This window comes from Chiloscyllium plagiosum, unplaced genomic scaffold (assembly GCF_037043375.1).
Source record: "Chiloscyllium plagiosum isolate Xiang-an unplaced genomic scaffold, Cpla_swu_hap1 HiC_scaffold_130, whole genome shotgun sequence".
Lineage (NCBI taxonomy): Eukaryota > Metazoa > Chordata > Chondrichthyes > Orectolobiformes > Hemiscylliidae > Chiloscyllium > Chiloscyllium plagiosum.
The window spans coordinates 1-72,089 of NW_028270269.1; the positions used below are offsets into that span (position 1 = coordinate 1).

The 72,089-nt window shown below is 56.0% G+C and overlaps 1 protein-coding gene across 1 annotated transcript; it reads right to left on the minus strand.

The window, feature by feature from the left end:
* Positions 1 to 2,748: 2,748 nt before the first annotated feature.
* LOC148134004 (syntaxin-1B) lies at positions 2,749 to 42,234 on the minus strand (the record flags this gene model as incomplete). The annotated part of the gene is made up of 6 exons (XM_087985702.1): positions 42,166 to 42,234; positions 37,366 to 37,465; positions 33,466 to 33,540; positions 15,057 to 15,130; positions 5,093 to 5,201; positions 2,749 to 2,822 (listed from the first exon to the last, which is right to left on the minus strand). Coding segments are annotated over exons 1-6 (453 nt in total), but the record flags the coding sequence as incomplete, so codon positions are not given.
* Positions 42,235 to 72,089: the final 29,855 nt, after the last annotated feature.

The following is a 72,089-nucleotide window of genomic DNA, read 5'->3' on the forward strand; positions in this document are numbered from 1 at the left end:
ACCCCCTCCCTATCTCTGTAACCCCCTACACCCCCCTCCCTATCCCTGTAACCCCCCGACACCCCCTCCCTATCTCTGTAACCCCCGACACCCTCTCCCTATCTCTGTAACCCCCGACACCCCCTCCCTTTTCCTGTAACCCCCTACATCCCCTCCCTATCCCTGTAACCCCCTACACCCCCTCCCTATCCCTGTAACCCCCTACACCCCCTCCCTATCTCTGTAACCCCCTACACCCCCTCCCTATCTCTGTAACCCCCTACACCCTCTCCCTATCTCTGTAACCCCCTACACCCTCTCCCTATCTCTGTAACCCCCTACACCCCCCTCCCTGTCTCTGTAACCCCCTTAACCCCCCTCCCTATCTCTGTAAACCACTACACCCCCTCCCTATCTCTGTAACCCCCCAACACCCCCCTCCCTATCTCTGTAACCCCCTCCCTATCCCTGTAACCTACATACCCTCCCTATCTCTGTAACCCCCTCCCTATCCCTGTAACCCCCTACAGCCCCTCCCTATCTCTGTAACCCCGCTACACCCCCTCCCTATCCCTGTAACCCCCGCCCTATCCCTGTAACCCCCTACAGCCCCTCCCTATCTCTGTAACTCCCCTACACCCCCCTCCCCATCTCTGTAACCCCCCAACACCCCCTCCCTATCTCTGTAACCCCCTACACCCCCCTCCCCATCTCTGTAACCCCCCAACACCCCCTCCCTATCTCTGTAACCCCCTACACCCCCTCCCTATCTCTGTAACCCCCTACACCCCCCTCCCTATCCCTGTAACCCCCTACACACCCTCCCTATCTCTGTAACCCCGACACCCCACTCCCCATCTCTGTAACCCCCTACACCCCCTCCCTATCTCTGCAACCCCCTACACCCCGCTCCCTATCTCTGTAACCCCCTACACCCCCCTCCCTATCCCTGTAACCCCCTACACCCCCTCCCTATCCCTGTAACCCCCTACACCCCCCTCCCTATCTCTGCAACCCCCTACACCCCCTCCCTATCTCTGCAACCCCCTACACCCCCTCCCTATCCCTGTAACCCCCTACACCCCCCTCCCCATCTCTGTAACCCCCAACACCCCCTCCCTATCGCTGTACCCCCCCTACACCCCCCTCCCTATCTCTGCAACCCCCTACACCCCCTCCCTATCTCTGCAACCCCCTACACCCCCTCCCTATCCCTGTAACCCCCTACACCCCCCTCCCCATCTCTGTAACCCCCAACACCCCCTCCCTATCGCTGTACCCCCCCTACACCCCCCTCCCTATCTCTGCCACCCCCTACACCCTCTCCCTATCTCTGTAACCGCCTGCACCCCCTCCCTGTCTCCGTAACACCCCTGCACCCCACTCCCTATCCCTGTAACCCCCTACACTCCCTCCCTATCACTGTAACGCCATACACCCCCCTCCCTATCTCTGGAACCCCCTACACCACCTCCCTATCTCTGTAACCCCCTACACCCCCTCCCTATCTCTGTAACCCCCTACACCCTCCTCCCCATCTCTGTAACCCCCTGCACCTCCCTCCCTATCCCTGTAACCCCCCTACACCCCCTCGCTGTCTCTGTAACCCCCGACACCCCTCCCTATCTCTGCCACCCCCTACAACCCGGCCCTATCTCGGCCACCACCTACACCCCCTCCCTATCTCTGTAACCCCCTGCACCTCCCTCCCTATCCCTGTAACCCCCCTACACCCCCTCGCTGTCTCTGTAACCCCCGATACCCCCTCCCTGTCTCTGTAACCCCCTACACCCCCTCCCTGTCTCTGTAACCCCCCAACACCCCCCTCCCTATCTCTGTAACCGCCTACACCCCCTCCCTATCTCTGTAACCCCCTCCACCCCCTCCCTATCCCTGTAACCCCCTCCACCCCCTCCCTATCTTTGAAACCCCCTACACCCTCCTCTCTATCTCTGTAACCTCCGACACCCCCTCCCTATATCTGTAACCTCCTACACCCCCTCCCTATCTCTGAAACCCCCTACACCCCCCTCCCTATCTCTGTAACCCCTCTACACCCCCCTCCCTATCTCTGTAACACCCTACACCCCCCCTCCCTATCTCTGTAACACCCTACACCCCCCTCCCGATCTCTGTAACACCCTACACCCCCTCCCTATCTCTGTAACACCCTACACACCCCTCCCTATCTCTGTAACACCCTACACCCCCCCTCCCTATCTCTGTAACACCCTACACCCCCCCTCCCTATCTCTGTAACACCCTACACCCCCCTCCCGATCTCTGTAACACCCTACACCCCCCTCCCGATCTCTGTAACACCCTACACCCCCTCTCTATCTCTGTAACCCCCTACACCCCCTCCCTATCTCTGTAACCCCCTACACCCCCCTCGCTATCTCTGTAACCCCCTACACCCCCCTCCCTATCTCTGTAACTCCCTACAACCCCTCTCTATCTCTGTTACCCCCTACACCCCCTCCCTATCTCTGTAACCCCCTATACCCCCTCCCTATCTCTGTAACCCCCCCTACACCCCCTCCCTATATCTGTAACCCCCTATACCCCCTCCCTATCTCTGTAACCCCCTATACCCCCTCCCTATCTCTGTTACCCCCTACACCCCCTCCCTATCTCTGTAACCCCCCTACAACCCCCTCCCTATCTCTGTAACCCCCTACACCCCCCTCCCTATCCCTGTTACCCCCCCTCCACCCCCTCCCTCCCCTCCCTCCCTCCCTCCCGTCCCTCCGTCCGTCCCTCACTCACATCATCCGTGAACACGGCCAGTTTGCCGCTCTCCAGCATGTCCTCCAGCTCCTCATTGGTGGTAGTGCGGCCAGCTGTGGGTCAGAGGGCACAGGGTCAGAGCGGGCAGGGTCAGAGGGCGCAGGGTCGGAGAGGACTGGGTCAGCGGGTGCAGGGTCAGTCCCTGGTTCAGAGGGGAAAGGGTCAGTGCCAGGGTCAGAGGGGAAAGTGTCAGTGCCGCGGTCAGAGGGGAAAGGGTCAGAGGGCACAGGGTCAGATCCAGGGTCAGAGGGCACAGGGTCAGTGGGCACAAGGTCAGTGATGGGGTCACAGGGCACAGGGTCAGTGCCGGGGTCAGAGGGGACAGGGTCAAATCCAGGGTCAGAGGGCACAGCGTAGGGACAGGGTCAGCTATGGGGTCAGAGGGCACAGGGTAAGGACGGGTGAAGGGGTCAGAGTGTGGGGGCAGAACCGAAATGCCTGTGGGAGGGGGTCCCTGCCTCCCTCCCCCCTCACTCCCTCCTACCCCCTCACTCCCTCCTACCCCCTCACTCTCCTCACTCCCTCACCTCACTCCCTCCTCTCCCCTCACTCTGCCTCACTCTTCTCACTCCCCTCTCACTCGCCCTCACTCCCTCACCTCACTCCCTTCCACGCTCCCCCCTCAATCCCTCCTCCCCCCAATCCCTCCTTCCCCCCACTCCCCGCTCACTCTCCCCACTCACTGCCTGCCTCACTCCCTTCCACCCTCACTCCCTTCCACACTCCATCCCTCAATCCCTCCTCCCCTCAGTCTCCCCTCACTCTCCCCACTCCCCCCCACTCCCCCCTCACGCTCCTCACTCCCCCCACTCCCCCTCACTCTCCTCACTCCCCCCACTCACCCTTCACTCTCCCCCCTCCCCCCTCACTACCCCACTTACTCTCCTCACTCCCTTCACTCCCTGCTCAGGCTCCCCACTCCCCCCTCACGTCCCCATTCCCCTCTCACTCCCCGCTCACTCCCCCTCCCTCCCCTCACTCCCCCCTCCCTCCTCCCTCCCCCCACTCCCCCCTCACTCCTCCCTCCCCCCACTCCCCCCTCACTCCTCCCTCCCCCCACTCTCTCCCTCCCCCCACTCTCTCCCTCCCCCACTCTCTCCCTCCCCTCACTCTCTCCCTCCCCCCACTCTCTCCCTCCCCCCACTCACTCCCTCCCCCACTCACTCCCTCCCCCCACTCACTCCCTCCCCCCACTCTCTCCCTCCCCCCACTCTCTCCCTCCCCTCACTCTCTCCCTCCCCCCACTCTCTCCCTCCCCCCACTCTCTCCCTCCCCCCACTCTCTCCCTCCCCCCACTCACTCCCTCCCCCCCCACTCTCTCCCTCCCCCCCCACTCTCTCCCTCCCCCCACTCTCCCCCTCCCCCCACTCTCTCCCTCCCCCCACTCTCTCCCTCCCCCACTCTCTCCCTCCCCTCACTCTCTCTCTCCCCCCACTCTCTCCCTCCCCTCACTCTCTCCCTCCCCTCACTCTCTCCCTCCGCCCACTCTCTCCCTCCGCCCACTCTCTCCCTTCCCTCACTCTCTCCCTCCCCCCACTCTCTCCCTCCCCCCACTCTCTCCCTCCCCCCACTCTCTCCCTCCCCTCACTCTCTCCCTCCCCTCACTCTCTCCCTCCCCTCACTCTCTCCCTCCCCTCACTCTCCCCCTCCCCTCACTCTCCCCCTCCCGCCACTCTCTCCCTCCCCCCACTCTCTCCCTCCCCTCACTCTCTCCCTCCCCTCACTCTCTCCCTCCCCTCACTCTCTCCCTCCCCCCACTCTCTCCCTCCCCTCACTCTCTCCCTCCCCCCACTCTCTCCCTCCCCTCACTCTCTCCCTCCCCCCACTCTCTCCCTCCCCCCACTCTCTCCCTCCCCTCACTCTCTCCCTCCCCTCACTCTCTCCCTCCCCTCACTCTCTCCCTCCCCTCACTCACTCCCTCCCCTCACTCTCTCCCTCCCCTCACTCACTCCCTCCCCTCACTCTCTCCCTCCCCTCACTCACTCCCTCCCCTCACTCACTCCCTCCCCTCACTCACTCCCTCCCCTCACTCTCTCCCTCCCCTCACTCACTCCCTCCCCTCACTCACTCCCTCCCCTCACTCACTCCCTCCCCTCACTCTCTCCCTCCCTCCACTCTCTCCCTCCCCCCACTCTCTCCCTCCCCCCACTCTCTCCCTCCCCCCACTCTCTCCCTCCCCCCACTCTCTCCCTCCCCCCACTCTCTCCCTCCCCCCACTCTCTCCCTCCCCTCACTCTCCCCCTCCCCCCACTCTCTCCCTCCCCTCACTCTCTCCCTCCCCTCACTCTCTCCCTCCCCTCACTCTCTCCCTCCCCTCACTCACTTATTTCCAGTTGTCGCTGGATTCGATCTTTACATCGATCGCGGTACTTGGACTGAGTCGCGTTATACTCAGTCATAACCTCGACAAATTTCCTGGAGAGTGTGGAATGCTGCACAGAGAGAGAGAGAGAGAGTGAGAGAGGGGGGAAAGGACAGTGTATCTAACACACCACAGTCCCAGTGAGAGAGGGGGGGGAAAGGACAGTGTATCTAACACACCCCGGTCCCAGAGAGAGAGAGAGGGGGGAAAGGACAGTGTATCTAACACACCACAGTCCCAGTGAGAGAGGGGGGGGAAAGGACAGTGTATCTAACACACCCCGGTCCCAGAGAGAGAGAGAGGGGGGAAAGGACAGTGTATCTAACACACCCCGGTCCCAGAGAGAGAGAGGGGAGAAAGGACAGTGTATCTAACACACCCCGGTCCCAGAGAGAGAGGGGGGCAAGGACAGTGTATCTAACACATTCCGGTCCCAGAGAGAGAGGGGGGAAGGACAGTGTATCTAACACACCCCGGTCCCAGAGAGAGAGAGGGGGGAAAGGACAGTGTATCTAACACACCCCGGTCCCAGTGAGAGAGAGAGGGGAAAGGACAGTGTATCTAACACACCCCGGTCCCAGAGAGAGAGAGAGGGGGGAAAGGACAGTGTATCTAACACACCACGGTCCCAGAGACAGAGAGAGGGGGGAAAGGACAGTGTATCTAACACACCCCGGTCCCAGAGAGAGTGAGAGGGGGGAAAGGACAGTGTATCTAACACACCACGGTCCCAGAGAGAGAGGGGGGAAAGGACAGTGTATCTAACACACCCCGGTCCCAGAGAGTGAGGGGGGAAAGGACAGTGTATCGAACACACCCCGGTCCCAGAGGGAGAGGGGGGAAAGGACAGTGTATCTAACACACCCCGGTTCCAGAGAGAGAGAGGGGGGAAAGGACAGTGTATCTAACACACCACGGTCCCAGAGAGAGAGTGGGGAAAGGACAGTGTATCTAACACACCCCGGTCCCAGAGAGAGAGAGGGGGGAAAGGACAGTGTATCTAACACACCCCGGTCCCAGAGAGAGAGGGGGGAAAGGACAGTGTATCTAACACACCCCGGTCCCAGGGAGAGGGGGGAAAGGACAGTGTATCTAACACATCCCGGTCCCAGAGAGAGAGAGGGGGGGAAAGGACAGTGTATCTTACACACACCGGTCCCAGAGAGAGAGAGGGGGGAAAGGACAGTGTATCTAACACACCCCGGTCCCAGAGAGAGAGAGGGGGGAAAGGACAGTGTATCTAACACACCCCGGTCCCAGAGAGAGAGGGGGGGGGAAAGGACAGTGTATCTAACACACCCCGGTCCCAGAGAGAGAGGGGGGAAAGGACAGTGTATCTAACACACCCCGGTCCCAGAGAGAGGGGGGGGAAAGGACAGTGTATCTAACATACCCCGGTCCCAGAGAGAGAGGGGGGAAAGGACAGTGTATCTAACACACCCCGGTCCCAGAGAGAGAGGGGGGGAAAGGACAGTGTATCTAACACACCCTGGTCCCAGAAAGAGAGAGGGGGGAAAGGACAGTGTATCTAACACACCCCGGTCCCAGAGAGAGAGAGAGGGGGGAAAGGACAGTGTATCTAACACACCCCGGTCCCAGAGAGAGAGGGGGAAAAGGACAGTGTATCTAACACACCCCGGTCCCAGAGAGAGAGAGGGGGGAAAGGACAGTGTATCTAACACACCCCGGTCCCAGAGGGAGAGAGGGGGGAAAGGACAGTGTATCTTACACACCCCGGTCCCAGAGAGAGGGGGGAAAGGACAGTGTATCTAACACACCCCGGTCCCAGAGAGAGAGACGGGGGGAAAGGACAGTGTATCTAACACACCCCGGTCCCAGAGAGAGAGGGGGGAGAAAGGACAGTGTATCTAACACACCCCGGTCCCAGACAGAGAGAGGGGGAAAGGACAGTGTATCTAACACACCCCGGTCCCAGAGAGAGAGGGGGGGAAAGGACAGTGTATCTAACACACCTCGGTCCCAGAGAGAGAGGGGAGAAAGGACAGTGTATCTAACACACCCCGGTCCCAGAGAGAGGGGAAAGGACAGTGTATCTAACACACCCCGGTCCAAGAGAGAGGGGGGAAAGGACAGTGTATCTAACACACCCCGGTCCCAGAGAGAGAGAGAGGGGGGAAAGGACAGTGTATCTAACACACCACGGTCCCAGAGAGAGAGGGGGGAAAGGACAGTGTATCTAACACACCCCGGTCCCAGAGAGAGAGAGGGGGGAAAGGACAGTGTATCTAAGACACCGCGGTCCCAGAGAGAGAGGGGGGTGAAAGGACAGTGTATCTAACACACCGCAGTCCCAGAGAGAGAGGGGGGAAAGGACAGTGTATCTAACACACCCCGGTCCCAGAGAGAGAGAGGGGGAAAGGACAGTGTATCTAACACACCCCGGTCCCAGAGAGAGAGAGGGGGAAAGGACAGTGAATCTAACACACCCCGGTCCCAGAGAGAGAGAGGGGGGGGGAAAGGACAGTGTATCTAACACACCCCGGTCCCAGAGAGAGAGAGGGGGAAAGGACAGTGTATCTAACAGTACCCGGTCCCAGAGAGAGAGGGGGGAAAGGACAGTGTATCTAACACACCCCGGTCCCAGAGAGAGAGGGGGGGGAAAGGACAGTGTATCTAACACACCCCGGTCCCAGAGAGAGAGAGGGGGGAAAGGACAGTGTATCTAACACACCCCGGTCCCAGAGAGAGAGAGGGGGGAAAGGACAGTGTATCTAACACACCCCGGTCCCAGAGAGAGGGGGGGGAAAGGACAGTGTATCTAACACACCCCGGTCCCAGAGAGAGAGGGGGAAAGGACAGTGTATCTAACACACCCCGGTCCCAGAGAGAGAGGGGGGGGGAAAGGACAGTGTATCTAACACACCGCGGTCCCAGAGAGAGAGAGAGGGGAAAGGACAGTGTATCTAACACACCCTGGTCCCAGAGAGCGAGAGGGGGGAAAGGACAGTGTATCTAACACACCCCGGTCCCAGAGAGAGAGGGGGGGGGAAAGGACAGTGTATCTAACACACCGCGGTCCCAGAGAGAGAGAGAGGGGAAAGGACAGTGTATCTAACACACCCTGGTCCCAGAGAGAGAGAGGGGGGAAAGGACAGTGTATCTAACACACCCCGGTCCCAGAGAGAGAGAGGGGGGGGAAAGGACAGTGTATCTAACACACCCCGGTCCCAGAGAGAGAGAGGGGGGGGAAAGGACAGTGTATCTAACAGACCCCGGTCCCAGAGAGAGGGGAAAGGACAGTGTATCTAACAGACCCCGGTCCCAGAGAGAGGGGAAAGGACAGTGTATCTAACACACCCCGGTCCCAGAGAGAGAGAGAGGGGGGAAAGGACAGTGTATCTAACACACCCCGGTCCCAGAGAGAGAGAGGGGGGGGAAAGGACAGTGTATCTAACACACCCCGGTCCCAGAGAGAGAGAGAGGGGGGAAAGGACAGTGTATCTAACACACCCCGGTCCCAGAGAGAGAGGAAAGGACAGTGTATCTAACACTAACACACCCTGGTCCCAGAGAGAGAGAGGGGGGAAAGGACAGTGTATCTAACACACCCCGGTCCCAGAGAGAGAGAGAGAGGGGGGAAAGGACAGTGTATCTAACACACCCCGGTCCCAGAGAGAGAGAGGGGGGAAAGGACAGTGTATCTAACACACTCCGGTCCCAGAGAGAGAGAGAGAGAGAGAGAGGGGAAAGGACAGTGTATCTAACACACCCCGGTCCCAGAGAGAGAGGGGGAAAAGGACAGTGTATCTAACACACCCCGGTCCCAGAGAGAGAGGGGGGGAAAGGACAGTGTATCTAACACACTCCGGTCCCAGAGAGAGAGAGAGAGAGGGGAAAGGACAGTGTATCTAACACACCCCGGTCCCAGAGAGAGAGGGGGAAAAGGACAGTGTATCTAACACACCCCGGTCCCAGAGAGAGAGAGAGGGGGAAAGGACAGTGTATCTAACACACCCTGGTCCCAGAGAGAGAGGGGGGGAAAGGACAGTGTATCTAACACACCCCGGTCCCAGAGAGAGAGAGGGGAAAGGACAGTGTATCTAACACACCCCGGTCCCAGAGAGAGAGAGGGGAAAGGACAGTGTATCTAACACACTCCGGTCCCAGAGAGAGAGAGAGAGAGGGGAAAGGACAGTGTATCTAACACACCCCGGTCCCAGAGAGAGAGGGGGAAAAGGACAGTGTATCTAACACACCCCGGTCCCAGAGAGAGAGAGAGAGGGGGAAAGGACTGTGTATCTAACACACCCTGGTCCCAGAGAGAGAGGGGGGGAAAGGACAGTGTATCTAGCACACCCCGGTCCCAGAGAGAGGGGGGGGGAAAGGACAGTGTATCTAACACACCCCGGTCCCAGAGAGAGAGGGGTGGGAAAGGACAGTGTATCTAACACACCCCGGTCCCAGACAGAGAGAGGGGGGAAAGGACAGTGTATCTAACACACCCCGGTCCCAGAGAGAGAGGGGGAAAGGACAGTGTATCTAACACACCCCGGTCCCAGAGAGAGAGGGGGAAAGGACAGTGTATCTAACAGACCCCGGTCCCAGAGAGAGGGGAAAGGACAGTGTATCTAACAGACCCCGGTCCCAGAGAGAGGGGAAAGGACAGTGTATCTAACACACCCCGGTCCCAGAGAGAGGGGAAAGTACAGTGTATCTAACACACCCCGGTCCCAGAGAGAGAGGGGGGATAGGACAGTGTATCTAACACACCCCGGTCCCAGAGAGAGAGAGGGGGGGGAAAGGACAGTGTATCTAACAGACCCCGGTCCCAGAGAGAGCGGAAAGGACAGTGTATCTAACACACCCCGGTCCCAGAGAGAGAGGGGGAAAAGGACAGTGTATCTAACACACCCCGGTCCCAGAGAGAGAGGGGGGGAAAGGACAGTGTATCTAACACACTCCGGTCCCAGAGAGAGAGAGAGAGAGGGGAAAGGACAGTGTATCTAACACACCCCGGTCCCAGAGAGAGAGGGGGAAAAGGACAGTGTATCTAACACACCCCGGTCCCAGAGAGAGAGAGAGGGGGAAAGGACAGTGTATCTAACACACCCTGGTCCCAGAGAGAGAGGGGGGGAAAGGACAGTGTATCTAACACACCCCGGTCCCAGAGAGAGAGAGGGGAAAGGACAGTGTATCTAACACACCCCGGTCCCAGAGAGAGAGAGGGGAAAGGACAGTGTATCTAACACACTCCGGTCCCAGAGAGAGAGAGAGAGAGGGGAAAGGACAGTGTATCTAACACACCCCGGTCCCAGAGAGAGAGGGGGAAAAGGACAGTGTATCTAACACACCCCGGTCCCAGAGAGAGAGAGAGAGGGGGAAAGGACTGTGTATCTAACACACCCTGGTCCCAGAGAGAGAGGGGGGGAAAGGACAGTGTATCTAACACACCCCGGTCCCAGAGAGAGGGGGGGGGAAAGGACAGTGTATCTAACACACCCCGGTCCCAGAGAGAGAGAGGGGTGGGAAAGGACAGTGTATCTAACACACCCCGGTCCCAGAGAGAGAGAGGGGGGAAAGGACAGTGTATCTAACACACCCCGGTCCCAGAGAGAGGGGAAAGGACAGTGTATCTAACAGACCCCGGTCCCAGAGAGAGGGGAAAGGACAGTGTATCTGACAGACCCCGGTCCCAGAGAGAGAGGGGGAAAGGACAGTGTATCTAACACACCCCGGTCCCAGAGAGAGAGGGGGAAAGGACAGTGTATCTAACAGACCCCGGTCCCAGAGAGAGGGGAAAGGACAGTGTATCTAACACACCCCGGTCCCAGAGAGAGGGGAAAGTACAGTGTATCTAACACACCCCGGTCCCAGAGAGAGAGGGGGGATAGGACAGTGTATCTAACACACCCCGGTCCCAGAGAGAGAGAGGGGGGGGGGAAAGGACAGTGTATCTAACAGACCCCGGTCCCAGAGAGAGGGGAAAGGACAGTGTATCTAACACACCCCGGTCCCAGAGAGAGAGGGGGGAAAGGACAGTGTATCTAACACACCCCGGTCCCAGAGAGAGAGAGAGGGGGGGGAAAGGACAGTGTATCTAACACACCCCGGTCCCAGAGAGAGGGGAAAGTACAGTGTATCTAACACACCCCGGTCCCAGAGAGAGAGGGGGGAAAGGACAGTGTATCTAACACACCCCGGTCCCAGAGAGAGAGAGGGGGGGGAAAGGACAGTGTATCTAACAGACCCCGGTCCCAGAGAGAGGGGAAAGGACAGTGTATCTAACAGACCCCGGTCCCAGAGAGAGGGGAAAGGACAGTTTATCTAACACACCCCGGTCCCAGAGAGAGAGAGAGGGGGGAAAGGACAGTGTATCTAACACACCCCGGTCCCAGAGAGAGAGAGGGGGGGGGAAAGGACAGTGTATCTAACACACCCCGGTCCCAGAGAGAGAGAGAGGGGGGAAAGGACAGTGTATCTAACAGACCCCGGTCCCAGAGAGAGGGGAAAGGACAGTTTATCTAACACACCCTGGTCCCAGAGAGAGAGAGGGGGGAAAGGACAGTGTATCTAACACACCCCGGTCCCAGAGAGAGAGAGAGAGGGGGGAAAGGACAGTGTATCTAACACACCCCCGGTCCCAGAGAGAGAGAGGGGTGAAAGGACAGTGTATCTCACACACCCCGGTCCCAGAGAGAGGGGAATGGACAGTGTATCTAACACACCCTGGTCCCAGAGAGAGAGAGGGAGGAAAGGACAGTGTATCTAACACACCCCGGTCCCAGAGAGAGAGAGGGGGGAAAGGACAGTGTATCTAACACACCCCGGTCCCAGAGAGAGAGAGAGGGGGAAAGGACAGTGTATCTAACACACCCCGGTCCCAGAGAGAGAGGGGGGAAAGGACAGTGTATCTAACACACCCTGGTCCCAGAGAGAGAGGGGGGGAAAGGACAGTGTATCTAACACACCCCGGTCCCAGAGAGAGAGGGGGGAAAGGACAGTGTATCTAACACACCCCGGTCCCAGAGAGAGAGAGGGGAAAGGACAGTGTATCTCACACACCCCGGTCCCAGAGAGAGAGAGAGAGAGGGGAAAGGACAGTGTATCTAACACACCCCGGTCCCAGAGAGAGAGGGGGGAAAGGACAGTGTATCTAACACACCCTGGTCCCAGAGAGAGAGGGGGGGAAAGGACAGTGTATCTAACACACCCCGGTCCCAGAGAGAGGGGGGGGAAAGGACAGTGTATCTAACACACCCCGGTCCCAGAGAGAGAGAGAGGGGGAAAGGACAGTGTATCTAACACACCCCGGTCCCAGAGAGAGAGGGGGGAAAGGACAGTGTATCTAACACACCCCGGTCCCAGAGAGAGAGAGGGGAAAGGACAGTGTATCTCACACACCCCGGTCCCAGAGAGAGGGGAAAGGACAGTGTATCTAACACACCCTGGTCCCAGAGAGAGAGAGGGGGGAAAGGACAGTGTATCTAACACACCCCGGTCCCAGAGAGAGAGGGGGGAAAGGACAGTGTATCTAACACACCCTGGTCCCAGAGAGAGAGGGGGGGAAAGGACAGTGTATCTAACACACCCCGGTCCCAGAGAGAGAGGGGGGAAAGGACAGTGTATCTAACACACCCCGGTCCCAGAGAGAGAGAGGGGAAAGGACAGTGTATCTCACACACCCCGGTCCCAGAGAGAGAGAGAGAGAGGGGAAAGGACAGTGTATCTAACACACCCCGGTCCCAGAGAGAGAGGGGGGAAAGGACAGTGTATCTAACACACCCCGGTCCCAGAGAGAGAGGGGGGAAAGGACAGTGTATCTAACACACCCCGGTCCCAGAGAGAGAGAGAGAGAGGGGAAAGGACAGTGTATCTAACACACCCCGGTCCCAGAGAGAGAGGGGGGAAAGGACAGTGTATCTAACACACCCCGGTCCCAGAGAGAGAGAGAGGGGGGGAAAGGACAGTGTATCTAACACACCCCGGTCCCAGAGAGAGGGGGGAAAGGACAGTGTATCTAACACACCCCAGTCCCAGAGAGAGAGAGGGGGGAAAGGACAGTGTATCTAACACACTCCGGTCCCAGAGAGAGAGGGGGGAAAGGACAGTGTATCTAACACACCCCGGTCCCAGAGAGAGAGGGGGGAAAGGACAGTGTATCTAACACACCCCGGTCCCAGAGAGGGGGGGGGGGGAAAGGACAGTGTATCTAACACACCCCGGTCCCAGAGAGAGGGGGGAAAGGACAGTGTATCTAACACACCCCGGTCCCAGAGAGAGAGAGGGGGGAAAGGACAGTGTATCTAACACACCCCGGTCCCAGAGAGAGAGAGAGGGGGAAAGGACAGTGTATCTAACACACCCCGGTCCCAGAGAGAGAGGGGGGAAAGGACAGTGTATCTAACACACCCTGGTCCCAGAGAGAGAGGGGGGGAAAGGACAGTGTATCTAACACACCCCGGTCCCAGAGAGAGAGAGGGGAAAGGACAGTGTATCTCACACACCCCGGTCCCAGAGAGAGAGAGAGAGAGGGGAAAGGACAGTGTATCTAACACACCCCGGTCCCAGAGAGAGAGAGGGGGGAAAGGACAGTGTATCTAACACACCCCGGTCCCAGAGAGAGAGGGGGGAAAGGACAGTGTATCTAACACACCCCGGTCACAGCGAGAGAGAGGGGAAAGGACAGTGTATCTAACACACCCCAGTCCCAGAGAGAGAGAGGGGGGAAAGGACAGTGTATCTAACACACTCCGGTCCCAGAGAGAGAGGGGGGAAAGGACAGTGTATCTAACACACCCCGGTCCCAGAGAGAGGGGGGAAAGGACAGTGTATCTAACACACCCCGGTCCCAGAGAGAGAGGGGGAAAGGACAGTGTATCTAACACACCCCGGTCCCAGAGAGAGGGGGGGGGAAAGGACAGTGTATCTAACACACCCCGGTCCCAGAGAGAGAGGGGGGGGGGAAAGGACAGTGCATCTAACACACCCCGGTCCCAGAGAGAGAGAGAGGGGGGAAAGGACAGTGTATCTAACACACCCCGGTCCCAGAGAGAGAGAGAGGGGGGGAAGGACAGTGTATCTAACACACCCCGGTCCCAGAGAGAGAGAGCGGGGGGAAAGGACAGTGTATCTAACATACCCCGGTCCCAGAGAGAGAGGGGGGAAAGGACAGTGTATCTAACACACCCCGGTCCCAGAGAGAGAGAGAGGCGGGAAAGGACAGTGTATCTAACACACCCCGGTCCCAGAGAGAGAGAGAGGGGGGGAAGGACAGTGTATCTAACACACCCCGGTCCCAGAGAGAGAGAGTGGGGGGAAAGGACAGTGTATCTAACACACCCCGGTCCCAGAGAGAGAGGGGGGAAAGGACAGTTTATCTAACACACCCCGGTCCCAGAGAGAGAGCGGGGAAAGGACAGTATATCTAACACACCCCGGTCCCAGAGAGAGTGGGGGGAAAGGACAGTGTATCTAACACACCCCGGTCCCAGAGAGAGAGGGGGGGAAAGGACAGTGTATCTAACACACCACGGTCCCAGAGAGAGAGAGGGGGGAAAGGACAGTGTATCTAACACACCCCGGTCCCAGAGAGAGAGAGAGGGGGGAAAGGACAGTGTATCTAACACACCCCGGTCCCAGAGAGAGAGGGGGGGGAAAGGACAGTGTATCTAACACACCCCGGTCCCAGAGAGAGAGAGAGGGGGGGAAGGACAGTGTATCTAACACACCCCGGTCCCAGAGAGAGAGAGTGGGGGGAAAGGACAGTGTATCTAACACACCCCGGTCCCAGAGAGAGAGAGAGGGGAAAGGACAGTGTATCTAACTCACCCCGGTCCCAGAGAGAGAGAGAGAGGGGGGAAAGGACAGTGTATCTAACACACCCCGGTCCCAGAGAGAGAGGGGGGAAAAGGACAGTGTATCTAACACACCCCGGTCCTGCGAGGGGACGGAGATACTGCTGTACCTGGGTTTTCCGGATACGGAGATCTGCAGATGACCGATTCTGACCCTCCTCTCTTTCGATGCTCTGTTCAATAGCTGGTTAACAGCAGAGAGTGGGTCAGCAACAGGTTACAGATAGAGGGAGGGGGTGTAGGGGGTTACAGAGATAGGGAGGGGGGTGTAGGGGGTTACAGAGATAGGGAGGGGGTGTAGGGGATTACAGAGATAGGGAGGGGGTGTAGGGGGTTACAGAGATAGAGAGGGGGTGTAGTGGGGTTACAGAGACAGGGAGGGGGGTTACAGAGATAGGGAGGGGGTGTATGGAGTTACAGAGATAGGGAGGGGGTGTAGGGGGTTACAGAGATAGGGAGGGGGTGTAGGGAGGTTACAGAGATAGGGAGGGGGGGGTAGGGGGGTTACAGAGATAGGGAGGGGGTGTAGTGCGTTACCGAGATAGGGAGGGGGTGTAGGTGATTACAGAGATAGGGAGGGGGTGTAGGGGGTTACAGAGATAGGGAGGGGGTGTAGTGGGGTTACAGAGACAGGGAGGGGGTGTAGGGGATTACAGAGATAGGGAGGGGGTGTAGGGGGTTACAGAGATAGGGAGGGGGTGTAGGGGGTTACAGAGATCGGGAGGGGGTGTAGGGGATTACAGAGATAGGGAGGGGGTGTAGGGGGTTACAGAGATAGGGAGGGGGGGTGTAGGGGGTTACAGAGATAGTGAGGGGGTGTTGGGGGTTACAGAGATAGGGAGGGGGTGTAGGGGGTTACAGAGATAGGGAGGGGGGTGTAGGGGGTTACAGAGATAGGGAGGGCGTGTCGGGGATTACAGAGATAGGGAGGGGGTGTAGGGAGTTACAGAGATAGGGAGGGGGTGTAGTGGGGTTACAGAGACAGGGAGGGGGGTTACAGAGATAGGGAGGGGGTGTATGGAGTTACAGAGATAGGGAGGGGGTTTAGGGGGTTACAGAGATAGGGAGGGGGTGTAGGGAGGTTACAGAGATAGGGAGGGGGGTGTAGGGGGGTTACAGAGATAGGGAGGGGGTGTAGGGGGTTACAGAGACAGGGAGGGGGTGTAGCGGATTACAGAGATAGGGAGGGGGTGTAGGGGGTTACAGAGACAGGGAGGGGGGGTGTAGGGGGTTACAGAGATAGTGAGGGGGTGTTGGGGGTTACAGAGATAGGGAGTGGGTGTAGGGGGTTACACAGATAGGGAGGGGGGTGTAGGGGGTTACAGAGATAGGGAGGGGGTGTAGGGGATTACAGAGATAGGGAGGGGGTGTAGGGGGTTACAGAGATAGGGAGGGGGTGTAGTGGGGTTACAGAGACAGGGAGGGGGGTTACAGAGATAGGGAGGGGGTGTAGAGGGGTTACAGAGATAGGGAGGGGGTGTACGGGGTTACAGAGATAGGGAGGGGGGTGTAGGGGGTTACAGAGATAGGGAGGGGGTGTAGGGGATTACAGAGATAGGGAGGGGGGTGTAGGGGGTTACAGAGATAGGGAGGGGGTGTAGGGGGCTACAGAGATAGGGAGGGGGGTGTAGGGGGTTACAGAGATAGGGAGGGGGTGTAGGGGGTTACAGAGATAGGGAGGGGGGTGTAGGGGGTTACAGAGATAGGGAGGGGGTGTAGGGGATTACAGAGATAGGGAGGGGGTGTAGGGGGTGACAGAGATAGGGAGGGGGTGTAGTGGGGTTACAGAGACTGGGAGGGGGGTTACAGAGATAGGGAGGGGGTGTAGGGGGTTACAGAGATAGGGAGGGGGTGTAGGGGGTTACAGAGATAGGGAAGGGGTGGAGGGGGTTACAGAGATAGGGAGGGGGTGCAGGGGGGTTACAGAGATAGGGAGGGCGTGTAGGGGGTTACAGAGGTAGGGAGGGGGTGTCAGGTGCTACAGAGACAGGTAGGGGGGTGTAGGGGGTTACAGAGATAGGGAGGGGGTGTAGGGGGTTACAGAGATAGGGAGGGGGTGTAGGGTGTTACAGAGATAGGGAGAGGGTGTAGGGGGTTACAGAGATAGGGAGGGGGTGCAGGGGGTTACAGAGATAGGGAGGGGGTGTAGGGGGTTACAGAGATAGGGAGGGGGTGTAGTGGGGTTACAGAGACAGGGAGGGGGGTTACAGAGATAGGGAGGGGGTGTATGGAGTTACAGAGATAGGGAGGGTGTGCAGGGGGTTACAGAGATAGGGAGGGTGTGTAGGGAGGTTACAGAGATAGGGAGGGGGTGTAGGGGGTTACAGAGATAGGGAGGGGGTGCAGGGGATTACAGAGATAGGGAGGGGGTGTAGGGGGTTACAGAGACAGCCAGGGGGGGTGTAGGGGGTTACAGAGATATGGAGGGGGTGTCGGGGGTTACAGAGATAGGGAGGGGGTGTAGGGGGTTACAGAGATAGGGAGGGGGGTGTAGGGGGTTACAGAGATAGGGAGGGGGTGTAGGGGATTACAGAGATAGGGAGGGGGTGTAGGGGGTTACAGAGATAGGGAGGGGGTGTAGTGGGGTTACAGAGACAGGGAGGGGGGTTACAGAGATAGGGAGGGGGTGTAGAGGGGTGACAGAGATAGGGAGGGGGTGTAGGGGGTTACAGAGATAGGGAGGGGGCTGTAGGGGGTTACAGAGATAGGGAGGGGGTGTAGGGGATTACAGAGATAGGGAGGGGGTGGAGGTGGTTACAAAGATAGGGAGGGGGGTGTAGGGGGTTACAGAGATTGGGAGGGGATGTCGGGGTTTACAGAGATAGGGAGGGGGGTGTAGGGGGTTACAGAGATAGGGAGGGGGTGTAGGGGATTACAGAGATAGGGAGGGGGTGTAGGGGGTGACAGAGATAGGGAGGGGGTGCAGTGCGGTTACAGAGAGAGGAAGGGGGGTTACAGAGATAGGGAGGGGGTGTAGGGGGTTACAGAGAAAGGGAGGGGGTGAATGGCGTTACAGAGATAGGGAGGGGGTGGAGGGGGTTACAGAGATAGGGAGGGGGTGAATGGCGTTACAGAGATAGGAGGGGGTGTAGGGGGTTACAGAGATAGGGAGGGGGTGTAGGGGGTTACAGAGATAGGGAGGGGGTGTAGGGGGTTACAGAGATAGGGAGGGGGGTGTTGGGGGTTACAGAGATAGGGAGGGGGGTGTAGGGGGGTTACAGAGATAGGGTGGGGGTGTTGGGGTTACAGAGATAGGGAGGGAGGTGTAGGGGGGTTACAGAGACAGGGAGGGGGTGTAGGGGGTTACAGAGATAGGGTGGGGGTGTTGGGGTTACAGAGATAGGGAGGGGGGTGTAGGGGGGTTACAGAGACAGGGAGGGGGTGTAGGGGGTTACAGAGATAGGGAGGGGGTGTAGGGGGGTTACAGAGATAGGGAGGGGGTGTAGGGGGTTACAGAGATAGGAAGGGGGTGTAGAGGGGTTACAGAGATAGGGAGGGGGTGTAGGGGGTTCGAGAGATAGGGAGGGGGGTGTAGGGGGTTACAGAGATAGGGAGGGGGTGTAGGGGATTACAGAGATAGGGAGGGGTTGGAGGGGGTTACAGAGATAGGGAGGGGGGTGTAGGGGGTTACAGAGATAGGGAAGGGGTGTAGGGGGTTACAGAGATAGGGAGGGGGGTGTAGGGGATTACAGAGATAGGGAGGGGGTGTAGGGGGTGACAGAGATAGGGAGGGGGTGTAGTGGGGTTACAGAGACAGGGAGGGGGGTTACAGAGATAGGGAGGGGGTGTAGGGGGTTACAGAGATAGGGAGGGGGGTGTTGGGGGTTGCAGAGATAGGGAGGGGGGTTACAGAGATAGGGAGGGGGGTGTAGGGGGTTACAGAGATAGGGTGGGGGTGTTGGGGTTACAGAGATAGTGAGGGGGGTGTAGGGGGGTTACAGAGACAGGGAGGGGGGGTAGGGGGTTACAGAGATAGGGAGGGGGTGTAGGGGGGTTACAGAGATAGGGAGGGGGGTGTCGGGTGTTGCAGAGATAGGGAGGGGGTGTAGGGTGTTACAGAGATAGGGAGGGGGTGTAGGTGGTTACAGGGATAGGGAGGTGGTGAAGGGGGTTACAGAGATAGGGAGGGGGTGTATGGAGTTACAGAGGTAGGGAGGGGGGTGTAGGGGGTTACAGAGATAGGGAGGGGGTGTAGGTGGTTACAGGGATAGGGAGGTGGTGAAGGGGGTTACAGAGATAGGAAGGGGGTGTAGGGGGTTACAGAGATAGGGAGGGGGTGTAGGGGGTTACAGAAATAGGGAGGGGGGTGTAGGGGGGTTACAGAGATAGGGAGGGGGGTGTAGGGGGTTACAGAGATAGGGAGGGGGTGTCGGGCGTTACAGAGATAGGGAGGGGGGTGTAGGGGGGTTACAGAGATAGGGAGGGGGTATAGGGGGTTACAGAGATAGGGAGGGGGTGTAGGGGGTTACAGAGATAGGGAGGGGGTGTAGGGGGTTACAGAGATAGGGAGGGGGGTGCAGGGGGGTTACAGAGATAGGGAGGGGGGTGTAGGGGATTACAGAGACAGGGAGGGGGTGTAGGGGGGTTGCAAGGATAGGGCAGGGGTGTAGGGGGTCACAGAGACAGGGAGGGGGTGTAGGGGGTTACAGAGATAGGGAGGGGGGTGTAGGGTGGGTTACAGAGACAGGGAGGAGGTGTAGGGGGTTACAGAGATAGGGAGGGGGTGTAGGGGGGTTTCAGAGATAGGGAGGGGGGTGTAGGGGGTTACAGAGATAGGGAGGGGGTGTAGGTGGTTACAGGGATTGGGAGGGGGTGTAGGGGGTTACAGAGATAGGGAGGGGGCTGTAGGGGTTTACAGGGATAGGGAGGGGGGTATAGGGGGCTTACAGAGATAGGGAGGGGGTATAGGGGGTTACAGAGACAGGGGGGGGTGTAGGGGGTTACACAGATAGGGAGGGGGTGTAGGGGGTTACAGTGATAGGGAGGGGGTGTCGGGGGTTACAGGAATAGGGAGGGGGGTGTAGGCGGTTACAGAGATAGGGAGGGGGTGTAGGGGGTTACAGAGACAGTGAGGGGGTGTTGGGCGTTACAGAGATAGGGAGGGGGGTGTATGGGGGTTACAGAGATAGGAAGAGGGTATAGGGGGTTACAGAGACAGGGAGGGGGTTTAGGGGGTTACAGAGACAGGGAGGGGGTGTCGGGCGTTACAGAGATAGGGAGGGGGGTGTAGGGGGTTACAGAGATAGGGAGGGGGTGTAGGGTGTTACAGAGATAGGGAGGGGGTGTAGGGGGTTACAGAGATAGGGAGGGGGGTGCAGGGGGGTTACAGAGATAGGGAGGGGGTGTATGGAGTTACAGAGGTAGGGAGGGGGGTGTAGGGGGTTACAGAGATAGGGAGGGGGTGTAGGTGGTTACAGGGATAGGGAGGGGGTGAAGGGGGTTACAGAGATAGGGAGGGGGTGTAGGGGGTTACAGAGATAGGGAGGGGGTGTAGGGGGTTACAGAAATAGGGAGGGGGGTGTAGGGGGTTACAGAGATAGGGAGGGGGGTGTAGGGGGTTACAGAGATAGGGAGGGGGTGTCGGGCGTTACAGAGATAGGGAGGGGTGTAGGGGTTTACAGGGATAGGGAGGGGGGTGTGGGGGGCTTACAGAGATAGGGAGGGGGTATAGGGGGTTACAGAGACAGGGGGGGGGTGTAGGGGGTTACAGAGATAGGGAGGGGGTGTAGAGGGTTACAGTGATAGGGAGGGGGTGTCGGGGGTTACAGGGATAGGGAGGGGGGTGTAGGGGGTTACAGAGATAGGGAGGGGGTGTAGGGGGTTACAGAGACAGCGAGGGGGTGTTGGGCGTTACAGAGATAGGGAGGGGGGTTTAAGGGGGGTTACAGAGATAGGGAGGGGGTATAGGGGGTTACAGAGACAGGGAGGGGGTGTAGGGGGTTACAGAGACAGGGAGGGGGTGTCGGGCGTTACAGAGATAGTGAGGGGGGTGTAGGGGGTTACAGAGATAGGGAGGGGGTGTAGGGGGTTACAGAGATAGGGAGGGGGTGTAGGGGGTTACAGAGATAGGGAGGGGGTGTAGGGGGTTACAGAGATAGGGAGGGGGTGTAGGGGGTTACAGAAATAGGGAGGGGGGTGTTGGGGGGTTACAGAGATAGGGAGGGGGTGTAGGGGGGTTACAGAGATAGGGAGCGGGGTGCAGGGGGGTTACAGAGATAGGGAGGGGGTGTAGGGGGTTACAGAGACAGGGAGGGGGTGTAGGGGGGTTGCAAGGATAGGGCAGGGGTGTAGGGGGTCACAGAGACAGGGAGGGGGTGTAGAGGGTTACAGAGATAGGGAGGAGGTGTAGGGGGTTACAGAGATAGGGAGGGGGGTGTAGGGGGGTTACAGAGACAGGGAGGGGGTGTAGGGGGGTTGCAAGGATAGGGCAGGGGTGTAGGGGGTCACAGAGACAGGGAGGGGGTGTAGGGGGTTACAGAGATAGGGAGGGGGGTGCAGGGGGGTTACAGAGATAGGGAGGGGGTGTAGGGGGTTACAGAGACAGGGAGGGGGTGTAGGGGGGTTGCAAGGATAGGGCAGGGGTGTAGGGGGTCACAGAGACAGGGAGGGGGTGTAGGGGGTTACAGAGATAGGGAGGGGGGTGTAGGGGGGGTTACAGAGACAGGGAGGAGGTGTAGGGGGTTACAAAGATAGGGAGGGGGTGTAGGGGGGTTTCAGAGATAGGGAGGGGGGTGTAGGGGGTTACAGAGATAGGGAGGGGGTGTAGGTGGTTACAGGGATTGGGAGGGTGTGTAGGGGGTTACAGAGATAGGGAGGGGGCTGTAGGGGGTTACAGAGATAGGGAGGGGGGTGTAGGGGGTTACAGAGACAGGGAAGGGGTGTAGGGGGTTACAGAGATAGGGAGGGGGGTGGAGGGGGGTTACAGAGATAGGGAGGGGGGTGTAGGGGGTACAGAGATAGGGAGGGGGGTGTAGGGGGTTACAGAGATAGGGAGGGGGTGTAGGTGGTTACAGGGATTGGGAGGGTGTGTAGGGGGTTACAGAGATAGGGAGGGGGCTGTAGGGGGTTACAGAGATAGGGAGGGGGTGTAGGTGGTTACAGGGATAGGGAGGGGGTGTAGGGGGTTACAGGGATAGGGAGGGGGGTGTAGGGGGTTACAGAGATAGGGAGGGGGATGTAGGGGGTTACAGAGATAAGGAGGGGGTATAGGGAGTTACAGAGATAGGGAGGGGTTGTAGGGGGTTATAGAGGTAGAGAGGGGGTGTAGGGGGGTTACAGAGACAGGGAAGGTGTGTAGGGGGTGACAGAGATAGGGATGCGGGTGTAGGGCGTTACAGGGAAAGGGAGGGGGTGTAGGGGGGTTACAGAGATAGGGAGGGAGTGTAGGGGGGTTACAGAGATCGGGAGGGGGTGTAGGTGGTTACAGGGATAGGGAGGGGGTGAAGGGGGTTACAGAGATAGGGAGGGCGTGTAGGGGGGTTACAGAGATTGGGAGGTGGTGTAGGGGGTTACAGAGATAGGGAGGGGGTGTAGAGGGGTTACAGAGATAGGGAGGGGGTGTAGGGGGTTCGAGAGATAGGGAGGGGGGTGTAGGGGGTTACAGAGATAGGGAGGGGGTGTAGGGGATTACAGAGATAGGGAGGGGGTGGAGGGGGTTACAGAGATAGGGAGGGGGGTGTAGGGGGTTACAGAGATAGGGAGGGGGTGTAGGGGGTTACAGAGATAGGGAGGGGGGTGTCGGGGGTTACAGAGATAGGGAGGGGGTGTAGGGGATTACAGAGATAGGGAGGGGGTGTAGGGGATTACAGAGATAGGGAGGGGGTGGAGGGGATTACAGAGATAGGGAGGGGGTGTAGGGGGTGACAGAGATAGGGAGGGGGTGTAGTGGGGTTACAGAGACAGGGAGGGGGGTTACAGAGATAGGGAGGGGGTGTAGGGGGTTACAGAGATAGGGAGGGGGGTGTTGGGGGTTACAGAGATAGGGAGGGGGGTTACAGAGATAGGGAGGGGGGTGTAGGGGGTTACAGAGATAGGGTGGGGGTGTTGGGGTTACAGAGATAGGGAGGGGGGTGTAGGGGGGTTACAGAGACAGGGAGGGGGGGTAGGGGGTTACAGAGATAGGGAGGGGGGTGTAGGGGGTTACAGAGATAGGGAGGGGGTGTAGGGGGTTACAGAGATAGGGAGGGGGGTGTAGGGGGTTACAGAGATAGGGAGGGGGGTGTTGGGGGTTACAGAGATAGGGAGGGGGGTGTTGGGGGTTACAGAGATAGGGAGGGGGGTGTAGGGGGTTACAGAGATAGGGAGGGGGGTGTAGGGGGTTACAGAGATAGGGAGGGGGTGTAGGGGGTTACAGAGATAGGGAGGGGGGTGTTGGGGGTTACAGAGATAGGGAGGGGGTGTAGTGGGGTTACAGAGACAGGGAGGGGGGTTACAGAGATAGGGAGGGGGTGTAGGGGGTTACAGAGATAGGGAGGGGGGTGTTGGGGGTTACAGAGATAGGGAGGGGGGTTACAGAGATAGGGAGGGGGGTGTAGGGGGTTACAGAGATAGGGTGGGGGTGTTGGGGTTACAGAGATAGGGAGGGGGGTGTAGGGGGGTTACAGAGACAGGGAGGGGGGGTAGGGGGTTACAGAGATAGGGAGGGGGTGTAGGGGGGTTACAGAGATAGGGAGGGGGGTGTCGGGTGTTGCAGAGATACGGAGGGGGTGTAGGGGGTAACAGAGATAGGGAGGGAGTGTAGGGGGTTACAGAGATAGGGAGGGGGGTGTAGGGGGGTTACAGAGATAGGGAGGGGGGTGTAGGGGGTTACAGAGATAGGGAGGGGGTGTAGGGGGTTACAGAGATAGGGAGGGGGGTGTAGGGGGGTTACAGGGATAGGGAGGGGGTGTAGGGGGTTACAGAGATAGGGAGGGGGTGTATGGAGTTACAGAGGTAGGGAGGGGGGTGTAGGGGGTTACAGAGATAGGGAGGGGGTGTAGGTGGTTACAGGGATAGGGAGGTGGTGAAGGGGGTTACAGAGATAGGAAGGGGGTGTAGGGGTTTACAGAGATAGGGAGGGGGTGTAGGGGGTTACAGAAATAGGGAGGGGGGTGTAGGGGGGTTACAGAGATAGGGAGGGGGGTGTAGGGGGTTACAGAGATAGGGAGGGGGTGTCGGGCGTTACAGAGATAGGGAGGGGGGTGTAGGGGGGTTACAGAGATAGGGAGGGGGTATAGGGGGTTACAGAGATAGGGAGGGGGTGTAGGGGGTTACAGAGATAGGGAGGGGGTGTAGGGGGTTACAGAGATAGGGAGGGGGGTGCAGGGGGGTTACAGAGATAGGGAGGGGGTATAGGGGGTTACAGAGACAGGGAGGGGGTGTAGGGGGGTTGCAAGGATAGGGCAGGGGTGTAGGGGGTCACAGAGACAGGGAGGGGGTGTAGGGGGTTACAGAGATAGGGAGGGGGGTGTAGGGTGGGTTACAGAGACAGGGAGGAGGTGTAGGGGGTTACAGAGATAGGGAGGGGGTGTAGGGGGGTTTCAGAGATAGGGAGGGGGGTGTAGGGGGTTACAGAGATAGGGAGGGGGTGTAGGTGGTTACAGGGATTGGGAGGGGGTGTAGGGGGTTTCAGAGATAGGGAGGGGGCTGTAGGGGTTTACAGGGATAGGGAGGGGGGTGTAGGGGGCTTACAGAGATAGGGAGGTTGTATAGGGGGTTACAGAGACAGGGGGGGGTGTAGGGGGTTACACAGATAGGGAGGGGGTGTAGGGGGTTACAGTGATAGGGAGGGGGTGTCGGGGGTTACAGAGACAGGGAGGGGGTGTCGGGCGTTACAGAGATAGGGAGGGGGTGTAGGGGGTTACAGAGACAGTGAGGGGGTGTTGGGCGTTACAGAGATAGGGAGGGGGGTGTATGGGGGTGACAGAGATCGGGAGGGGGGATAGGGGGTGACAGAGACAGGGAGGGGGTGTAGGGGGTTACAGAGACAGGGAGGGGGTGTCGGGCGTTACAGAGATAGGGAGGGGGGTGTAGGGGGTTACAGAGATAGGGAGGAGGGTGCAGGGGGGTTACAGAGATAGGGAGGGGGTGTATGGAGTTACAGAGGTAGGGAGGGGGGTGTAGGGGGTTACAGAGATAGGGAGGGGGTGTAGGTGGTTACAGGGATAGGGAGGGGGTGAAGGGGGTTACAGAGATAGGGAGGGGGTGTAGGGGGTTACAGAGATAGGGAGGGGGTGTAGGGGGTTACAGAAATAGGGAGGGGGGTGTAGGGGGTTACAGAGATAGGGAGGGGGGTGTAGGGGGTTACAGAGATAGGGAGGGGGTGTCGGGCGTTACAGAGATAGGGAGGGGTGTAGGGGTTTACAGGGATAGGGAGGGGGGTGTGGGGGGCTTACAGAGATAGGGAGGGGGTATAGGGGGTTACAGAGACAGGGGGGGGTGTAGGGGGTTACAGAGATAGGGAGGGGGTGTAGAGGGTTACAGTGATAGGGAGGGGGTGTCGGGGGTTACAGGGATAGGGAGGGGGGTGTAGGGGGTTACAGAGATAGGGAGGGGGTGTAGGGGGTTACAGAGACAGCGAGGGGGTGTTGGGCGTTACAGAGATAGGGAGGGGGGTTTAAGGGGGGTTACAGAGATAGGGAGGGGGTATAGGGGGTTACAGAGACAGGGAGGGGGTGTAGGGGGTTACAGAGACAGGGAGGGGGTGTCGGGCGTTACAGAGATAGGGAGGGGGGTGTAGGGGGTTACAGAGATAGGGAGGGGGTGTAGGGGGTTACAGAGATAGGGAGGGGGTGTAGGGGGTTACAGAGATAGGGAGGGGGTGTAGGGGGTTACAGAGATAGGGAGGGGGTGTAGGGGGTTACAGAAATAGGGAGGGGGGTGTTGGGGGGTTACAGAGATAGGGAGGGGGTGTAGGGGGGTTACAGAGATAGGGAGGGGGGTGCAGGGGGGTTACAGAGATAGGGAGGGGGTGTAGGGGGTTACAGAGACAGGGAGGGGGTGTAGGGGGGTTGCAAGGATAGGGCAGGGGTGTAGGGGGTCACAGAGACAGGGAGGGGGTGTAGGGGGTTACAGAGATAGGGAGGAGGTGTAGGGGGTTACAGAGATAGGGAGGGGGGTGTAGGGGGGTTACAGAGACAGGGAGGGGGTGTAGGGGGGTTGCAAGGATAGGGCAGGGGTGTAGGGGGTCACAGAGACAGGGAGGGGGTGTAGGGGGTTACAGAGATAGGGAGGGGGGTGCAGGGGGGTTACAGAGATAGGGAGGGGGTGTAGGGGGTTACAGAGATAGGGAGGGGGTGTAGGTCGTTACAGAGATAGGGAGGGAGTGTAGGGGGTTACAGAGATAGGGAGGGGGGTGTAGGGGGGTTACAGAGATAGGGAGGGGGTGTAGGGGGTTACAGCGATAGGGAGGGGGTGTATGGAGTTATAGAGATAGGGAGGGCGTGTAGGGGGTTTCAGAGATAGGGAGGGGGTATAGGTGGTTACAGGGATAGGGAGGGGGTGAAGGGGGTTACAGAGATAGGGAGGGGGTGTAGGGGGTTGCAGAGATAGGGAGGGGGTGCAGGGGGTTACAGAAATAGGGAGGGGGGTGTAGGGGGGTTACAGAGATAGGGAGGGGGGTGTAGGGGGTTACAGAGATAGGGAGGGGGTGTCGGGCGTTACAGAGATAGGGAGGGGGGTGTAGGGGGGTTACAGAGATAGGGAGGGGGTATAGGGGGTTACAGAGATAGGGAGGGGGTGTAGGGGGTTACAGAGATAGGGAGGGGGTGTAGGGGGTTACAGAGATAGGGAGGGGGGTGCAGGGGGGTTACAGAGATAGGGAGGGGGTGTAGGGGGTTACAGAGACAGGGAGGGGGTGTAGGGGGGTTGCAAGGATAGGGCAGGGGTGTAGGGGGTCACAGAGACAGGGAGGGGGTGTAGGGGGTTACAGAGATAGGGAGGGGGGTGTAGGGTGGGTTACAGAGACAGGGAGGAGGTGTAGGGGGTTACAGAGATAGGGAGGGGGTGTAGGGGGGTTTCAGAGATAGGGAGGGGGGTGTAGGGGGTTACAGAGATAGGGAGGGGGTGTAGGTGGTTACAGGGATTGGGAGGGGGTGTAGGGGGTTTCAGAGATAGGGAGGGGGCTGTAGGGGTTTACAGGGATAGGGAGGGGGGTGTAGGGGGCTTACAGAGATAGGGAGGTTGTATAGGGGGTTACAGAGACAGGGGGGGGTGTAGGGGGTTACACAGATAGGGAGGGGGTGTAGGGGGTTACAGTGATAGGGAGGGGGTGTCGGGGGTTACAGAGACAGGGAGGGGGTGTCGGGCGTTACAGAGATAGGGAGGGGGTGTAGGGGGTTACAGAGACAGTGAGGGGGTGTTGGGCGTTACAGAGATAGGGAGGGGGGTGTATGGGGGTGACAGAGATCGGGAGGGGGGATAGGGGGTGACAGAGACAGGGAGGGGGTGTAGGGGGTTACAGAGACAGGGAGGGGGTGTCGGGCGTTACAGAGATAGGGAGGGGGGTGTAGGGGGTTACAGAGATAGGGAGGGGGGTGCAGGGGGGTTACAGAGATAGGGAGGGGGTGTATGGAGTTACAGAGGTAGGGAGGGGGGTGTAGGGGGTTACAGAGATAGGGAGGGGGTGTAGGTGGTTACAGGGATAGGGAGGGGGTGAAGGGGGTTACAGAGATAGGGAGGGGGTGTAGGGGGTTACAGAGATAGGGAGGGGGTGTAGGGGGTTACAGAAATAGGGAGGGGGGTGTAGGGGGTTACAGAGATAGGGAGGGGGGTGTAGGGGGTTACAGAGATAGGGAGGGGGTGTCGGGCGTTACAGAGATAGGGAGGGGTGTAGGGGTTTACAGGGATAGGGAGGGGGGTGTGGGGGGCTTACAGAGATAGGGAGGGGGTATAGGGGGTTACAGAGACAGGGGGGGGTGTAGGGGGTTACAGAGATAGGGAGGGGGTGTAGAGGGTTACAGTGATAGGGAGGGGGTGTCGGGGGTTACAGGGATAGGGAGGGGGGTGTAGGGGGTTACAGAGATAGGGAGGGGGTGTAGGGGGTTACAGAGACAGCGAGGGGGTGTTGGGCGTTACAGAGATAGGGAGGGGGGTTTAAGGGGGGTTACAGAGATAGGGAGGGGGTATAGGGGGTTACAGAGACAGGGAGGGGGTGTAGGGGGTTACAGAGACAGGGAGGGGGTGTCGGGCGTTACAGAGATAGGGAGGGGGGTGTAGGGGGTTACAGAGATAGGGAGGGGGTGTAGGGGGTTACAGAGATAGGGAGGGGGTGTAGGGGGTTACAGAGATAGGGAGGGGGTGTAGGGGGTTACAGAGATAGGGAGGGGGTGTAGGGGGTTACAGAAATAGGGAGGGGGGTGTTGGGGGGTTACAGAGATAGGGAGGGGGTGTAGGGGGGTTACAGAGATAGGGAGGGGGGTGCAGGGGGGTTACAGAGATAGGGAGGGGGTGTAGGGGGTTACAGAGACAGGGAGGGGGTGTAGGGGGGTTGCAAGGATAGGGCAGGGGTGTAGGGGGTCACAGAGACAGGGAGGGGGTGTAGGGGGTTACAGAGATAGGGAGGAGGTGTAGGGGGTTACAGAGATAGGGAGGGGGGTGTAGGGGGGTTACAGAGACAGGGAGGGGGTGTAGGGGGGTTGCAAGGATAGGGCAGGGGTGTAGGGGGTTACAGAGATAGGGAGGGGGGTGCAGGGGGGTTACAGAGATAGGGAGGGGGTGTAGGGGGTTACAGAGATAGGGAGGGGGTGTAGGTCGTTACAGAGATAGGGAGGGAGTGTAGGGGGTTACAGAGATAGGGAGGGGGGTGTAGGGGGGTTACAGAGATAGGGAGGGGGTGTAGGGGGTTACAGCGATAGGGAGGGGGTGTATGGAGTTATAGAGATAGGGAGGGCGTGTAGGGGGTTTCAGAGATAGGGAGGGGGTATAGGTGGTTACAGGGATAGGGAGGGGGTGAAGGGGGTTACAGAGATAGGGAGGGGGTGTAGGGGGTTGCAGAGATAGGGAGGGGGTGCAGGGGGTTACAGAAATAGGGAGGGGGGTGTAGGGGGGTTACAGAGATAGGGAGGGGGGTGTAGGGGGTTACAGAGATAGGGAGGGGGTGTCGGGCGTTACAGAGATAGGGAGGGGTGTAGGGGTTTACAGGGATAGGGAGGGGGGTGTAGGGGGCTTACAGAGATAGGGAGGGGGTATAGGGGGTGACAGAGACAGGGGGGGGTGTAGGGGGTTACAGAGATAGGGAGGGGGTGTAGGGGGTTACAGTGATAGGGAGGGTGTGCAGGGGTGTTACAGAGACAGGGAGGGGGTGTCGGGTGTTGCAGAGATAGGGAGGGGGTGTAGGGGGTTACAGAGATAGGGAGGGGGTGTAGTGGGGTTACAGAGATAGGGAGGGAGTGTAGGGGGTTACAGAGTTAGGGAGGGGGGTGTAGGGGGGTTACAGAGATAGGGAGGGGGTGTAGGGGGTTACAGGGATAGGGAGGGGGTGTAGGGAGTTACAGAGATAGGGAGGGGGTGTAGGGGGTTACAGAGATAGGGAGGGGGGTGTAGGGGGGTTACAGAGATAGGGAGGGGGTGTAGGGGGTTACAGAGACAGGGAGGGGGTGTAGGGGTTTGCAAGGATAGGGCAGGGGTGTAGGGGGTCACAGAGACAGGGAGGGGTTGTAGGGGGTTACAGAGATAGGGAGGGGGTGTTGGGGGGTTACAGGGAGAGGGAGAGGGTGGAGGGAGTTACAGAGATAGGGAGGGTGTGTAAGGGGGGTTACAGAAATAGGGAGGGGGGTGTAGGGGGTTACAGAGATAGGGAGGGGGGTGTCGGGCGTTACAGAGATAGGGAGGGGGTGTAGGGGGGTTACAGGGATAGGGAGGCGGGTGTAGGGGGTTACAGAGATAGGGAGGGGGTGTAGGGGGTTACAGAGACAGTGAGGGGGTGTTGCGCGTTACAGAGATAGGGAGGGGGGTGTAGGGTGGTTACAGAGATAAGGAGGGGATATAGGGGGTTACAGAGACAGGGAGGGGGTGTAGGGGGTTACAGAGACAGGGAGGGGGTGTCGGGCGTTACAGAGATAGGGAGGGGGGTGTAGGGGGTTACAGAGATAGGGAGAGGGTGTAGGGGGTTACAGAGATAGGGAGGGGGTGTAGGGGGTTACAGAGATAGGGAGGGGGTGTAGGGGGTTACAGAAATAGGGAGGGGGGGTGTAGGGGGGTTACAGAGATAGGGAGGGGGTGTAGGGGGGTTACAGCGATAGGGAGGGGGGTGCAGGGGGGTTACAGAGATAGGGAGGGGGTGTAGGGGGTTACAGAGACAGGGAGGGGGTGTAGGGGTTTGCAAGGATAGGGCAGGGGTGTAGGGGGTCACAGAGACAGGGAGGGGGTGTAGGGGGTTACAGAGATAGGGAGGAGGTGTAGGGGGTTACAGAGATAGGGAGGCGGGTGTAGGGGGGTTACAGAGACAGGGAGGGGGTGTAGGGGGGGTTCCAAGGATAGGGCAGGGGTGTAGGGGGTCACAGAGACAGGGAGGGGGTGTAGGGGGTTACAGAGATAGGGAGGGGGGTGTAGGGGGGTTACAGAGACAGGGAGGAGGTGTAGGGGGTTACAGAGATAGGGAGGGGGTGTAGGGGGGTTTCAGAGATAGGGAGGGGGGTGTAGGGGGGTTTCAGAGATAGGGAGGGGGGTGTAGGGGGTTACAGAGATAGGGAGGGGGTGTAGGTGGTTACAGGGATTGGGAGGGTGTGTAGGGGGTTACAGAGATAGGGAGGGGGCTGTAGGGGGTTACAGAGATAGGGAGGGGGGTGTAGGGGGTTACAGAGAGAGGGAAGGGGTGTAGGGGGTTACAGAGAGAGGGAAGGGGTGTAGGGGGTTACAGAGATAGGGAGGGGGGTGGAGGGGGGTTACAGAGATAGGGAGGGGGTTGTAGGGGGTACAGAGATAGGGAGGGGGTGTAGGTGGTTACAGGGATAGGGAGGGGGTGTAGGGGGTTACAGGGATAGGGAGTGAGTGTAGGGGGTTACAGAGATAGGGAGGGGGGTGTAGGGGGTTACAGGGATAGGGAGGGGGTGTAGGGGTAACAGAGATAGGGAGGGGGTGTAGGGGGTTACAGAGATAAGGAGGGGGTATAGGGAGTTACAGAGATAGGGAGGGGTTGTAGGGGGCTACAGAGGTAGAGAGGGGGTGTAGGGGGGTTACAGAGACAGGGAAGGTGTGTAGGGGGTGACAGAGATAGGGAGGCGGGTGTAGGGGGTTACAGGGAAAGGGAGGGGGTGTAGGGGGGTTACAGAGATAGGGAGGGAGTGTAGGGGGGTTACAGAGATCGGGAGGGGGTTTTAGGTGGTTACAGGGATAGGGAGGGGGTGAAGGGGGTTACAGAGATAGGGAGGGCGTGTAGGGGGGTTACAGAGATAGGGAGGGGTTGTAGGGGGTTACAGAGATAGGGAGGGGGTGTATGGAGTTACAGAGATAGGGAGGGGGTGTATGGAGTTACAGGGATAGGGAGGGGGTGTAGGGGGTTACAGAGATAGGGAGGGGGGTGTAGGGGGTTACAGAGATAGGGAGGGGGGTGTCGGGTGTTGCAGAGATACGGAGGGGGTGTAGGGGGTTACAGAGATAGGGAGGGAGTGTAGGGGGTTACAGAGATAGGGAGGGGGTGTAGGGGGTTACAGAGATAGGGAGGGGGTGTAGGGGGTTACAGAGATAGGGAGGGGGTGTAGGGGGGTTACAGAGATAGGGAGGGGGGTGTAGGGGGGTTACAGAGATAGGGAGGGGGTGTAGGGGGTTACAGAGATAGGGAGAGGGTGTATGGAGTTACAGTGATAGGGAGGGCGTGTAGGGGGTTACAGAGATAGGGAGGGGGTGTAGGTGGTTACAGGGATAGGGAGGGGGTGAAGGGGGTTACAGAGATAGGGAGGGGGTGTAGGGGGTTACAGAGATAGGGAGGGGGTGGTGGGGGTTACAGAAATAGGGAGGGGGGTGTAGGGGGGTTACAGAGATAGGGAGGGGGGTGTAGGGGGTTACAGAGATAGGGAGGGGGTGTCGGGGTTTACAGGGATAGGGAGGGGGGTGTAGGGGGCTTACAGAGATAGGGAAGGGGTATGGGGGTTACAGAGACAGGGAGGGGGTGTAGGGGGTTACAGAGATAGGGAGGGGGTGTAGGGGGTTACAGTGATAGGGAGGGGGTGTCGGGGGTTACAGTGAGAGGGAGGGTGTGCAGGGGTGTTACAGAGACAGGGAGGGGGTGTCGGGCGTCACAGAGATAGGGAGGGGGTGTAGGGGGTTACAGAGATAGGGAGGGAGTGTTGGTGGTTACAGGGATAGGGAGGGGGTGAAGGGGGTTACAGAGATAGGGAGGGCGTGTAGGGGGGTTACAGAGATAGGGAGGGCGTGTAGGGGGGTTACAGAGATAGGGAGGGGGGTGTAGGGGGTTACAGAGATAGGGAGGGGGGTGTAGGGGGTTACAGAGTTGGGAGGGGGGTGTCGGGCGTTACAGAGATAGGGAGGGGGTGTAGGGGGGTTACAGGGATAGGGAGGGGGGTGTAGGGGGTTACAGAGATAGGGAGGGGGTGTAGGGGGTTACAGAGACAGGGAGGGGGTGTCGGGCGTGACAGAGATAGGGAGTGGGGTGTAGGGGGGTTTCAGAGATAGGGAGGGGGTATAGGGGGTTACAGAGACAGGGAGGGGTGTAGGGGGTTACAGAGAAAGGGAGGGGGTGTCGGGCGTTACAGAGATAGGGAGGGGGGTGTAGGGGGGTTACAGAGATAGGGAGGGGGTGTAGGGGGTTACAGAGATAGGGAGGGGGTGTAGGGGGTTACAGAGATATGGAGGGGGTGTAGGGGGTTACAGAGATAGGGAGGGGGTGTAGGGGGTTACAGAGATAGGGAGGGGGTGTAGCGGGTTACAGAGATAGGGAGGGGGTGTAGGGGGTTACAGAAATAGGGAGGGGGGTGTAGGGGGGTTACAGAGATAGGGAGGGGGGTTACAGAGATAGGGAGGGGGTGTAGGGGGTTACAGAGACAGGGAGGGGGTGTGGGGGGTTACAGAGATAGGGAGGAGGGTTACAGAGATAGGGAGGGGGGTGTAGGGGGTTACAGAGATAGGGAGGGGGGTGTAGGGGGGTTACAGAGATAGGGAGGAGGTGTAGGGGGTTACAGAGATAGGGAGGGGGGTGTAGGGGGTTACAGAGATAGGGAGGGGGGTGTAGGGGGGTTACAGAGATAGGGAGGGGGTGTAGGGGGGTTACAGAGATAGGGAGGGGCTGTAGGGGGTTACAGAGACAGGGAGGGGGTGTGGGGGGTTACAGAGACAGGGAGGGGGTGTAGGGGGTTACAGAGATAGGGAGGGGGGTGTAGGGGGGGTTACAGAGATAGGGAGGGGGTGTAGGGGGTTACAGAGATAGGGAGGGGGTGTAGGGGGTTACAGAGACAGGGAGGAGGTGTAGGGGGGTTACAGAGATAGGGAGGAGGTGTAGGGGGTTACAGGGACAGGGAGGAGGTGTAGGGGGTTACAGAGATAGGGAGGGGGGGTGTAGGGGGGTTACGGGGGGAATATCTCACTCACTTTTTAACTTGGAGCGGACTTTGTTTGCTGTCGCCTTGATATCCACTGTGAGATCCTGCAGCTCCTGTTTGATATCTGTCGGGGAGGGGCGTGGAGAGCGACTGAGTGTCAGAATAAATCCTCAACACATTGAGGCACTCCCCCACCCATTTCCCAAACTCCCTCCCCCTCTCCTTCACCATCACTCCATCCACATGCCACCCTCCCAACTCCCCTACTGTGCACGGTGCTCCCGGTGTGGGTCTGACTGAGGGATACAGAGACGGGAACTGTGCACGGTGCTCCCGGTGTGGGTCTGACTGAGGGATACAGAGACGGGGAACTGTGCACGGTGCTCCCGGTGTGGGTCTTACTGAGGGATACAGAGACGGGAACTGTGCACGGTGCTCCCGGTGTGGGTCTGACTGAGGGACACAGAGACGGGAACTGTGCACGGTGCTCCCGGTGTGGGTCTGTCTGAGGGATACAGAGACGGGAACTGTGCACGGTGCTCCTGGTGTGGGTCTGACTGAGGGATACAGAGACGGGAACTGTGCACGGTGCTCCCGGTGTGGGTCTGACTGAGGGACACAGAAACGGGGAACTGTGCACGGTGCTCCCGGTGTGGGTCTGACTGAGGGATACAGAGACGGGAACTGTGCACGGTGCTCCCGGTGTGGGTCTGACTGAGGGATACAGAGACGGGAACTGTGCACGGTGCTCCCGGTGTGGGTCTGACTGAGCGACACAGAGACGGGAACTGTGCACGGTGCTCCCGGTGTGGGTCTGACCGAGGGATACAGAGACGGGAACTGTGCACGGTGCTCCCGGTGTGGGTCTGACTGAGGGATACAGAGACGGGAACTGTGCACGGTGCTCCCGGTGTGTGTCTGACTGACGGATACAGAGACGGGAACTGTGCACGGTGCTCCCGGTGTGGGTCTGACTGAGGGATACAGAGACGGGAACTGTGCACGGTGCTCCCGGTGTGGGTCTGACTGAGGGACACAGAGACGGGAACTGTGCACGGTGCTCCCGGTGTGAGTCTGACTGAGCGACACAGAGACGGGAACTGTGCACGGTGCTCCCGGTGTGGGTCTGACTGAGGGATACAGAGACGGGAACTGTGCACGGTGCTCCCGGTGTGGGTCTGACTGAGGGATACAGAGACGGGAACTGTGCACGGTGCTTCCGGTGTGGGTCTGACTGAGGGATACAGAGACGGGAACTGTGCACGGTGCTCCCGGTGTGGGTCTGACTGAGGGATACAGAGACGGGAACTGTGCACGGTTCTCCCGGTGTGGGTCTGACTGAGGGATACAGAGACGGGAACTGTGCACGGTGCTTCCGGTGTGGGTCTGACTGAGGGATACAGAGACGGGAACTGTGCACGGTGCTCCCGGTTTGGGTCTGACTGAGGGATACAGAGACGGGAACTGTGCACGGTGCTCCCGGTGTGGGTCTGGCTGAGGGATACAGAGACGGGAACTGTGCACGGTGCTCCCGGTGTGGGTCTGACTGAGGGATACAGAGACAGGAACTGTGCACGGTGCTCCCGGTGTGGGTCTGACTGAGGGACACAGAGACGGGAACTGTGCACGGTGCTCCCGGTGTGGGTCTGACTGAGGGACACAGAGACGGGAACTGTGCACGGTGCTCCCGGTGTGGGTCTGACTGAGGGACACAGAGACGGGAACTGTGCACGGTGCTCCCGGTGTGGGACTGACTGAGGGATACAGAGACGGGAACTGTGCACGGTGCTCCCGGTGTGGGTCTGACTGAGGGATACAGAGACGGGAACTGTGCACGGTGCTCCCGGTGTGGGTCTGACTGAGGGATACAGAGATGGGAACTGTGCACGGTGCTCCCGGTGTGGGTCTGACTGAGGGACACAGAGACGGGAACTGTGCACGGTGCTCCCGGTGTGGGTCTGACTGAGGGATACAGAGACGGGAACTGTGCACGGTGCTCCCGGTGTGGGTCTGACTGAGGGACACAGAGACGGGAACTGTGCACGGTGCTCCCGGTGTGGGTCTGACTGAGGGATACAGAGACGGGAACTGTGCACGGTGCTCCCGGTGTGGGTCTGACTGAGGGATACAGAGATGGGAACTGTGCACGGTGCTCCCGGTGTGGGTCTGACTGAGGGATACAGAGACGGGAACTGTGCACGGTGCTCCCGGTGTGGGTCTGACTGAGGGACACAGAGACGGGAACTGTGCACGGTGCCCCCGGTGTGGGTCTGACTGAGGGACACAGAGACGGGAACTGTGCACGGTGCTCCCGGTGTGGGTCTGACTGAGGGATACAGAGACGGGAACTGTGCACGGTGCTCCCGGTGTGGGTCTGACTGAGCGACACAGAGACGGGAACTGTGCACGGTGCTCCCGGTGTGGGTCTGACCGAGGGATACAGAGACGGGAACTGTGCACGGTGCTCCCGGTGTGGGTCTGACTGAGGGATACAGAGACGGGAACTGTGCACGGTGCTCCCGGTGTGTGTCTGACTGACGGATACAGAGACGGGAACTGTGCACGGTGCTCCCGGTGTGGGTCTGACTGAGGGATACAGAGACGGGAACTGTGCACGGTGCTCCCGGTGTGGGTCTGACTGAGGGACACAGAGACGGGAACTGTGCACGGTGCTCCCGGTGTGAGTCTGACTGAGCGACACAGAGACGGGAACTGTGCACGGTGCTCCCGGTGTGGGTCTGACTGAGGGATACAGAGACGGGAACTGTGCACGGTGCTCCCGGTGTGGGTCTGACTGAGGGATACAGAGACGGGAACTGTGCACGGTGCTTCCGGTGTGGGTCTGACTGAGGGATACAGAGACGGGAACTGTGCACGGTGCTCCCGGTGTGGGTCTGACTGAGGGATACAGAGACGGGAACTGTGCACGGTTCTCCCGGTGTGGGTCTGACTGAGGGATACAGAGACGGGAACTGTGCACGGTGCTTCCGGTGTGGGTCTGACTGAGGGATACAGAGACGGGAACTGTGCACGGTGCTCCCGGTTTGGGTCTGACTGAGGGATACAGAGACGGGAACTGTGCACGGTGCTCCCGGTGTGGGTCTGGCTGAGGGATACAGAGACGGGAACTGTGCACGGTGCTCCCGGTGTGGGTCTGACTGAGGGATACAGAGACAGGAACTGTGCACGGTGCTCCCGGTGTGGGTCTGACTGAGGGACACAGAGACGGGAACTGTGCACGGTGCTCCCGGTGTGGGTCTGACTGAGGGACACAGAGACGGGAACTGTGCACGGTGCTCCCGGTGTGGGTCTGACTGAGGGACACAGAGACGGGAACTGTGCACGGTGCTCCCGGTGTGGGACTGACTGAGGGATACAGAGACGGGAACTGTGCACGGTGCTCCCGGTGTGGGTCTGACTGAGGGATACAGAGACGGGAACTGTGCACGGTGCTCCCGGTGTGGGTCTGACTGAGGGATACAGAGATGGGAACTGTGCACGGTGCTCCCGGTGTGGGTCTGACTGAGGGATACAGAGACGGGAACTGTGCACGGTGCTCCCGGTGTGGGTCTGACTGAGGGATACAGAGACGGGAACTGTGCACGGTGCTCCCGGTGTGGGTCTGACTGAGGGACACAGAGACGGGAACTGTGCACGGTGCTCCCGGTGTGGGTCTGACTGAGGGATACAGAGACGGGAACTGTGCACGGTGCTCCCGGTGTGGGTCTGACTGAGGGATACAGAGATGGGAACTGTGCACGGTGCTCCCGGTGTGGGTCTGACTGAGGGATACAGAGACGGGAACTGTGCACGGTGCTCCCGGTGTGGGTCTGACTGAGGGACACAGAGACGGGAACTGTGCACGGTGCCCCCGGTGTGGGTCTGACTGAGGGACACAGAGACGGGAACTGTGCACGGTGCTCCCCGTGTTGGTCAGACTGGTACTTACTGTCGTCAGGGTTTGGCGCTGCCAGTATGGCACTGTGCTGTTTCTTAACTCGGTCAACATCCTCTGATAGTTTTTCAATGCAGGAACGTATCTCTTCCACCTGCTCATAGAGACAATACCAGGCAGGGTAAACTAATCCCACTGTCCCCCCGCACTCTCCACATAGCCCTGTATCAGTCCCCAAACTAATCCCACTGCCCCCCCCGCACTCTCCACATAGCCCTGTATCAGTCCCCAAACTAATCCCACTGTCCCCCCCCCGCTCTCCCCATAGCCCTGTATCAGTCCCCAAACTAATCCCACTGTTCCCCCACTGTCTCCCCATAGCCCTGTATCAGTCCCCAAACTAATCCCACTGTCCCCCCGCTCTCTCCCCATAGCCCTGTATCAGTCCCCAAACTAATCCCACTGTCCCCGCTCTCTCTCCCCATAGCCCTGTATCAGTCCCCAAACTAATCCCACTGTCCCCCCGCTCTCTCCCCATAGCCCTGTATCAGTCCCCAAACTAATCCCACTGCCCCCCCGCTCTCTCCCCATAGCCCTGTATCAGTCCCCAAACTAATCCCACTGCCCCCCCCGCTCTCTCCCCATAGCCCTGTATCAGTCCCCAAACTAATCCCACTATCGCCGCTCTCTCCCCATAGCCCTGTATCAGTCCCCAAACTAATCACACTGTCCCCCTGCTCTATCTCCACATAGCCCTGTATCAGTCCCCAAACTATCCAACTGTCCCCCGCTCTATCTCCACATAGCACTGTATCAGTCCCCAAACTAATCCCACTGTCCCCCGCTCTATCTCCACATAGCCCTGTATCAGTCCCCAAACTATCCAACTGTCCCCCCGCACTCTCCCCATAGCCCTGTATCAGTCCCCAAACTAATCCCACTGTCCCCGCTCTCTCCCCATAGCCCTGTATCAGTCCCCAAACTAATCCCACTGCCCCCCCGCACTCTCTCCACATAGCCCTGTATCAGTCCCCAAACTAATCCCACTGCCCCCCCGCACTCTCTCCACATAGCCCTGTATCAGTCCCCAAACTAATCCCACTGCCCCCCCGCACTCTCTCCCCATAGCCCTGTATCAGTCCCCAAACTAATCCCACTGACCCCCCGCACTCTCCCCATAGCCCTGTATCAGTCCCCAAACTAATCCCACTGCCCCCGCTCTCTCCCCATAGCCCTGTAACAGTCCCCAAACTAATCCCACTGCCCCCCCCCGCACTCTCCACATAGCACTGTATCAGTGCCCAAACTAATCCCACTGCCCTCCCCGCTCTCTCTCCCCATAGCCCTGTATCAGTCCCCAAACTAATCCCACTGTCCCCCCGCACTCTCCCCATAGCCCTGTATCAGTCCCCAAACTAATCCCACTGCCCCCCGGCACTCTCCACATAGCCCTGTATCAGTCCCCAAACTAATCCCACTGCCCCCCCCGCACTCTCCACATAGCCCTGTATCAGTCCCCAAACTAATCCCACTGTCCCCCCGCACTCTCCCCATAGCCCTGTATCAGTCCCCAAACTAATCCCACTGTCCCCCCGCTCTCTCCCCATAGCCCTGTATCAGTCCCCAAACTAATCCCACTGCCCCCCCCACTCTCTCCCCATAGCCCTGTATCAGTCCCCAAACTAATCCCACTGCCGCCCCGCTCTCCCCATAGCCCTGTATCAGTCCCCAAACTAATCCCACTGTCCCCGCTCTCTCCACATAGCCCTGTATCAGTCCCCAAACTAATCCCACTGCCCCCGCTCTCTCCCCATAGCCCTGTATCAGTCCCCAAACTAATCCCACTGTCCCCCCGCTCTCTCTCCCCATAGCTCTGTATCAGTCCCCAAACTAATCCCACTGCCCCCTGCTCTCTCCCCATAGCCCTGTATCAGTCCCCAAACTTATCGCACTGTCCCCCCGCTCTCTCCCCATAGCCCTGTATCAGTCCCCAAACTAATCCCACTGTCCCCCTGCTCTCTCCCCATAGCCCTGTATCAGTCCCCAAACTAATCCCACTGTCCCCGCTCTCTCCCCATAGCCCTGTATCAGTCCCCAAACTAATCCCACTGTCCCCGCTCTCTCCCCATAGCCCTGTATCAGTCCCCAAACCAATCCCACTGTCCCCCCGCTCTCTCCCCATAGCCCTCTATCAGTCCCCAAACTAATCCCACTGTCCCCCCGCTCTCTCCCCATAGCCCTGTATCAGTCCCCAAACTAATCCCACTGTCCCCCCGCTCTCTCCCCATAGCCCTGTATCAGTCCCCAAACTAATCCCACTGCCCCCCGCTCTGTCCCCATAGCCCTGTATCAGTCCCCAAACTAATCCCACTGCCCCCGCTCTCTCCCCATAGCCCTGTATCAGTCCCCAAACTAATCCCACTGTCCCTGCTCTCTCCCCATAGCCCTGTATCAGTCCCCAAACTAATCCCACTGCCCCCGCTCTCTCTCCCCATAGCCCTGTATCAGTCCCCAAACTAATCCCACTGTCCCCCCGCTCTCTCCCCATAGCCCTGTATCAGTCCCCAAACTAATCCCACTGCCCCCCAACTCTCTCCCCATAGCCCTGTATCAGTCCCCAAACTAATCCCACTGCCGCCCCGCTCTCCCCATAGCCCTGTATCAGTCACCAAACTAATCCCACTGCCGCCCCGCTCTCCCCATAGCCCTGTATCAGTCCCCAAACTAATCCCACTGCCCCCACTCTTTCCCCATAGCCCTGTATCAGTCCCCAAACTAATCCCACTGTCCCCCCACTCTCTCTCCCCATAGCCCATTATCAGTCCCCAAACTAATCCCAATGTCCCCCCGCTCTCTCCCCATAGCCCTGTATCAGTCCCCAAACTAATCCCACTGCCCCCCCCGCTCTCTCCCCATAGCCCTGTATCAGTCCCCAAACTGATCCCACTGTCCCCCCGCTCTCTCCCCATAGCCCTGTATCAGTCACCAAACTAATCCCACTGTCCCCCCGCTCTCTCTCCCCATAGCCCTGTATCAGTCCCCAAACTAATCCCACTGTCCCCGCTCTCTCCCCATCGCCCTGTATCAGTCCCCAAACTAATCCCACTGTCCCCGCTCTCTCCCCATCGCCCTGTATCAGTCCCCAAACTAATCCCACTGTCCCCCGCTCTCTCCCCATAGCCCTGTATCAGTCCCCAAACTAATCCCTCTGCTCCCACTCTCTCCCCATAGCCCTGTATCAGTCCCCAAACTAATCCCACTGCCCCCACTCTCTCCCCATAGCCCTGTATCAGTCCCCAAACTAATCCCACTGTCCCCCCACTCTCTCCCCATAGCCCTGTATCAGTCCCCAAACTAATCCCACTGTCTCCGCTCTCTCCCCATAGCACTGTATCAGTCCCCAAACTAATCCCACTGCCCCCCGCTCTCTCCCCATAGCCCTGTATCAGTCCCCAAACTAATCCCACTGCCCCCCACTCTCTCCCCATAGCCCTGTATCAGTCCCCAAACTAATCCCACTGTCCCCCGCTCTCTCCCCATAGCCCTGTATCAGTCCCCAAACTAATCCCACTGTCCCTGCTCTCTCCCCATAGCCCTGTATCAGTCCCCAAACTAATCCACTGCCCCCCCGCTCTCTCCCCATAGCCCTGTATCAGTCCCCAAACTAATCCCACTGCCCCCCCCCGCTCTCTCCCCATAGCCCTGTATCAGTCCCCAAACTAATCCCACTGCCCCCGCTCTCTCCCCATAGCCCTGTATCAGTCCCCAAACTAATCCCACTGCCCCCTGCTCTCTCCCCATAGCCCTGTATCAGTCCCCAAACTTATCGCACTGTCCCCCCGCTCTCTCCCCATAGCCCTGTATCAGTCCCCAAACTAATCCCACTGTCCCCCTGCTCTCTCCCCATAGCCCTGTATCAGTCCCCAAACTAATCCCACTGTCCCCGCTCTCTCCCCATAGCCCTGTATCAGTCCCCAAACTAATCCCACTGTCCCCGCTCTCTCCCCATAGCCCTGTATCAGTCCCCAAACCAATCCCACTGTCCCCCCGCTCTCTCCCCATAGCCCTCTATCAGTCCCCAAACTAATCCCACTGTCCCCCCGCTCTCTCCCCATAGCCCTGTATCAGTCCCCAAACTAATCCCACTGTCCCCCCGCTCTCTCCCCATAGCCCTGTATCAGTCCCCAAACTAATCCCACTGTCCCCCACTCTGTCCCCATAGCCCTGTATCAGTCCCCAAACTAATCCCACTGCCCCCGCTCTCTCCCCATAGCCCTGTATCAGTCCCCAAACTAATCTCACTGCCCCCCACTCTCTCCCCATAGCCCTGCATCAGTCCCCAAACTAATCCCACTGTCCCCGCTCTCTCCCCATAGCCCTGTATCAGTCCCCAAACTAATCCCACTGCCCCCCACTCTCTCCCCATAGCCCTGCATCAGTCCCCAAACTAATCCCACTGTCCCCGCTCTCTCCCCATAGCCCTGTATCAGTCCCCAAACTAATCCCACTGTCCCCACTCTCTCCCCATAGCCCTGTATCAGTCCCCAAACTAATCCCACTGCCCCCCACTCTCTCCCCATAGCCCTGCATCAGTCCCCAAACTAATCCCACTGTCCCCGCTCTCTCCCCATAGCCCTGTATCAGTCCCCAAACTAATCCCACTGCCCCCACTCTCTCCCCATAGCCCTGTATCAGTCCCCAAACTAATCCCACTGTCCCCCCGCTCTCTCCCCATAGCACTGTATCAGTCCCCAAACTAATCCCACTGTCCCCGCTCTCTCCCCATATCTCTCAGTTCGTCTCCCCTCCACCCACCTCCCCGCTACCCTCTCACAGACTGGGGGAACGTCTGACCTGCTCGAAGAACTCGTCCATGAAATGATCGCGATCTATATGCACCACGTCCTCATCGTCGTCGCTGTCCTTTCCCTGTTGGCCAGAGAGAGAGAGAGAGAGACACAGGGGTGAGAGCGCTCCGCAGCGGGTAGAGAGAGAGGGGGAGGCAGGGACAGAGACGACAAGGGGGTGACCTCAAGGATTGACAAGGAGGAACACAGTCACCAATATCAGCCTATCTGTACACTGACTGGTGTCTCTCAGTCCCCTCTCTCCCTCAGGGTGATATCTGTACACTGACTGGTGTCTCCCAGTCCCCCCTCTCACTCAGGGAGATATCTGTACACTGACTGGTGTCTCTCAGTCCCCCCTCTCACTCAGGGAGATATCTGTATACTGACTGGTGTCTCTCAGACCCCCTCTCTCTCTCAGGGAGATATCTGTACACTGACTGGTGTCTCTCAGTTCCCTCTCTCTCTCAGGGAGATATCTGTACACTGACTGGTGTCTCTCAGTCCCCTCTCTCTCTCTCAGGGAGATATCTGTACACTGACTGGTGTCTCTCAGTCCCCTCTCTCTCTCTCAGGGAGATATCTGTATACTGACTGGTGTCTCTCAGACCCCCTCTCTCTCTCAGGGAGATATCTGTACACTGACTGGTGTCTCTCAGTTCCCTCTCTCTCTCAGGGAGATATCTGTACACTGACTGGTGTCTCTCAGTCCCCTCTCTCTCTCAGGGAGATATCTGTACACTGACTGGTGTCTCTCAGACCCCCTCTCTCTCTCAGGGAGATATCTGTACACTGACTGGTGTCTCTCAGTCCCCTCTCTCTCTCTCAGGGAGATATCTGTACACTGACTGGTGTCTCTCAGTCCCCTCTCTCTCTCTCAGGGAGATATCTGTATACTGACTGGTGTCTCTCAGACCCCCTCTCTCTCTCAGGGAGATATCTGTACACTGACTGGTGTCTCTCAGTTCCCTCTCTCTCTCTCAGGGAGATATCTGTACACTGACTGGTGTCTCTCAGTCCCCTCTCTCTCTCTCAGGGAGATATCTGTACACTGACTGGTGTCTCTCAGTCCCCTCTCTCTCTCAGGGAGATATCTGTACACTGACTGGTGTCTCTCAGTCCCCTCTCTCTCAGGGAGATATCTGTACACTGACTGGTGTCTCTCAGTCCCCTCTCTCTCTGAGGGAGATATCTGTACACTGACTGGTGTCTCTCAGTCCCCTCTCTCTCCAGGAGATATCTGTACACTGACTGGTGTCTCTCAGTCCCCCCCCTCTCTCTCAGGGAGATATCTGTACACTGACTGGTGTCTCTCAGTCCCCTCTCTCTCTCTCAGGGAGATATCTGTACACTGACTGGTGTCTCTCAGTCCCCTCTCTCTCTCTCAGGGAGATACCTGTACACTGACTGGTGTCTCTCAGTCCCCTCTCTCTCTCAGGGAGATATCTGTACACTGTCTGGTGTCTCTCAGTCCCCTCTCTCTCAGGGAGATATCTGTGCACTGTCTGGTGTCTCTCAGTCCCCTCTCTCTCTCAGGGAGATATCTGTACACTGTCTGCTATCTCTCAGTCCCCTCTCTCTCAGGGTGATATCTGTACACTGTCTGGTGTCTCTCAGTCACCTCTCGCTCAGGGAGATATCTGTACACTGACTGTTTCTCTCAGTCCCCTCTCTCTCCGGGAGATATCTGTACACTGACTGGTGTCTCTCAGTCCCTTCTCTCAGGGAGGTATCTGTACACTGACTGGTGTCTCTCAGTCCCCTCTCTCTCTCAGGGAGATATCTGTACACTGACTGGTGTCTCTCAGTCCCCTCTCTCTCTCAGGGAGATATCTGTACACTGACTGGTGTCTCTCAGTCCCCTCTCTCTCTCTCTCAGGGAGATATCTGTACACTGACTGGTGTCTCTCAGTCCCCTCTCTCTCTCTCTCAGGGAGATATCTGTACACTGACTGGGGTCTCTCAGTCCCCTCTCTCTCTCTCAGGGAGATATCTGTACACTGACTGGTGTCTCTCAGTCCCCTCTCTCTCTCAGGGAGATATCTGTACACTGACTGGTGTCTGTCCGTGCCCCCCTAACCCCTGACTGCTCCCGAGTTGCCATGTCAACGTTGAACGCGAGGAATTTCGATGTCAACCTGTCACGCCGTTGGCAGTTCCAACCTTCCGCCACGAGGGGAGCCGGAGGGCAGTGTCGCTCCCGGTTCGGAGGCTGAACCCTGGCTCCGGGGGACCCAGGGGATGGGGTTGGGGGTGGGGGCTGCTATTACTGGGCTGGGGGTGGGCGGGAAGTTTTTGGAAAGACGGTAGAGGGAGCTGAACGAAGGCCAGCACCTACCTTAGAAGGCGATGTTCCTGGGATTCGAGGGACAGTGGAGAGGGAGCTTTACTCTGTATCTAACCCCGTGCTGTCCCTGTCCCTGGGAGTGTTTGATGGGGGGGACAGTGTAGAGGGAGCTTTACTCTGTATCTAACCCCGCGCTGTCCCTGTCCCTGGGAGTGTTTGATGGGAGGACAGTGTAGAGGAAGCTTTACTCTGTATCTAACCCCGTGCTGTCCCTGTCCCTGGGGGTGTTTGATGGGGGGACAGTGTAGAGGAAGCTTTACTCTGTATCTAACCCCGTGCTGTCCCTGTCCTGGGAGTGTTTGATGGGAGGACAGTGTAGAGGAAGCTTTACTCTGTATCTAACCCCGTGCTGTCCCTGTCCCTGGGAGTGTTTGATGGGGGACAGTGTAGAGGGAGCTTTACTCTGTATCTAACCCCATGCTGTCCCTGTCCTGGGAGTGTTTGATGGGAGGACAGTGTAGAGGAAGCTTTACTCTGTATCTAACCCCGTGCTGTCCCTGTCCTGGGAGTGATTGATGGGGGGGACAGTGTAGAGGAAGCTTTACTCTGTATCTAACCCCGTGCTGTCCCTGTCCTGGGAGTGTTTGATGGGAGGACAGTGTAGAGGAAGCTTTACTCTGTATCTAACCCCGTGCTGTCCCTGTCCTGGGAGTGATTGATGGAGGGACAGTGTAGAGGGAGCTTTACTCTGTATCTAACCCCGTGCTGTCCCTGTCCTGGGAGTGATTGATGGAGGGACAGTGTAGAGGGAGCTTTACTCTGTATCTAACCCCGTGCTGTCCCTGTCCCTGTCCCTGTCCCTGGGAGTGTTTGATGGGGGACAGTGTAGAGGAAGCTTTACTCTGTATCTAACCCCGTGCTGTCCCTGTCCCTGGGAGTGTTTGATGGGGGGACAGTGTAGAGAGAGCTTTACTCTGTATCTAACCCCGTGCTGTCCCTGTCCCTGGGAGTGTTTGATGGGGGACAGTGTAGAGGGAGCTTTACTCTGTATCTAACCCCGTGCTGTCCCTGTCCCTGGGAGTGTTTGATGGGGGACACTCCCACACAGACACATAGTCACACTCCCTGACACTCACACAGAGTGACTCTCCCTCAACACAGTCACACTCCATCACACACACAGTCACACTCCCTCACACACACAGTCACACTCCATCACACACACAGTCTCACTCCCTCATACACACAGTCACACTCCCTCACACACACAGTCACACTCCCTCACACACACAGTCACACTCCCTCACACACACAGTCACTCTCCCTCATACACACAGTCACACTCCCTCACACACACAGTCACTCTCCCTCATACACACAGTCACACTCTCTCACACACACAGTCACACTCCCTCATACACACAGTCACACTCCCTCACACACAGTCACACTCCATCACACACAGTCACACTCCCTCATACACAGTCACACTCCCTCATACACACAGTCACACTCCCTCATACACAGTCACACTCCCTCATACACACAGTCACACTCCCTCACACACACAGTCTCACTCCCTCACAGACACACAGTCACACTGCCTCACACACACAGTCACACTCCCTCACACACACAGTCACACTCCCTGACACACACAGTCACACTCCCTCAAACACAGTCACACTCCATCACACACAGTCACACTCCCTCATACACACAGTCACACTCCATCACACACACAGTCACACTCCATCACACACACAGTCACACTCCCTCACACGCACACACTCACACTCCCTGACTCTCACACAGAGTGACTCTCCCTCACACACACAGTCACACTCCCTCACAGACACACAGTCACACTCCCTCATACACACAGTCACACTCCCTCATACGCACAGTCACACTCCCTGACACACACAGTCACACTCCCTGACACACACAGTCACACTCCCTCATACACACAGTCACACTCCCTCATACGCACAGTCACACTCCCTCATACGCACAGTCACACTCCCTGACACACACAGTCACACTCCCTGACACACACAGTCACTCTCCCTCATACACACAGTCACACTCCATCACACACACAGTCACACTCCCTGACACTCACACAGAGTGACTCTCCCTCACACACACTGTCACACTCCCTCACATACACAGTCACACTCCCTCACACACAGTCACACTCCCTGACACACAGAGTCACACTCCCTCACACACAGAGTCACACTCCCTCACACACAGAGTCACACTCCCTCACACACACAGTCACACTCCATCACACACACAGTCACACTCCCTCACAGACACACAGTCACACTCCCTCACACACACAGTCACACTCCCTCACAGACACACAGTCACACTCCATCACACACACAGTCACACTCCCTCACAGACACACAGTCACACTCCCTCACACACACAGTCACACTCCATCATACACACAGTCACACTCCCTCACACACACAGTCACACTCCCTCACAGACACACAGTCACACTCCCTCACAGACACACAGTCACACTCCCTCACACACACAGTCACACTCCCTCACAGACACACAGTCACACTCCATCACACACACAGTCACACTCCCTCACAGACACACAGTCACACTCCATCACACACACAGTCACACTCCCTCACAGACACACAGTCACACTCCCTGACACTCACACAGAGTGACTCTCCCTCACACACAGTCACACTCCCTCATACACACAGTCACACTCCCTGACACACACAGTCACACTCCATACACACAGTCACACTCCCTCACACACACATTCACACTCCCTGACACTCACACACAGCGTCACACTCCCTCACACACACAGTCACACTCCCTGACACTCACACACAGAGTCACACTCCCTCACACACACAGTCACACTCCCTGACACTCACACACAGAGTCACACTGCCTCACACACACAGTCACACTCCCTGACACTCTTACACAGAGTCACACTCCCTCACACACACAGTCACACTCCCTCACACACAGTCACACTCCCTGACAATCACACAGAGTGACTCTCCCTCACACACACAGTCACATTCCTTGACACTTACACAGAGTAACTCTCCCTCACACACACAGTCACATTCCTTGACACTCAAACAGAGTGACTCTCCCTCACACACACAGTCACACTCCCTGACACTCACACAGAGTGACTCTCCCTTACACACACAGTCACATTCCCTGACACTTACACAGAGTGACTCTCTCTCACACATACAGTCACACTCTCTCACACACACAGTCACACTCCCTCACTGATACAGTCATACTCCCTCACTGATACAGTCACACTCCCTCACACACACAGTCACACTCCCTCACACACACAGTCACACTCCCTCACACACAGTCACACTCCCTCACACAGTCACACTCCCTCACACAGTCACACTCCCACACACACACAGTCACACTCCCACACACACAGTCACACTCCATCACACACACAGACACACTCCATCACACACACAGACACACTCCCTGACACTCTCACACAGTAACACTCCATCACACACACAGTCACACTCCCTCACACAGTCACACTCCCACACACACACAGTCACACTACATCACATACACAGTCACACTCCCTCACACACAGTCACACTCCCTGACACTCTCACAGAGTGACTCTCCCTTACACACAGTCACATTCCCTGACACTTACACAGAGTGACTCTCTCTCACACATATAGTCACACTCTCTCACACACACAGTTACACTCCCTCACACACAGTCACACTACCTGACACACAGAGTGACTCTCCCTCACACACAGTCACACTCGATCACATACACAGTCACACTCCATCACACAGTCACAATCCCTGACACTCACACACAGAGTCACACTCCCTCACACACACAGTCACACTCCCTCACAGACATAGTCACACTCCATCACACACACAGTCACACTCCCTGACACTCACAAAGAGTGACTCTCCCTCACACACACTGTCACACTCCATCACACACACAGTCACACTCCCTCACACACAGTCACACTCTCTCACAGACACACAGTCACACTCCCTCTCACACACAGTGACACTCCCTCACACACACACATTCACACTCCCTCTCACACACAGTCACACTCATCACACACACAGTGACACTCCCTCACACACACACAGTCACACTCCCTGACACTCACACAGAGTGACTCTCTCTCACACATACAGTCACACTCTCTCACACACACAGTCACACTCCCTCACTGATACAGTCACACTCCCTCACTGATACAGTCACACTCCCTCACACACACAGTCACACTCCCTCACACAGTCACACTCCCACACACACACACAGTCACACTCCCACACACACAGTCACACTCCCACACACACAGTCACACTCCATCACACACACAGACACACTCCATCACACACACAGACACACTCCCTGACACTCTCACACAGTAACACTCCATCACACACACAGTCACACTCCCACACACACACAGTCACACTCCCACACACACACACAGTCACACTACATCACGTACACAGTCACACTCCCTCACACACAGTCACACTCCCTGACACTCTCACAGAGTGACTCTCCCTTACACACACAGTCACATTCCCTGACACTTACACAGAGTGACTCTCTCTCACACATACAGTCACACTCTCTCACACACACAGTCACACTCCCTCACACACAGTCACACTACCTGACACACAGAGTGACTCTCCCTCACACACAGTCACACTCCATCACATACACAGTCACACTCCATCACACAGTCACAATCCCTGACACTCACACACAGAGTCACACTCCCTCACACACACAGTCACACTCCCTCACAGACATAGTCACACTCCATCACACACACAGTCACACTCCCTGACACTCACACAGAGTGACTCTCCCTCACACACACAGTCACACTCCATCACACACACAGTCACACTCCCTCATACATACAGTCACACTCCCTCACAGACACACAGTCACACTCCCTCTCACACACAGTGACACTCCCTCACACACACACAGTCACACTCCCTCTCACACACAGTCACACTCATCACACACACAGTGACAATCCCTCACACACACACAGTCACACTCCCTGACACTCACACACAGTCACACTCTCTCACACACAGTCACACTCCCTCACACACACAGTCACACTCCCTGACACACACAGTCACACTCCATACACACACAGTCACACTCCATACACACAGTCACACTCCATCACACACACAGTGACACTCCATCACACACACACAGTCACACTCCCTGACACTCACACAGAGTGACTCTCTCTCACACACACTGTCACACTCCATCACACACACAGTCACACTCCCTCACACACAGTCACACTCTCTCACAGACACACAGTCACACTCCCTCTCACACACAGTCACACTCCCTCTCACACACATTCACACTCCCTCTCACACACAGTCACACTCATCACACACACAGTGACACTCCCTGACACTCACACACAGTCACACTCTCTCACACAGTCACACTCCATCACACACAGTCACACTCCCTCACACACACAGTCACACTCCCTGACACACACAGTCACACTCCATACACACAGTCACACTCCATCACACACACAGAGTCACACTCCATCACACACACAGTTACACTCCCTCTCACACACAGTCACACTCCCTCTCACACACAGTCACACTCCCTGACACTCTCACACAGTCACACACCATCAGACACACAGTCACACTCCCTCACACACACAGTCACACTCCCTGACACTCACACAGAGTGACTCTCCCTCACACACACAGTCACACTCCCTGACACTCACACAGAGTGACTCTCCCTCACAAACACAGTCACACTCCCTCACACACACTGTCACCCTCCCTGACACTCTCACACAGTCACACCCCATCACACACAGTCACACTCCATCACATACACAGTCAAACTCCCTCACACACAGTCACCCTCCCTGACACTCTCACAGAGTGACTCTCCCTCACACACAGTCACACTCCCTGACACTCACACAGAGTGACTCTCCCTCACACACACAGTCACACTCCCTCATACACACACAGTCACACTCCCTCACACACACAGTCACACTCCCTCATACATACACAGTCACACTCCCAGACCCTCACACACAGAGTCACACTCCCTCACACACAGTCACACTCCATCACACACACAGTCACACTCCCTGACACTCACACAGAGTCACACTCCCTCACACACAGTCACACTCCCTCACACACAGTCACACTCCCTGACACTCACACAGAGTGACTCTCCCTCACACACACAGTCACACTCCCTGACACTCACACAGACTGACTCTCCCTCACACACTCAGTCACACTCCCTGACACTCACACAGAGTGACTCTCCCTCACACACTCAGTCACACTCCCTGACACTCACACAGACTGACTCTCCCTCACATACACAATCACACTCCCTGACACTCACACACAGAGTCACACTCCCTCACACACAGTCACACTCCCTGACACTCTCACACAGTCACACTCCATCATATACAGTCACACTCCCTCACACACACAGTCACACTCCCTGACACTCACACAGAGTGACTCTCCCTCACACACAGTCACACTCCCTGACACTCTCACACAGTCACACTCCATCATATACAGTCAAACTCCCTCACACACAGTCACACTCCTTGACACTCACACAGAGTGACTCTCCCTCACACATACAGTCACACTCTCTCACACACACAGTCACACTCCCTCACTGATAGTCACACTCCCTCACTGATACAGTCACACTCCCTCACACACACAGTCACACCCCCTCACACACACAGTCACACTCCCACACACACACAGTCACACTCCCACACACACACAGTCACACTCCCACACACACAGTCACACTCCATCACACACACAGACACACTCCATCACACACGCAGACACACTCCCTGACACTCTCACACAGTAACACTCCATCACACACACAGTCACACTCCCTCACACACAGTCACACTCCATCACACACACAGTCACACTCCCTGACACTCACACAGAGTCACACTCCCTCACACACAGTCACACTCCCTCACACACAGTCACACTCCCTGACACTCACACAGAGTGACTCTCCCTCACACACACAGTCACACTCCCTGACACTCACACAGACTGACTCTCCCTCACACACTCAGTCACACTCCCTGACACTCACACAGAGTGACTCTCCCTCACACACACAGTCACACTCCCTGACACTCTCACACAGTCACTCTCCATCATATACAGTCACACTCCCTCACACACACAGTCACACTCCCTGACACTCACACAGAGTGACTCTCCCTCACACACAGTCACACTCCCTGACACTCTCACACAGTCACACTCCATCATATACAGTCAAACTCCCTCACACACAGTCACACTCCCTGACACTCACACAGAGTGACTCTCTCTCACACATACAGTCACACTCTCTCACACACACAGTCACACTCCCTCACTGATACAGTCACACTCCCTCACTGATACAGTCACACTCCCTCACACACACAGTCACACTCCCTCACACAGTCACACTCCCACACACACACAGTCACACTCCCACACACACAGTCACACTCCCACACACACAGTCACACTCCATCACACACACAGACACACTCCCTGACACTCTCACACAGTAACACTCCATCACACACAGTCACACTCCCTCACACAGTCACACTCCCACACACACACAGTCACACTCCCACACACACACAGTCACACTACATCACATACACAGTCACACTCCCTCACACACAGTCACACTCCCTGACACTCTCACAGAGTGACTCTCCCTTACACACACAGTCACATTCCCTGACACTTACACAGAGTGACTCTCTCTCACACATACAGTCACACTCTCTCACACACACAGTCACACTCCCTCACACACAGTCACACTACCTGACACACAGAGTGACTCTCCCTCACACACAGTCACACTCCCTCACACACACAGTCACACTCCCTCACAGACATAGTCACACTCCATCACACACACAGTCACACTCCCTGACACTCACACAGAGTGACTCTCCCTCACACACACAGTCACACTCCATCACACACACAGTCACACTCCCTCATACATAGTCACACTCCCTCACAGACACACTGTCACACTCATCACACAGTGACACTCCCTCACACACACACAGTCACACTCCCTGACACTCACACAGAGTGACTCTCCCTCACATACACTGTCACACTCCATCACACACACAGTCACACTCCCTCACACACAGTCACACTCTCTCACAGACACACAGTCACACTCCCTCTCACACACAGTCACACTCCCTCTCACACACATTCACACTCCCTCTCACACACAGTCACACTCATCACACACACAGTGACACTCCCTCACACACACACAGTCACACTCCCTGACACTCACACAGAGTGACTCTCCCTCACACACAGTCACACTCCATCACATACACAGTTACACTCCCTCACACACACAGTCACACTCCCTGACACTCACACACAGTCACACTCTCTCACACACAGTCACACTCCATCACACACAGTCACACTCCCTCACACACACAGTCACACTCCCTGACACACACAGTCACACTCCATACACACAGTCACACTCCATCACACACACAGAGTCACACTCCATCACACACACAGTTACACTCCCTCTCACACACAGTCACACTCCCTCTCACACACAGTCACACTCCCTGACACTCTCACACAGTCACACACCATCAGACACACAGTCACACTCCCTCACACACACAGTCACACTCCCTGACACTCACACAGAGTGACTCTCCCTCACACACACAGTCACACTCCCTGACACTCACACAGAGTGACTCTCCCTCACAAACACAGTCACACTCCCTCACACACACTGTCACCCTCCCTGACACTCTCACACAGTCACACCCCATCACACACACAGTCACACTCCCTCATACATACACAGTCACACTCCCTCACACACACAGTCACACTCCCTCATACATACACAGTCACACTCCCAGACCCTCACACACAGAGTCACACTCCCTCACACACAGTCACACGCAATCACACACACAGTCACACTCCCTGACACTCACACAGAGTCACACTCCCTCACACACAGTCACACTCCCTCACACACAGTCACACTCCCTCACACACAGTCACACTCCCTGACACTCACACAGACTGACTCTCCCTCACACACTCAGTCACACTCCCTGACACTCACACAGAGTGACTCTCCCTCACACACTCAGTCACACTCCCTGACACTCACACAGACTGACTCTCCCTCACATACACAATCACACTCCCTGACACTCACACACAGAGTCACACTCCCTCACACACAGTCACACTCCCTGACACTCTCACACAGTCACACTCCATCGTATACAGTCACACTCCCTCACACACACAGTCACACTCCCTGACACTCACACAGAGTGACTCTCCCTCACACACAGTCACACTCCCTGACACTCACACAGAGTGACTCTCCCTCACACACAGTCACACTCCCTGACACTCTCACACAGTCACACTCCATCATATACAGTCAAACTCCCTCACACACAGTCACACTCCTTGACACTCACACAGAGTGACTCTCCCTCACACACAGTCACCCTCCCTGACACTCACACAGAGTGACTCTCCCTCACACACTCAGTCACACTCCCTGACACTCACACAAAGTGACTCTCCCTCACACACACAGTCACACTCCCTGACACTCACACAGATTGACTCTCCCTCACACTCACAGTCACACTCCCTCACACACTCAGTCACACTCCCTGACACTCACACAGAGTGACTCTCCCTCACACACACAGTCACACTCCCTGACACTCACACAGATTGACTCTCCCTCACACTCACAGTCACACTCCCTCACACACTCAGTCACACTCCCTGACACTCACACAGAGTGACTCTCCCTCACACACACAGTCACACTCCCTCATACACATACAGTCACACTCCCTGACACTCACACAGAGTGAGTCTCCCTCACACACACAGTCACACTCCCTGACACTCTCACACAGTCACACTCCATCATATACAGTCACACTCCCTCATACACACAGTCACACTCCTTGACACTCACACAGAGTGACTCTCCCTCACACACTCAGTCACACTCCCTCACACTCACACAGAGTGACTCTCCCTCACACACACTGTCACATTCCCTGACACTTACAGAGTGACTCTCTTACACACACAGTCACACTCCATCACACACACAGTCACACTCCATCACACACACAGTCACACTCCCTCACACACACAGACACACTCCCTGACACTCTCACACAGTAACACTCCATCACATACAGTCACACTACATCACATACACAGTCACACTCCCTCACACTCACACAGAGTTACTCTCCCTCACACACACAGTCAGATTCCCTGACACTTACACAGAGCGACTCTCCCTCACACACACAGTCACATTCCCTGACACTCACACAGTGACTCTCCCTCACACACACAGTCACACTCCCTCATACACACACAGTCACACTCCCTGTTACTCACACAGAGTGACTCTCCCTCACACACACAGTCACACTCCCTCACTGATACAGTCACACTCCCACACACACAGTCACACTCCCTCACACACAGTCACACTCCCACACACAGTCACACTCCCACACACAGTCACACTCCCACACACACACAGTCACACTCCCTCACAGACACAGTCACACTCCATCACACACACAGACACACTCCATCACACACACAGACACACTCCCTGACACTCACACACAGAGTCACACTCCATCACACACACAGTCACACTCCATCACACACACAGTCACACTCCCTCATACATACAGTCACACTCCCACACCCTCACACACAGAGTCACACTCCCTCACACACAGTCACACTCCATCACACACACAGTCACACTCCCTCTCACACACAGTCACACTCCCTGACACTCTCACACAGTCACACACCATCAGACACACAGTCACACTCCCTGACACTGACACAGAGTGACTCTCCCTCACACACACAGTCACACTCCCTGACACTCACACAGAGTGACTCTCCCTCACACACACAGTCACACTCCCTCACACACACTGTCACACTCCCTGACACTCTCACACAGTCACACCCCATCACATACAGTCAGACTCCATCACATACACAGTCAAACTCCCTCACACACAGTCACCCTCCCTGACTCTCACACAGAGTGACTCTCCCTCACACACACAGTCACACTCCATCACGTACACAGTCACACTCCATCACGCGCACAGTCACACTCCCTGACACTCACACACAGAGTCACACTCCCTCACACACAGTCACACTCCCTCACACACACAGTCACACTCCCTGACACTCACACACAGAGTCACACTCCCTCACACACAGTCACACTCCCTGACACTCACACACAGTCACACTCCATCACACACACAGTCACACTCCCTGACACTCACACACAGTCACACTCCATCACACACACAGTCACACTCCCTGACACACAATCACACTCCCTCACACACAGTCACACTCCCTCACACACACAGTCACACTCCCTCACACACCGTCACACTCCCTGACACTCACACAGAGTGACTCTCCCTCACACAAACAGTCACACTCCTTGACACTCACACAGAATGACTCTCCCTCACACACTCAGTCACACTCCCTGACACTCACACAGAGTGACTCTCCCTCACACACACAGTCACACTCCCTGACACTCACACAGAGTGACTCTCCCTCACATACACAATCACACTCCCTGACACTCACACACAGAGTCACACTCCCTCACACACAGTCACACTCCCTCACACACAGTCACACTCCCTGACACTCTCACACAGTCTCACTCCATCATATACAGTCACACTCCCTCACACACAGTCACACTCCTTGACACTCACACAGAATGACTCTCCCTCACACACTCAGTCACACTCCCTGACACTCACACAGAGTGACTCTCCCTCACACAAACAGTCACACTCCCTGACATTCACACAGACTGACTCTCCCTCACATACACAGTCACACTCCCTGACACTCACACACAGAGTCACACTCCCTCACACATAGTCACACTCCCTGACACTCACACAGAGTGACTCTCCCTCACACACACAGTCACACTCCCTCATACACATACAGTCACACTCCCTGACACTCACACAGAGTGACTCTCCCTCACACACACAGTCACATTCCCTGACACTCACACAGAGTAACTCTCCCTCACACACGCAGTCACACTCCCTGACACTCTCACACAGTCACACTCCATCATATACAGTCACACTCCCTCACACACAGTCACACTCCCTGACACTCTCACAGAGTGACTCTCCCTCACACACACAGTCACATTCCCTGACACTTACACAGAGTGACTCTCTCTCACACACTCAGTCACACTCTCTCACACACACAGTCACACTCCCTCACACACACAGACACACTCCCTCACACACACAGACACACTCCCTGACACTCTCACACAGTAACACTCCATCACATACAGTCACACTACATCACATACACAGTCACACTCCCTCACACACAGTCACACTCCCTGACACTCACTCAGAGTGACTCTCCCTCACACACACAGTCACACTCCCTCACACAAGGTCACACTCCCTGACACTCACACAGAGTGACTCTCCCTCACACACAATCACACTCCATCACACAGTCACAATCCCTGACACTCACACACAGAGTCACACTCCCTCACACACACAGTCACACTCCCTCACAGACACAGTCACATTCCCTCACACACACAGTCACACTCCCTCATACATACACAGTCACACTCCCAGACCCACACACAGAGTCACACTCCCTCACACACAGTCACACTCCCTCACACACAGTCACACTCCCTCACAGACACACTGTCACACTCCCTCACAGACACACTCTCTCACTCCCTGACACTCTCACACAGTCACACTCCATCACATACAGTCACACTCCCTCACACACACAGTCACCCTCCCTGACACTCTCACAGAGTGACTCTCCCTCACACACACAGTCACACTCCCTCACACACACAGTCACACTCCCTCACACACACAGTCACATTCCCTGACACTCACACAGAGTGACTCTCCCTCACACACACAGTCACACTCCCTGACACTCACACAGAGTGACTCTCCCTCACACACACAGTCACACTCCCTGACACTCACACAGAGTGACTCTCCCTCACACACAGTCACACTCCCTCATACACACACAGTCACACTCCCTCACACACAGTCACACTCCCTCACAGACACACAGGCACACTCCCTCACACACACAGTAACACTCCCTCTCACACACAGTCACACTCCCTCATACACACAGTCACACTCCCTCATACACACAGTCACACTCCCTCACAGTCACACTCCCACACACACACAGTCACACTCCCTCACAGACATAGTCACACTCCATCACACACACAGACACACTCCCTCACAGACACAGTCACACTCCATCACACACACAGACACACTCCCTGACACTCTCACACAGTAACACTCCATCACATACAGTCACACGACCTCACAGACACACAGTCACACGACCTCACAGACACACAGTCACACTCCATCACACACACAGACACACTCCTTCACACACACAGACACACTCCATCACACACACACAGTCACACTCCCTGACACACTCACACAGTAACACTCCATCACATACAGTCACACTACATCACATACACAGTCACACTCCCTCACACAGTCACACTCCCTGACACTCACACAGAGTGACTCTCCCTCACACACAGTCACACTCCCTGACACTCTCACACAGTCACACTCCATCATATACAGTCACACTCCCTCACACACAGTCACACTCCTTGACACTCACACAGAGTGACTCTCCCTCACACACTCAGTCACACTCCCTGACACTCAAACAGAGTGACTCTCCCTCACACACACAGTCACACTCCCTCACACTCACACAGAGTGACTCTCCCTCACACACACAGTCACATTCCCTGACACTTACAGAGTGACTCTCTCTCACACACACAGTCACACTCCCTCACTGATACAGTCACACTCCCTCACACACACAGTCACACTCCCTCACACACAGTCACACTCCCTCACACAGTCACACTCCCTCACACAGTCACACTCCCTCACACACACAGTCACACTCCCACACACACACAGTCACACTCCCACACAGACACACTCCCTGACACTCTCACACAGACACACTCCATCACATACACAGTCACAATCCCTGACACTCACACTCAGAGTCACACTCCCTCACAGACATAGTCACACTCCATCACACACACAGTCACACTCCCTGACACTCAAACAGAGTGACTCTCCCTCACACACACAGTCACACTCCCTCATACATACACAGTCACACTCCCAGACCCTCACACACAGAGACACACTCCCTCACAGACATAGTCACACTCCATCACACACACAGTCACACTCCCTGACACTCAAACAGAGTGACTCTTCCTCACACACACAGTCACACTCCATCAAATACACAGTCACACTCCCTGACACTCACACAGAGTGACTCTCCCTCACACACACAGTCACACTCCCTCATACATACACAGTCACACTCCCAGACCCTCACACACAGAGTCACACTCCCTCACACACAGTCACACTCCCTCACAGACACACTTTCACACTCCCTCACAGACACACTGTCACACTCCCTCACAGACACACTGTCACACTCCCTGACACTCTCACACAGTCACACTCCCTCACACACAGTCACCCTCCCTGACACTCTCACAGAGTGACTCTCCCTCACACACATATTCACACGCCATCAGACACACAGTCACACTCCCTCACACACACACAGTCACACTCCCTGACACTCACACAGAGTGACTCTCCCTCACACATACAGTCACACTCCCTCACACACACAGTCACACTCCCTCATACATACACAGTCACACTCCCAGACCCTCACACACACAGTCACACTCCCTCACACACACAGTCACACTCCCTCACACACACAGTCACACTCCCTCACACTCACACAGAGTGACTCTCCCTCACACACAGTCACACTCCCTGACACTCCACAGAGTGACTCTCCCTCACACACAATCACACTCCATCACACAGTCACAATCCCTGACACTCACATACAGAGTCACACTCCCTCACAGACACAGTCACACTCCCTCACAGACACAGTCACACTCCCTCACACAGTCACACTCCCTCATACATACACAGTCACACTCCCAGACCCACACACACACAGTCACACTCCCTCACACACAGTCACACTCCCTCACAGACACACTGTCACACTCCCTCACAGACACACTCTCTCACTCCCTGACACTCTCACACAGTCACACTCCATCACATACAGTCACACTCCCTCACACACAGTCACCCTCCCTGACACTCTCACAGAGTGACTCTCCCTCACACACATATTCACACGCCATCAGACACACAGTCACACTCCCTCACACACACACAGTCACACTCCCAGACCCTCACACACACAGTCACACTCCCTCACACACACAGTCACACTCCCTCACACACACAGTCACACTCCCTCACACTCACACAGAGTGACTCTCCCTCACACACAGTCACACTCCCTGACACTCCACAGAGTGACTCTCCCTCACACACAATCACACTCCATCACACAGTCACAATCCCTGACACTCACACACAGAGTCACACTCCCTCACAGACACAGTCACACTCCCTCACAGACACAGTCACACTCCCTCACACAGTCACACTCCCTCATGCATACACAGTCACACTCCCAGACCCACACACACAGAGTCACACTCCCTCACACACAGTCACACTCCCTCACACACAGTCACACTCCCTCACAGACACACAGTCACACTCCCTCACAGACACACTCTCTCACTCCCTGACACTCTCACACAGTCACACTCCATCACATACAGTCACACTCCCTCACACACACAGTCACATTCCCTGACACTCACACAGAGTGACTCTCCCTCACACACAGTCACACTCCCTGACACTCACACAGAGTGACTCTCCCTCACACACACAGTCACACTCCCTGACACTCACACAGAGTGACTCTCCCTCACACACAGTCACACTCCCTCATACACACACAGTCACACTCCCTCACACACAGTCACACTCCCTCACAGACACACAGGCACACTCCCTCACACACACAGTAACACTCCCTCTCACACACAGTCACACTCCCTCATACACACAGTCACACTCCCTCATACACACAGTCACACTCCCTCACAGTCACACTCCCACACACACACACAGTCACACTCCCTGACACACACAGAGTGACTCTCCCTCACACACAGTCACACTCCCTCATACACACACAGTCACACTCCCTCACACACAGTCACACTCCCTCACAGACACACAGGCACACTCCCTCACACACACAGTAACACTCCCCCTCACACACAGTCACCCTCCCTGACACTCTCACAGAGTGACTCTCCCTCACACACATATTCACACGCCATCAGACACACAGTCACACTCCCTCATACACACACAGTCACACTCCCTGACACTCACACAGAGTGACTCTCCCTCACACATACAGTCACACTCCCTCACACACACAGTCACACTCCCTCATACATACACAGTCACACTCCCAGACCCTCACACACACAGTCACACTCCCTCATACACACAGTCACACTCCCTCACACACACAGTCACACTCCCTCATACATACACAGTCACACTCCCAGACCCTCACACACACAGTCACACTCTCTCACACACACAGTCACACTCCCTCACTGATACAGTCACACTCCCTCACACACACAGTCACACTCCCTCACACACAGTCACACTCCCTCACAGTCACACTCCCACACACACAGTCACACTCCCTCACAGACACACTCCCTGACACTCTCACACAGACACACTCCATCACATACACAGTCACAATCCCTGACACTCACACTCAGAGTCACACTCCCTCACAGACATAGTCACACTCCATCACACACACAGTCACACTCCCTCACACACACAGTCACACTCCCTCATACATACACAGTCACACTCCCAGACCCTCACACACAGAGACACACTCCCTCACAGACATAGTCACACTCCATCACACACACAGTCACACTCCCTGACACTCAAACAGAGTGACTCTTCCTCACACACACAGTCACACTCCATCAAATACACAGTCACACTCCCTGACACTCACACAGAGTGACTCTCCCTCAGACACACAGTCACACTCCCTCATACATACACAGTCACACTCCCAGACCCTCACACACAGAGTCACACTCCCTCACACACAGTCACACTCCCTCACACACAGTCACACTCCCTCACAGACACACTTTCACACTCCCTCAAAGACACACTGTCACACTCCCTCACAGACACACTGTCACACTCCCTGACACTCTCACACAGTCACACTCCATCACATACAGTCACACTCCCTCACACACAGACACCCTCCCTGACACTCTCACAGAGTGACTCTCCCTCACACACATATTCACACGCCATCAGACACACAGTCACACTCCCTCACACACACACAGTCACACTCCCTGACACACACAGAGTGACTCTCCCTCACACACACAGTCACACTCCCTCACACACACAGTCACACTCCCTCATACATACACAGTCACACTCCCAGACCCTCACACAAAGAGTCACACTCCCTCACACACAGTCACACTCCCTCACACACAGTCACACTCCCTCACAGACACACTGTCACACTCCCTCACAGACACACTGTCACACTCCCTGACACTCTCACACAGTCACACTCCATCACATACAGTCACACTCCCTCACACACACAGTCACACTCCCTGACACTCACACAGAGTGACTCTCCCTCACACACAGTCACACTCCCTCTCACACACAGTCACGCTCCCTCTCACACACAGTCACACTCCCTCACACAAAGTCACACTCCCTCACACACACAGTCACACTCCCTGACACTCACACAGAGTGACTCTCCATCACACACACAGTCACACTCCCTCACACACACAGTCACACTCCCTGACACTCACACAGACTGACTCTCCCTCACACACACAGTCACACTCCATCACACACACAGTCACACTCCCTCACACACACAGTCACACTCCCTGACACTCACACAGACTGACTCTCCCTCACACACACAGTCACACTCCATCACACACACAGTCACTCTCCATCACACACACAGTCACACTCCCTCACACACACAGTCACACTCCCTGACACTCACACAGAGTGACTCTCCCTCACACACACAGTCACACTCCCTCACACACACAATCACACTCCCTCACAGACACACAGTCACACTCCTTCTCACACACAGTCACACTCCATCACACACACACTCACACTCCCTGACACTCACACACAGTCACACTCCCTCACAGGCACAAAGTCACACTCCCTCACACACACAGTCACACTCCCTGACACTCACTCAGAGTGACTCTCCCTCACACACAGACACAGGCACACTCCCTCACAGACATGCAGACACACCGACACACACAGTCTCTCTCTCTCTCTCCCACAGTCTCTCTCTCTTTCTCCCACAGTCTCTCTCTCTCTCTATCTCTCACTTCCACAGTCTCTCTTTCTCTATCTCTCTCTCCCACAGTCTCTTTTTCTCTATCTCTCTCTCCCACAGACTCTCTCTCTCTATCTCTCTCTCCCACAGTCTCTCTCTCTATCTCTCTCTCCCACAGTCTCTCTTTCTCTATCTCTCTCTCTCCCACAGTCTCTCTTTCTCTATCTCTCTCTTCCACAGTCTCTCTTTCTCTATCTCTCTCTCCCACAGACTCTCTCTCTATATCTCTCTCCCACAGTCTCTCTCTCTCTATATCTCTCTCCCACAGTCTCTCTCTCTATATCTCTCTCCCACAGTCTCTCTCTCTCTATATCTCTCTCCCACAGTCTCTCTCTCTATCTCTCTCTCCCAGTCTCTCTCTCTATCTCTCTCTCCCACCGTCTCCCTCTCTCTATCTCTCTCTCCCACAGTCTCTCTCTCTCTATCTCTCTCTCACCAACAGTCTCTCTCCCACAGTCTCTCTTTCTCTATCTCCTATAGTCTCTCTCTCTCTATCTCTCTCTCACCAACAGTCTCTCTATCTCTCTCTCCCACAGTTTCTCTCTCTCTATCTCTCTCTCACCAACAGTCTCTCTATCTCTCTCCCACCAACAGTCTCTCTATCTCTCTCCCCCACAGTCTCTCTCTCTCTATCTCTCTCCCACAGTCTTTCTTTCTCTATCTCTCTCCCACAGTCTCTCTTTCTCTATCTCTCACTCCCACAGTCTCTCTCTCTTTCCCACAGTGTCTCTTTCTCTATCTCTCTCTCCCACAGTCTCTCTCTCTATCTCTCTCTCCCACAGTCTCTCTCTCTCTCCCACAGTCTCTCTTTCTCTGTCTTTCTCTCCCACAGTCTCTCTCTCACTCCCTCTCTCTCCCTCTCTCTCCCACAGTCTCTCTCTATCTCTCACTCCCACAGTATCTCTCTCTATCTCTCTCTCACCAACAGTCTCTCTATTTCTCGCTCCCACAGTCTCTCTCTCTCTCCCTCTCTCTCCCACAGTCTCTCTCTCTCCCTCTCTCTCCCACAGTCTCTCTCTATCTCTCTCCCACAGTCTCTCTCTCTATCTCTCTCTCCCACAGTCTCTCTCTCTATCTCTCTCCCATAGTCTCTCTCTCTATCTCTCTCCCATAGTTTCTCACTCTATCTCTCTCCCATAGTCTCTCTCTCTATCTCTCTCCCATAGTTTCTCTCTCTATCTCTCTCCCATAGTCTCTCTCTCTAACTCTCTACCACAGTCTCTCTCTCTAACTCTCTCCCAGTCTCTCTCTCTATCTCTCTCCCAGTCTCTTCTCTATCTCTCTCCCACAGTGTCTCTTTCTCTATCTCCTACAGTCTCTCTCTCTCTATCTCTCTCTCACCAACAGTCTCTCTATCTCTCTCTCCCACAGTTTCTCTCTCTCTATCTCTCTCTCACCAACAGTCTCTCTATCTCTCTCCCACCAACAGTCTCTCTATCTCTCTCCCCCACAGTCTCTCTCTCTCTCCCACAGTCTCTCTCTCTCTATCTCTCTCCCACAGTCTCTCTCTCTCCCTCTCTCTCCCACAGTCTCTCTCTCTATCTCTCTCCCACAGTCTCTCTCTCTCCCTCTCTCTCCCACAGTCTCTCTCTCTCCCTCTCTCTCCCACAGTCTCTCTCTCTATCACTCTCCCACAGTCTCTCTCTCTCTCTATCTCTCTCCCACAGTCTCTCTTTCTCTATTCTCACTCCCACAGTCTCTCTCTCTTTCCCACAGTGTCTCTTTCTCTGTCTTTCTCTCCCACAGTCTCTCTCTCTCTCCCTCTCTCTCCCACAGTCTCTCTCTCTATCTCTCTCTCCCACAGTCTCTCTCTCTATCTCTCTCCCATAGTCTCTCTCTCTATCTCTCTCCCATAGTTTCTCTCTCTATCTCTCTCCCATAGTCTCTCTCTCTATCTCTCTCCCATAGTTTCTCTCTCTATCTCTCTCCCATAGTCTCTCTCTCTATCTCTCTCCCATAGTTTCTCTCTCTATCTCTCTCCCATAGTCTCTCTCTCTAACTCTCTACCACAGTCTCTCTCTCTAACTCTCTCCCATAGTCTCTCTCTCTATCTCTCTCCCAGTCTCTTCTCTATCTCTCTCCCACAGTGTCTCTTTCTCTATCTCCTACAGTCTCTCTCTCTCTATCTCTCTCTCCCACAGTTTCTCTCTCTCTATCTCTCTCTCACCAACAGTCTCTCTATCTCTCTCCCACCAACAGTCTCTCTATCTCTCTCCCCCACAGTCTCTCTCTCTCTCTCCTACAGTCTCTCTCTCTCCCTCTCTCTCCCACAGTCTCTCTCTCTCCCTCTCTCTCCCACAGTCTCTCTCTCTATCTCTCTCCCACAGTCTCTCTCTCTCCCTCTCTCTCCCACAGTCTCTCTCTCTCCCTCTCTCTCCCACAGTCTCTCTCTCTATCTCTCTCCCACAGTCTCTCTCTCTCTCTCTCTATCTCTCTCCCACAGTCTCTCTTTCTCTATTCTCACTCCCACAGTCTCTCTTTCCCACAGTCTCTCTTTCTCTATCTCTCTCTCCCACAGTCTCTCTCTCTATCTCTCTCTCCCACAGTCTCTCTCTCTCTCCCACAGTCTCTCTTTCTCTATCTCTCTATCTCTCTCTCCCACAGTCTCCCTCTCTCTCCCTCTCTCTCCCACAGTCTCTCTCTATCTCTCACTCCCACAGTCTCTCTCTCTATCTCTCTCTCACCAACAGTCTCTCTATTTCTCGCTCCCACAGTCTCTCTCTCTCTCCCTCTCTCTCCCACAGTCTCTCTCTCTCCCTCTCTCTCCCACAGTCTCTCTCTATCTCTCTCCCACAGTCTCTCTCTCTATCTCTCTCTCCCACAGTCTCTCTCTCTATCTCTCTCCCATAGTCTCTCTCTCTATCTCTCTCCCATAGTTTCTCTCTCTATCTCTCTCCCATAGTCTCTCTCTCTATCTCTCTCCCATAGTCTCTCTCTCTATCTCTCTCCCATAGTTTCTCTCTCTATCTCTCTCCCATAGTCTCTCTCTCTAACTTTCTACCACAGTCTCTCTCTCTAACTCTCTCCCAGTCTCTCTCTCTATCTCTCTCCCAGTCTCTTCTCTATCTCTCTCCCACAGTGTCTCTTTCTCTATCTCCTACAGCCTCTCTCTCTCTATCTCTCTCTCACCAACAGTCTCTCTATCTCTCTCTCCCACAGTTTCTCTCTCTCTATCTCTCTCTCACCAACAGTCTCTCTATCTCTCTCCCACCAACAGTCTCTCTATCTCTCTCCCCCACAGTCTCTCTCTCTCTCTCCCACAGTCTCTCTCTCTCTATCTCTCTCCCACAGTCTCTCTCTCTCCCTCTCTCTCCCACAGTCTCTCTCTCTATCTCTCTCCCACAGTCTCTCTCTCTCTCCCTCTCTCTCCCACAGTCTCTCTCTCTCCCTCTCTCTCCCACAGTCTCTCTCTCTCTCTATCTCTCTCCCACAGTCTCTCTTTCTCTATTCTCACTCCCACAGTCTCTCTCTCTTTCCAACAGTGTCTCTTTCTCTGTCTTTCTCTCCCACAGTCTCTCTCTCACTCCCTCTCTCTCCCTCTCTCTCCCACAGTCTCTCTCTATCTCTCACTCCCACAGTCTCTCTCTCTATCTCTCTCTCACCAACAGTCTCTCTATTTCTCGCTCCCACAGTCTCTCTCTCTCCCTCTCTCTCCCACAGTCTCTCTATCTCTCTCCCACAGTCTCTCTCTCTATCTCTCTCTCCCACAGTCTCTCTCTCTATCTCTCTCCCATAGTCTCTCTCTCTATCTCTCTCCCATAGTTTCTCTCTCTATCTCTCTCCCATAGTCTCTCTCTCTATCTCTCTCCCATAGTTTCTCTCTCTATCTCTCTCCCATAGTCTCTCTCTCTATCTCTCTCCCATAGTTTCTCTCTCTATCTCTCTCCCATAGTCTCTCTCTCTAACTCTCTACCACAGTCTCTCTCTCTAACTCTCTCCCAGTCTCTCTCTCTATCTCTCTCCCAGTCTCTTCTCTTTCTCTCTCCCACAGTGTCTCTTTCTCTATCTCCTACAGTCTCTCTCTCTCTATCTCTCTCTCCCACAGTTTCTCTCTCTCTATCTCTCTCTCACCAACAGTCTCTCTATCTCTCTCCCACCAACAGTCTCTCTATCTCTCTCCCCCACAGTCTCTCTCTCTCTCTCCTACAGTCTCTCTCTCTCCCTCTCTCTCCCACAGTCTCTCTCTCTCCCTCTCTCTCCCACAGTCTCTCTCTCTATCTCTCTCCCAGTCTCTCTCTCTCCCTCTCTCTCCCACAGTCTCTCTCTCTCCCTCTCTCTCCCACAGTCTCTCTCTCTATCTCTCTCCCACAGTCTCTCTCTCTCTCTATCTCTCTCCCACAGTCTCTCTTTCTCTATTCTCACTCCCACAGTCTCTCTTTCCCACAGTCTCTCTTTCTCTATCTCTCTCTCCCACAGTCTCTCTCTCTATCTCTCTCTCCCACAGTCTCTCTCTCTCTCCCACAGTCTCTCTTTCTCTATCTCTCTATCTCTCTCTCCCACAGTCTCTCTCTCTCTCCCTCTCTCTCCCACAGTCTCTCTCTCCCTCTCTCTCCCACAGTCTCTCTCTCTATCTCTCAGTCCCACAGTCTGTCTCTCTATCTCTCACTCCCACAGTCTCTCTCTCTCTATCTCTCTCTCACCAACAGTCTCTCTATTTCTCGCTCCCACAGTCTCTCTCTCTCCCACAGTCTCTCTCTCTCCCTCTCTCTCCCACAGTCTCTCTCTCTCCCTCTCTCTCCCACAGTCTCTCTCTCTATCTCTCTCCCACAGTCTCTCTCTCTCTCTATCTCTCTCCCACAGTCTCTCTTTCTCTATTCTCACTCCCACAGTCTCTCTTTCTCTATCTCTCTCTCCCACAGTCTCTCTTTCTCTATCTCTCTCTCCCACAGTCTCTCTCTCTATTTCTCTCTCCCACAGTCTCTCTCTCTCTCTCACAGTCTCTCTTTCTCTATCTCTCTATCTCTCTCTCCCACAGTCTCTCTCTCTCTCCCTCTCTCTCCCACAGTCTCTCTCTCCCTCTCTCTCCCACAGTCTCTCTCTCTATCTCTCTCCCACAGTCTCTCTCTCTATCTCTCTCCCACAGTCTCTCTCTCTATCTCTCACTCCCACAGTCTCTCTCTCTCTATCTCTCTCTCACCAACAGTCTCTCTATTTCTCGCTCCCACAGTCTCGCTCTCTCTCCCTCTCTCTCCCACAGTCTCTCTCTCTCTCCCTCTCTCTCCCACAGTCTCTCTCTCTCTCTCTCTCCCACAGTCTCTCTCTCTCTATCTCTCTCCCACAGTCTCTCTCTCTCTATCTCTCTCCCACAGTCTTTCTTTCTCTATCTCTCTCCCACAGTCTCTCTTTCTCTATCTCTCACTCCCACAGTCTCTCTCTCTTTCCCACAGTGTCTCTTTCTCTATCTCTCTCTCCCACAGTCTCTCTCTCTATCTCTCTCTCCCACAGTCTCTCTTTCTCTATCTTTCTCTCCCACAGTCTCTCTCTCACTCCCTCTCTCTCCCTCTCTCTCCCACAGTCTCTCTCTATCTCTCACTCCCACAGTCTCTCTCTCTATCTCTCTCTCACCAACAGTCTCTCTATTTCTCGCTCCCACAGTCTCTCTCTCTCTCCCTCTCTCTCCCACAGTCTCTCTCTCTCCCTCTCTCTCCCACAGTCTCTCTCTCTCCCTCTCTCTCCCACAGTCTCTCTCTATCTCTCTCCCACAGTCTCTCTCTCTCTCTCTCTCTCTCCCACAGTCTCTTTCTCTATCTCTCTCTCTCACACAGTCTCTCTTTCTCTATCTCTCTCTTCCACAGTCTCTCTTTCTGTATCTCTCTCTCCCACAGTCTCTTTTTCTCTATCTCTCTCTCCCACAGTCTCTCTCTTTCTCCCTCCCTCTCTCTCCCACAATCTCTCTCTCTATCTCTCTCCCGCAGTCTCTCTCTCTCTATCTCTCTCCCACAGTCTCTCTTTCTCTATCTCTCACTCCCACAGTCTCTCTCTCTCTCCCACAGTCTCTCTCTCTCTCCCACAGTCTCTCTCTCTCTCTCCCACAGTCTCTCTTTCTCTATCTCTCTCTCTCCCACAGTCTCTCTCTCTCTATCTCTCTCCCCCACAGTCTCTCTCTCTATCTCTCTCCCACAGTCTCTCTCTCTATCTCTCTCCCATAGTCTCTCTCTCTATCTCTCTCCCATAGTCTCTCTCTCTATCTCTCTCTCCCACAGTCTCTCTCTCTATCTCTCCCACAGTCTCTCTTTCTCTATCTCTCTCTCCCACAGTCTCTCTCTCTCTCTCCCACAGTCTCTCTTTCTCTATCTCTCTCTCTCCCACAGTCTCTCTCTATCTCTCTCCCACAGTCTCTCTACCTCTCTCTCCCACAGTCTCTCTCTCTATCTCTCTCTCCCACAGTCTCTCTCTCTATCTCTCTCCCATAGTCTCTCTCTCTATCTCTCTCCCATAGTTTCTCTCTCTATCTCTCTCCCATAGTCTCTCTCTCTAACTCTCTACCACAGTCTCTCTCTCTATCTCTCTCCCAGTCTCTCTCTCTATCTCTCTCCCAGTCTCTTCTCTATCTCTCTCCCACAGTGTCTCTTTCACTATCTCCTACAGTCTCTCTCTCTCTATCTCTCTCTCACCAACAGTCTCTCTATCTCTCTCTCCCACAGTTTCTCTCTCTCTATCTCTCTCTCACCAACAGTCTCTCTATCTCTCTCCCACCAACAGTCTCTCTATCTCTCTCCCCCACAGTCTCTCTCTCTCTCTCCTACAGTCTCTCTCTCTCCCTCTCTCTCCCACAGTCTCTCTCTCTATCTCTCTCCCACAGTCTCTCTCTCTCCCTCTCTCTCCCACAGTCTCTCTCTCTCCCTCTCTCTCCCACAGTCTCTCTCTCTCCCTCTCTCTCCCACAGTCTCTCTCTCTATCTCTCTCCCACAGTCTCTCTTTCTCTATTCTCACTCCCACAGTCTCTCTCTCTTTCCCACAGTCTCTCTTTCTCTATCTCTCTCTCCCACAGTCTCTCTCTCTCTATCTCTCTCTCCCACAGTCTCTCTCTCTCCCACAGTCTCTCTTTCTCTATCTCTCTATCTCTCTCTCCCACAGTCTCTCTCTCTCTCCCTCTCTCTCCCACAGTCTCTCTCTCCCTCTCTCTCCCACAGTCTCTCTCTCCCTCTCTCTCCCACAGTCTCTCTCTCTATCTCTCAGTCCCACAGTCTGTCTCTCTGTCTCTCACTCCCACAGTCTCTCTCTCTCTCTATCTCTCTCTCACCAACAGTCTCTTTATATCTCGCTCCCACAGTCTCTCTCTCTCCCACAGTCTCTCTCTCTCCCTCTCTCTCCCACAGTCTCTCTCTCTCCCTCTCTCTCCCACAGTCTCTCTCTCTATCTCTCTCCCACAGCCTCTCTCTATATCTCTCTCCCACAGTCTCTCTTTCTCTATTCTCACTCCCACAGTCTCTCTTTCTCTATCTCTCTCTCCCACAGTCTCTCTTTCTCTATCTCTCTCTCCCACAGTCTCTCTCTCTATCTCTCTCTCCCACAGTCTCTCTCTCTCTCCCACAGTCTCTCTTTCTCTGTCTTTCTCTCCCACAGTCTCTCTCTCACTCCCTCTCTCTCCCTCTCTCTCCCACAGTCTCTCTCTATCTCTCACTCCCACAGTCTCTCTCTCTATCTCTCTCTCACCAACAGTCTCTCTATTTCTCGCTCCCACAGTCTCTCTCTCTCTCCCTCTCTCTCCCACAGTCTCTCTCTCTCCCTCTCTCTCCCACAGTCTCTCTCTATCTCTCTCCCACAGTCTCTCTCTCTATCTCTCTCTCCCACAGTCTCTCTCTCTATCTCTCTCCCATAGTCTCTCTCTCTATCTCTCTCCCATAGTTTCTCTCTCTATCTCTCTCCCATAGTCTCTCTCTCTATCTCTCTCCCATAGTTTCTCTCTCTATCTCTCTCCCATAGTCTCTCTCTCTAACTCTCTACCACAGTCTCTCTCTCTAACTCTCTCCCAGTCTCTCTCGCTATCTCTCTCCCAGTCTCTTCTCTATCTCTCTCCCACAGTGTCTCTTTCTCTATCTCCTACAGTCTCTCTCTCTCTATCTCTCTCTCACCAACAGTCTCTCTATCTCTCTCTCCCACAGTTTCTCTCTCTCTATCTCTCTCTCACCAACAGTCTCTCTATCTCTCTCCCACCAACAGTCTCTCTATCTCTCTCCCCCACAGTCTCTCTCTCTCTCTCCTACAGTCTCTCTCTCTCCCTCTCTCTCCCACAGTCTCTCTCTCTCCCTCTCTCTCCCACAGTCTCTCTCTCTATCTCTCTCCCACAGTCTCTCTCTCTCCCTCTCTCTCCCACAGTCTCTCTCTCTCCCTCTCTCTCCCACAGTCTCTCTCTCTATCTCTCTCCCACAGTCTCTCTCTCTCTCTATCTCTCTCCCACAGTCTCTCTTTCTCTATTCTCACTCCCACAGTCTCTCTCTCTTTCCCACAGTGTCTCTTTCTCTGTCTTTCTCTCCCACAGTCTCTCTCTCACTCCCTCTCTCTCCCTCTCTCTCCCACAGTCTCTCTCTATCTCTCACTCCCACAGTCTCTCTCTCTATCTCTCTCTCACCAACAGTCTCTCTATTTCTCGCTCCCACAGTCTCTCTCTCTCTCCCTCTCTCTCCCACAGTCTCTCTCTCTCCCTCTCTCTCCCACAGTCTCTCTCTATCTCTCTCCCACAGTCTCTCTCTCTATCTCTCTCTCCCACAGTCTCTCTCTCTATCTCTCTCCCATAGTCTCTCTCTCTATCTCTCTCCCATAGTTTCTCTCTCTATCTCTCTCCCATAGTCTCTCTCTCTATCTCTCTCCCATAGTTTCTCTCT